This window comes from Lepus europaeus, chromosome 2 (assembly GCF_033115175.1).
Source record: "Lepus europaeus isolate LE1 chromosome 2, mLepTim1.pri, whole genome shotgun sequence".
NCBI lineage: Eukaryota > Metazoa > Chordata > Mammalia > Lagomorpha > Leporidae > Lepus > Lepus europaeus.
This window is the reverse complement of record NC_084828.1, coordinates 61,673,847-61,745,935: the sequence shown is the minus strand read 5'-3', so window position 1 is coordinate 61,745,935 and position 72,089 is coordinate 61,673,847.

The following is a 72,089-nucleotide window of genomic DNA, read 5'->3' as shown; positions in this document are numbered from 1 at the left end:
GGTGCAGGGACCAAGCACTTGGGCCATCCTCCACTGCCTTCCCGGGCCACAGCAGAGAGCTGGCCTGGAAGAGGGGCAACCGGGACAGAATCCTGCGTCCCAAACAGGACTAGAACCTGGGGTGCAGGGGCTGCAAGCGGAGGATTAGCCTAGTGAGCTGCGGCGCCGGCCAAGAATTCAAATATTTTTGACACACTCTCTGTCTCCTGATACAGAGAAACAGTAACTGGAAAATGAAATAACATGTTCGTAGTGCCATGAGAGAGGTATTTCCCATTGGCACGAAAGTATCTTCAGGCATACCTGATTTAGACCCGCAGCACAGAGAAGGAAATGATACATGATTTATAAAGTATCAAGGGGAGGATTGAGAGGGGGAGGACAGTGGTGTTGAGGGTGGGGTGAGTCAGATGGAATTAATAGCTTGTAAAAAAACAATGGGAGAAGTGCTGGCACCGTGGCTCAATAGGCTAATCCTCCGCCTTGCGGCACCGGCACACCGGGTTCTAGTCCCAGTCGGGGCACCGATCCTGTCCCGGTTGCCCCTCTTCCAGGCCAGCTCTCTGCTGTGGCCCAGGAGTGCAGTGGAGGATGGCCCAAGTGCTTGGGCCCTGCACCTGCATGGGAGACCAGGAGAAGCACCTGGCTCCTGCCTTCGAATCAGCGCGGTGCGCCGGCCGTGGCGGCCATTGGAGGGTGAACCAACGGCAAAGGAAGACCTTTCTCTCTGTCTCTCTCTCTCACTGTCCACTCTGCCTGTTAAAAAAAAAAAAAAAAACACACAATGGGAGAAGAATACAAAAGTATAATGTTTTTTTAATAAGACAAAGGTATTGAGAATGAAACAAGAGAAAGATAAAAATAATATCAAGAGGAGCAGAGGTCATTTTACAAGGGTAGCTGTGTGGTAAGTCGGTATTTTCTCAATATTTTTCTTGATATACCTATCTCAGATTACTATTCTATTATATATAAAAACCACACTTAAGTATTATTTCCAAAAGAATGGAAGTTGGTACAAAATGCTGTATTTCCTGTTCATTTTGATCCATTTAAATGGAGATGAAAATGACAAAGAATAATTTCATTATTTATAGTTAGACACAAACAAAAACATTGAAACTGGCTTACATTCCATGTCATTTATGTTCCAGACTGCTTCTTCTGAGTCTCAAGGCCATATCCTTAATGTGAGTGGTCAGTAATTTCTAATGTTTCAAGGTTGACAGTCTATATAAGTTTTATTTTTACAGCTTTTGATGTGCTGAGACACATTTGGAAATACAGAGTTAATTATATAGGTTTCTAAAGTCTCTATTCACAAAATAATTTATAAAAATTAAAAAATAGGGAATTTGAAATAATTACTGAATGAATATGTAGTTTCTGAATCACATATTTTAGATAGTCCTTTGCTTTCCTCTGGCAAATAATGACTGCATGACTTTCAGGCTGTGATTGCTTACCAATAGTTTGCAAGATGCCAAAAAAGGTCATTTTTTTTTAATTTTTTTTTGACAGGTAGAGTGGATAGTGAGAGAGAGACAGAGAGAATCATGTTTTTAATTATATGTATTTACATAGAACTATGTGATATTTCATTACATGTGTACATTGTGTAATGTATATTCAAGATAAATTTATCTTTTTAAATACTTAAAATTTTATAATCAAAGCATTCCAGATCTTATTTTTTGTTAATAAAAAGAAATATAAAGGGCATTAACATTATAGTCTAGTGAATAAAAGAGAAACAAAATTCAAATTAAAAAGAAAAACCCTACTCTCTCATTAGCACAGGAAGATGTGTTATTAGTTCTTTCTTAATTAGCACATTTACTTATGGTATGCTTAATTTTGCAGACTCATCAATAATAGTGATGTCATACATTTTAACTGGAATAGACACTTTGCAAAGTTAGACAGAGCCATAGAAAACACCTAATGTTTTAGAAGTTGTAACAGAGACTATACATTAGGTCTTTGATGGCCTGTGTTTATCTTTTTGATTTGTAACATAAAGCTAGATACTTCAAATAGCAAAGTATTTTTATGCACACAGCAAACACTTCTGTGGCTATGTTTGCAAATATTGTTTAATAATCTCTGTCATTTTATACATCACAATAGAAGTGAAATTGATAGCAAATTCCTGTTAACTCACTTGTGAAGCAACCTTCATATGAGGACATTACTCACCTTTTTGTTACTACCAGATCTAAGACAAGCTTCTTATGGAGGAAAGAGGTTTGTTTGAACTCATGATTTTGGGAGGTTGACAGTCTAAATAGGGAAACCTCATTAGGTCAGACTCTAGTGAGAGCATTCTTGCTGATGGAGTCCTGATATGACATAGGGCACACAGGGCAAGAGGGAGCACATGTATATGTCCATGTCTCTCTTCCTAAAGCCACCACAGTTTGATCATTGTGACCCTACTCTAGGAACTCAGTCCAATCAATCAATTCTAAAAGACCTCACTTCTATATACCATAATTGAATTAAGTCTCCGAACTCTTAGTACAATTAATGTAAGACTGTGAAATGAAAGTCACATGGACCTTCAGGTAAGATGGAAAGCACTGAAGCTAATATCTAAATCATAGCAATAATTTTGACTAGTAGAAAACCAATTCAATCCAGTTAAAACTCTTTTAGTTTGAAGAATAGAAATGAAAGGAAATTGCATTCACTGTAGAAATAAAAATTCACTAAATATAAGTACATGTGCAGATAAATCAAAATTTTATATATATATATATATATATATATATAAAATAAAACAATGTAAAGACTGTCTATACTGATGCCTAAAATATAATCCATGATATCATGTCAAACATGGATATAGAGGACTTTGAAACCAATGGCATATACTGACAAATTCTATGGTAGCATGCATGCAGAGGTTTAATGAATCATTATGATGGTTAATAGAATTGGTGAATTGATGAAAATTAAAATTGATTAAAAGTAGAATTTTTTTTTTTTGATAGGCAGAGTGGACAGTGAGAGAGAGAGACAGAGAGAAAAGTCTTCCTTTTTTCCATTGGTTCACCCCTCAATGGCCACTGCAGCCGGTGCACCGCGCTGATTCAAAGCCTGGAACCAGGGGTCTCTCCTGGTCTCCCATGCAGGTACAGGGCCCAAGTACCTGGGTCATCCTCCACTGCACTCCCGGGCCACAGCAGAGAGCTGGACTGGAAGAGGAGCAACCGGGACAGAATCCGGCCCACCGACCAGCACTAGAACACGGTGTGACGGCACCACAAGCGGAGGATTAGCCTATTGAGCTGCGACGCTGGCCAAAAGTAGAATTCAACTCATGAATATGACATCTAAGTGTTCTTTGCACAAGTATTTCTTGATTCTTTCTGTATTTTAAATTCTCTTATGGCCGGCGCCGCGGCTCAATAGGCTAATCCTCTGCCTGCGGCACCAGCACATCGGGTTCTAATCCCGGTCAGGGTGCCAGATTCTGTCCTGGTTGCCCCTCTTCCAGGCCAGCCCTCTGCTATGGCCTGCAAGTGCAGTGGAGGATGGCCCAGGTACTTGGCCCCTGCACCTGCATGGGAGACCAGGAGAGGCCCCTGGTTCCTGGCTTCAGATCAGTGTGATACGCTGGCCGCAGCGCACAGGCTGCAGCGGCCATTGGAGGGTGAACCAACGGAAAAGGAAGACCTTTCTCTCTGTCTCTCTCTCTCTCTCTCTCACTGTCCACTTTGCCTGTCAAAAAAAACAAAAACAAAAAACAAACAAAACAAAAAACAAAAAAAAAACTCTTATACATGCTGAACACTAGGAGCCAAAAATGTTTGACAAAAACCTTGCTGTCAAGAATCTTATAATGTATTAAAAAGAAGAATATAGTAAACAAAAAAGAAAATGACAGTTTCAGATTGATATAAGCGCCTTGTAGTGAATAAAGTAGTGTGTTAGAATTTTAGATAAAATGAATTCTGTAAGAAGTTAATATTTACAATGAATCTTAAAGATAAGCACAACCCAGCAATGTGTATTATATATCACAGTGGAGAGGTCAAGTAGGTAGAGGAAAGTATGAGTCTGGAATTGAGGAGAGAAAATCAGAGATATAAATTTTAGAGCCATAGTACAACAGTGCTGTTAAATCCATGGAAATAGAACCACTCAGGAAGAAAATATTGCAGAGAACAGAGTTCAAAACTAGTCCCTGCAGCACTCTAGTATTTTGTATAAGAGAGAAGAAGATCACCCCCACAAAAGGCCTAGTGGTTGCCAGGAAAGTTATAAGGATTTGAATTCTTATAAGGCTAAGCCAAAAAAACTTCATCAACTTTAACCCATAACAGAAAGTAAAATGAGATCAGAGAACTTCCCCTAGGATTTGGTAACAAGGAAGCATTTAGTGAGCATTGAGTTGAAGTCAGTGGAGAAGTGAAGGAGAAAGCCAAATTGGAGAAGTCTGAAGAGTAAAAAATGAAAGCTACAGAATGGATTTGCCACTACAGAGATATTTTCAAAAAGGGCTTTCCTACAGTGAGAAGTATGTGGAGTGATAACTAAAGCTTGTGGAAGAGTGCATTGATGTTACAAAAGTGAGGAGGTAAGATCCTTAGGCAAATGATAAAGTGAGATCTACTGTCCAAGTGTGAAGTAAATATTATATAACAGCAGGGGGCATTTCTACATTGAACTAGAATAAAAGCAGTGCATGAACACAGTAAAAGAAATATATTTATTGATGAAAAAATGAAGTGAATTTATTTGATTTTTTTTCTCTAATGTAGAGGAATTTAGAGCATAGGCTAAAAAGGAACAAGTTTTGAAAGGGGATCATAAATTGTTATTTTGTGTAGTAGGAAACTAAATTTAATGTGAAATGTACAACAATGGCTAGCTGGTCCCAAATGCCCTCTTAAAATGTAAGAATTTTCAGTGAGTTCAGGCAATAAGGTTTGCTCTTCCTCTATTGTATTCATGTATTGGGATCAAGGCATTGAATAGATTGCATTTTGTATTTGACTTGAGATCTGCCAGGTATATTTGAAGGCAAGAGAAGGAAAGAAAGCCAGGAAAGTAAAATTCAGTGATCATCATTATGGGACACAGGGCTATGATTGAACTAGAAGGTGAGTGAAAATAATAAGCAATAGTTTATAAATATTTAGAAAATTGAAGTTGGAAGGTACCTATTAAGAACCTGAAAGAGTAGGTGTCAGTACTAAGAGACAGAGGATATATAATGGAAATCAGAAGGAAATTTCATCAATTCATGAAGAAAGAATAGTGAGGAACTGGAATTGTGGCATAGTGGCTGCCTGCAATGCCTGCATCCCAAGTGAGTGCCAGTTCTTGTCCTGGCTGCACCACTTCCAATCCAGCTCCTTGCTAATAACCTGGGAAAAGCAGAGGAAGATGGCCTAAGTGCTTGGGCCCCTGTTACACACATGGGAGATCTGAAAGAAGCTCCTGACTTCCACCTGGCTTAGTACTGGCCACTGTGCCCTTCTGGGGAGTAAGCCAAGAGATGGAGGCGCGCTCTCTCTCTCTCTCTCTCTCTCTCTCTCTCCCCTCTCTCTCTCTCTCTCTCCCCTCTCTTTCTCTCTCTCCCCTCCTCATAGCTCTTTCATATAAATGAATAAATCTTAACAAAAAAGAATGGTGGTTTCCATCAGAACTCCCCATATAATTTCCTTCTTTCTAGACTGAATCATCTCCAACCCTTGACTGTCTTTCAGTTCCTTAGTAGCTTTGAGTGCTTGTTCTTTAAATGCATGGTTTAGAATTATACTTATTCTTACTGGAAGAATTAGTTTGATTTAAATAGAAAACACTCCCATTATTAGAGCAAAACTGGTAACAAAATGGACTTTGGCAATGTAAAAATTGGCTAATTTAATTTACTGTTTGTTTACCAACCAATGTCTTGAGAAGTGTTCTAGGTATTGGAATGGAGAAATATGACTAAGTCCTTGTTTTAGTCTACCAATGACAAGCTCTGTTATATTGGAATAAACTCCTCCTAATGAATGTGCTAAGAAAGAAATGATTCCAAGTGCTATGCTAGCACAACTCAAGAAGCCAGAAGCCCTACCTACTCAAATCTCCACCAAGGAAATAATACCTAGGATAAATTCTTGGAAAACATGTCAAAGGATTCAGCACACAAAGAATGGCATACAGTTTGTAGGAAAAAAGTTTTAAATAAAGATAACATATAAACTAAAGAAGCATGAAACTGGATGCTAGTCTAAAAAATGACAGAGGAATGAAAATGCTGTAAAGGCTTAGTTGTAAAGGTGTGATGGGTCAGACAGTGAATGATGCATAAAGGTAATCCAATAATTATAACTACCACTGACTTGTTGAGTGGGCAAATGGCACACTGCTTAAGACACCAGCTGTGATAGACATAACCCATATTACAGTTCCTGGGTTTGGATCCTGGCTCCACTCTCAATTTCAGCTTGCTGATACACACTCTGGGCGGTGGCAAGTGTCAGTCCAAGTAATTGGGTCCCTGCCACCTTACATTGGAGATTTGGATTGAATTTCATCTCCATATTTCAGACTGGGTCAGTTCCAACTATCTCTGGCATTTGAGGAGTTAATCAGAAGATGGGAAAATGCGCTCTCTCTCTCTCTCTAATCTGTGTGTGTATGTGCATATCACTGCCATTCAAATTAATTAATTAAAATAAAATTTAAAAACATATCAATGTAGTTATCTGATCTGAATTCTAGAAACTATAGCTTTATGGAAATATGAAAGATTAAGAGATTACAAATAAATTTTAAATTCTACACCAAGCACTTCGTTAAAAATATTCAAATTACATAGCAGTTCATTACTATTCCAGTGGCTAAAGATCTTTCTTGGTTAGTGGCTTATAACGAGACAAAAGAAAGAGTCAAGAACATGGAAGGTCAAGCCAGATAATTCATATGTTCTTCAATTGAATAAAATCATGCTGCAGTTTAGAATTTGTGATTCCATTTGCCATTATTCTGCCCTCTTTCTCCCATCCAATTTAGTAAAACATCACCTAATATAAACTAGGGAGAATTCTAGTCATCCTCAAAAATGGAAGATGATTTCACTTCTTGCTGGTTTCAGGTTAGGGTGTGAGCTGATAGCTAACTGTTGATTCTGTTGTCTTATTTCAGTGATCAGACAAAAAGCAGGCATCCAGAAGCTGGCTAGGATTTTGTGTAAAGCCTTCAGTGACTCTCTTCTTCTTTTTTTTTTTTTCTTTTTATTTTAAGATTATTTATTTGAAAGGCAGAGTTACAGAGAGACAGAGAGAGAGAGACAGAGAGACAGAGAGACAGAGAAGAGACAGAGAGATATCTTCTATCTGCTGATTCACTCCCCAAATGGCCACAAAGGCTGGAGCTGCGCTGATCTGACACCAGGGTCTTGCGCGGGGGTGCAGGGGACCAACATCTGGGCCATCTTCTGCTGCTTTCCCAGGCCATCAGCAGGGAGCGGTACCAGAAGAATGACAGCTGGGACACAAAGCAGTGCCCATTTGGGATGTCGGTGCCTGCAGGCTGCAGCTTTACCTGCTATGCCACAGAGCCTCCCCACGCTCTTTTTTCTTATGTTTTTCTCTGTTTTCTTATGGTATTTACACAGACCCAGCCTTTTACATAGTAGAAAGGGAATTTAACATGGTATTAAGAAGCCAGATAAAACATTTGTGAAATGTTTTACATCAAACAAGCATTTGAATCTGTTCACATGATCCATTGAGTTCTTATTTCTGTACAAATAACTGTAAAATGTGTATGGAATTTTTGCATCTTTGGCATTCCTTGATTTATTCCATTTCACTGGGAAATTATTCTTTTTTTAGAAGATTTTCTTGGTTTACTGGAGTTTGCATTTTCCAATTCCTGAACAATGAGGTATCTCAGAAGGCATAAATAAAAATAGAACAATTGAGGGTAAGAACAGAATATTTAGGTTTGATTTTTGGATTTATAACCTTCAGGCTATATAATTTGAATTGATTTCTTAATCTTTTTCACTTTGTTCATGGAAATATTATAGATAGTAAGGGTGCTATGTTTTACAGTCCTTTTAATGATTAAATGATTTAAGAAATGTAAATAACTAAAAATAGAGTCAATGTCCTACTATTTCTCTTAATCTTTGCAATTTCTGTGATATTTAGTAAGTAATACTAAAGTTTAATATATATGCATTTGTTGGACCTGGTGCTGTGGCACAACAGGTAAAGCCTGCACTGTGGTGTAGCAAGTAAAGCCGCTACCAGCAGTGATGGCATCCCATACGGACTCCAGTTCAAGATCCAGGTGCTCCACTTCCGATCCAGCTCTCTGCTATGGCCTGAGAAAGCAGTGGAAGATGGCCCAAGCCCTTGGGCCCCTGCACCCACATGGGAGACCAGGAGAAGCACCTGGCTCCTGGCTTCGGATCGGCGCAGCACGCAGGCCATAGTGGCCATTAGGGGAGTGAACCAGCAAATGGAAGACATCTCTCTCCCTCTGTCTGCTTCTCCTTCTCTCTCTGTGTAACTCTCACTTTCAAATAATAAACAAAATCTTTAAATAAATAAAATCTTTAAATATAAATATTATATTTATATGTATTTGTAACTTAATATTATAGTTCCCAGTTCTTATTATTGAAGATTCACAGTTTCAGGTACGTAAGATCCTTTAATCACATCATAAGATTTGTTGTGTTGTCTGACATGTACATTTTTCAACAGAAAGTTGATGTGTGAGATTTTACTAATTTGAATTGCCAATTTATATAATGATAACTCATTTCAGATCTATTCTCAAATAAATTTGGGTATATAGCCAGCATAACTACATTACCTATCTTAAATTTTCTTGTAGTCCAGGAGGCCAGAGATCTGAAATTATGTGGTCCTGAGGGTGATGCCTTCTGGAGACTGAGAAAATCCAGTCCATTCCATGCCTGTCTCTCATTTCTGGAAGTTGCTGGGCTACCTTGGCATTTTTTTTTTTAATTTTTAATTTTATTTATTTTTTTGAAAGGCAGAGTTAGACAGTGAGAGAGAGAGAGAGAGAAAGGTCTTCCTTCCGATGGTTCACCCCCCAAATGGTTGCTATGGCCAGCGCACTGTGCTGATCTGAAGCCAGGAGCCAGGTGCTTCTCCTGGTCTCCCATATGGGTGCAGGGCCCAAGGACTTGGGCCATCCTCCACTGCCTTCCCGGGCCACAGCAGAGAGCTGGACTGGAAGAGGAGCAACTGGGACAGAACCAGCACCCCAACCGGGACTATAACCTGAGTAACTGTGCCGTAGGCAGAGGATTAGCCAAGTGAGCAGCGGCGCTGGCCTACCTTGGCATTTTGGCTTATAGATGTATCACTCCATTGTTCATCTCCTTCTTCATGTCATTCTCTGTACCCAATATCCTTTCTGTTTCTTTGATAATGGCCAGTCATTTGATTTGAGGACCTATTTTATAATCAGGATGATCTTGTTGTGAGATACATAACTTTATTAAATTTGAAAATACTCTAATTCTAAATAAAGTATCATTCACTGGTAACATTCACAGAGTATGTACTTGCATGTATATTTTTGGGGGTCATAATTCAATGCCTAATTGTGATGAATGCTACATTTAGGGGTTGTTATAAAAGAAGTGTTGATCTGATGTGACGTAATACTTGACTAGATATCAAAATACATAAATTAAAAGTAAACTGTCACCATGCATAATTGAGTTGTGGAAAAAAATTAGTTTCATATATAACAATATTTTCTATTCAATAGAGCATTTATTTAAAACCCTAAGTTACCTTGTCTAGGCTGATTATGCAACAGAGTAGGTAGTATTTTCAACAAAGGAGTAGAGACAGTTAAATGGAATTTAGAAATAATGTGTATTTCAACCCAATTCTTTTTTTAAAAGATTTATTTATTTTATTTGTAAGTCAGTGTGAGAAAGAGAAAAAGAGAGAGAGAGATTTTTCATCTACTTGTTCACTTCCAAAATGACCCCACAGTGAGGACTGGGCCAAACTGAAGCTAGGAGCCAGGAGCCAGGAATTTCACCCAGGTCTCCCACATGGGTGGTGGAGCCCAAGAACTTGGGCCATCTTCTGCTATTTTCTCAGGTGTATTATCAGGGCGCTAGATTGGAATTCGAGCAGCCTGGACTTGAACCAGTACCATATGGACTCTAGCATCACCAGTGCTGGTTTAACCCTCTATACCAGGATGCTGGCTCCTTCAACATAAAATGTTGATGTTATCATTGGAGCTTGTGCAAGGAAAAAGTTTTTCCTATAACATATAATGAATATTGGATTATCTTAGAACAATTTATTCACTTATATAATGAGAAGAATGTGGGTTTTACAATTCAACAGAACTTGGTTTATCTGTGTGATCATAGGAAAGCAAATTAATATGTTTATGTCCTAATTTCCTTACCTGTAAAATGGACATGACAATGATATCTTCCTAGAATTGCTGTTAAAAGAAATAAGGAATTGCAAAGAATGCATCAGGCACAAGAGTGCTCAGTAATGTATAATTCTCCTTTATACACTTGATTGTTCAAATGATGCCCAATCTTTTTTTTTTTTTAAGATTTATTCATTTTATTTTAAAGTCAGAGTTACACAGAAAGAGAAGGAGAAGCAGAGTCAGAGAGAGGTCTTCCATCTGCTAGTTCACTCCCCAGTTGGCCACAACTGCTGGAGCTGTGCTAACTAAAGCCAGGAGCCAGAAGTGTCCTCTGGGTCTCCCATGTGGGTGCAGGGGCCCAAGGACTTGGGCCATCTTGTATGGTTTTTGCAGGCCATAGCAGAGAGCTGGATTGAAAGTGGAGCAGCCAGGACTAGAGCTGGCACTCCTTTGGGATGCTGCTATTTTGGCTATTACGTTATAAACCAGCAGATGGGAGACTTTTCTCTCTGTCTCTCCCTCTCTCTGTCAATAATTCTACCTTTCAAAATAAATAAAGACTTCAAAAAATATGTTACTTGAATTTTATTTCATAAAAGTTGTTGTTAATATGGATATATGTATTGAGGGTTAAATGTTGATTTCAGTACAAAGAAACCTTGTAGTCAGTGTTCTTTATAACCACTCTGTATATTTGTGTGACTTTTTGAATTTTTTGTTAAAAGTATGGCTTGATTTTGAGATGTACTCCTTTAGGGCTAAGCCCAACTTTCAAAGATTCTTTTGTTTACATATAAATGTCTGTTTTTTTGTGAATTAGGAGACACAAAACATAACCTATATCCCTCATGTGTAATCAGAATCTTAAGATAATAAAAATGGGGCCAGTGCTGTGGCTCAATAGGCTAATCCTCCACCTGTGGCACCGGAACCTGGGGTTCTAGTCCCGGTCAGGGTGCTGGATTCTGTCCTGGTTGTTCCTCTTCCAGTCCAGCTCTCTGCTGTGGCCCAGGAAAGCAGTGGAGGATGGCCCAAGTCCTTGGGCCCTGCACTGCCATGGGAGACCAGGAGAGGCACCTAGCTCCTGGTTTCAGATTGGCATGGTGCACTGGGGTGAACCAATGGAAAAGGAAGACCTTTCTCTCTCTCTCTCTCTCTCACTGTCCACTCTGCCTGTCCAAAAAAAAAAAATATAATAAGAATGTTACTCTTGCATCCAAGGTTTTAATGCAAAACAAGAGCTAAATATTTCATTAGGATGAAATTATAGATTTTTTCCAACTAAACTTATATAGATAAGAGATATTGATTCATTCATAAAATCTGATAACTTTGTAAGCTTCAGCATTTTTTAGCTCAATGAATTTGCTTATTATCTTACTATAATAATTATTATAATCTTAATACAGCTAGGAACTACTTGATAGAGAAAAAAAAGAAGCGTTAAATCTCCCATCATGGAACTTAAAGTTAAGAGGAACATTAGTACCAAATAATATAATGTATCCCAGTAAGTAGACAGATTGTGTCATATTTAGAGTCAATTGCTATGTAAAATTAAAACTAAGTCAAATTAAAGATTTTTGGGAGTGAAGGAGGACTTTTAATTATCATACTCAGGGAATCTTCGCTAAAGAGGTGGTTTTTTTTAATGTTTATTCGTTTTTATATATTTAGGCAGGGGAGGGGGGAGAGAGATTCCATCCCATATTTCAATCCCAAAATGCCCACAACATCAGAAGCTAGACCAATTTAAATCCAGGAGCCAGGAACTCCAACTAGGTCTCCCATGTGGGTGACAAAGATCCAACTACTTGAATCTGGTGTTTCCTGGCCACAGTAATAGGAAGCTGGATAAGAAGCAGAGGTCAGATTTAATCCTAACTACTTTGATATGGGATTCAGTTGTCCCAAGTGGTGGCTTAACCCACTGCACCACAATGCTTGCCCTTATACAGGTAATGTTTAAGCAGAGATGTTGATTACTTGATGGAACAAGCCATAATAGATCTAAAAATGGACATTCTGGATGGGAAGTGTTAAAGGCCTGAGCAATTCTAAACCTTGTGTACTTTCCCCAGCTTCTGAATTCACCACCTTTCTCCATAAATTATCTCTGTCCTTAACTTACGGAAAACATAGGTAACTAAGCAAAAATTTCCCATCTTTCTACTTTTCTGCTATGAACATGTCTGAATGTCCACCATACTTTCAGCTTGCACACTCTGTTGTACATGGAATCTTGTCCCCACAAAATTCGTATGTTGAAGTCCTAACACCCAGTACTTCAGACTGTGACATCTTCACAGAGGTAATTAATGTAAAAAGAGGTTGTAAATGGTGGGCCTTAATCCAATACAACTTGTGTCATCATTAGCAGAGGAGGTTCAGCTGCGGGCTTGTGCAGAAGGATGCCTATGTGAAGGTAGGAGGAGGAGATGGCCACCCACAAACCAGTGAGAAAGGCCTCAGAGGAAATGAACCTGGCCAACACCTGCATCTCAGATATGTAGCCTACAGAATTGTAAACAAAGAATTTCTGTTGTGCACGCCATCCAGTCTGTGGTGTTGGCAGTGGTAGCCCTAAGAAACCAATGCACACTTACATAGAAGAATTTCTTCCTCTCCCTGTGCTAAACCAACCCCATTGCTCTTGATCCCATTTGTGCCTCTTTACAGCCATCATCTTTCTCTTCTGTGTTTTCTACTCTCTCTTTTCTATTGATTTCCCCCTCTTAATTACACCAAACTTCATATATAGATAGATACAGATAGATGGATTACTAGTAAATACATATGCAGATTATACATATACTCATATGGCAAGGACTATGATATAGATATACACACAAACACCCACAGATTCACAAACAAAAACGTATCTGGTCCTGTTTCCCTCTATCTTATCCTTTTTGACAATTTTCTTCAATCAACTTGCTGAAATAGTAGCCTGTAGTATTTCCAAATATTCATTTGTTCTTTGACCTAACTCAATTTGGATAATGCTTTCTCCACTACAGGATTGTCTTTACCCTTTCCAAAGTGATGAACCATCTATGTTATCAACCAGGATCGGGAGACTACAAAAGTTTGTATAGCTTACCCAGAGTCATCTGGCTAGAAATACCCATGTTCAATTTACAACCAAATCTAACTTCAGAGATTTTTGAGAAAGCCTCAGCCCATAGCCACCTGCAGGAAACAATGGTAGCCATGGTACAAGGTGAGTCTAGTGCAGGACTGAGAAAAGGAGCCAAGTCTGTCCTCCTCATGGATATGGGAATGTCCAACTCTGTGAATGCAAAGGCTATTGGATGTCTTTTTTATAATGTGCAGTGTGGCTAACTGGCTGCCCACATCAGACCTGAGAAAGAGTGCTTGGACACTGAAATACATAACTGGAAAGTTTTAGGAATAAGACATATTTTATCCAAAGTAAAGAAGTCTAGACTTTATGGTCATGAAGAATTATTTTTAAAAGAATGGTGTTTTTTAATGTTTTCATTGAAATATTATCTTGCCATTTTACATTAGAGAGAAGATGCTGCAAAGATATGAGAAATGATATTATTATGATAAAAGTTATGAGAAAAGATAAATTTCATGTAAAATATGAACTGATTTTAATAACAATAAAGGATATCCTCTGAGTGTTTATGATGAGTCCAGTGGTATTTTTGGGCTTTGCCTGTGGTGTGCTGTTTGACCCTCATAATAAATGTGTGAAGTCAATAACATGGCTAGATGACTTTTATCTATAAGTTCAGTGGCTGTTAAGTTCACAGAGTATAAGAAGCAGTCATCTTAATAAATAAAGGGACAGTATGACAGGACATCAAAAAGTCATTAGTAAATCTTAAAATCTGCCTAGCATAAAATTTTGATATGGAAACCACTGCACAACAAGGAGATTTCATTTAGCAAAAGGAGAAGTTGTGAAAAATATCCCCATAAAATGAATGACTTTCTATCAATCAAACTAGGTTTAATTTTGTAAGAAATTTAAAGTGAGAAAGCTTATTGAGTCATAGTAAAAACTGATCGAGATAGCCCATATATAGGATAGGGTGATGTAATGTATTTTACTTAGAGGGAAGACTTAGAGGAAAGTTGGCTTTATTACACTTAAAAATTTTTTTTGAAATCCAATTAAAGCTATTAAACTGGTACTAAGTGGGTGGCAGGCAATTTGACAGGAGATATAGAGTAATCATGTATATTATGTGTATGTATTATGTAGAGTAGATAAGAGGGTAAGTACTCAAATTACAAGAGCCAAAATTTTGAAATCCTCTATAAGAAACAGACAGTTTAGCTCATCTGTGGAACAAAATAGGAGATTGCATCTGAGGTCACTAAAAGGAAAATTGGGTCTTATCAGACAATTTATACCTTGCCATGGCAGCCACCAAGTAATTATATTGGGGTGCAGAAGTAGATGTAATTTAGCAAGAGTTCAGCTAAGACTTTTGACAGTCTATCATAGAAAAAGTTAATGAGCAAAATGCTAGACTTCAGTCTAAGTGCCAACCTAGCTAGAAAACTGATTGTAGCCTAAAACATAAAAGAAAGCAGTAAATTGTAGCAAATCCTCATGGAGAGGTGACAAATGGAGTCCTTCAGAACTGATTGCCAGGCCCATTACTTTTTAACACACTGTATAAGTTATGGTGTCTGAATTAGTTGATAACATTAAGGATTCAATTTTATCTTTTAGAGGAGAAGTTATTGGATAGAACAGTTTTGCTCCTCTGAATTTTTTTAAGCAATGACTATTTGCACTAATTTTATGGATTTGCATATCTTTTGGGCTTCACAGAGAGAAAAAAATACCACATCATTAATGCTAATAATTGTATATTAATTTCCCATAAAATTCTATTGTTAGTAAAAAATTATTGAATATCTACCTACCCTGGGTTGTGGAAATAAGTAGATGAAAAATCCCTTCATTCTCCTCAAGTGTGGAAAGTATTTAATTACTAGAAAAATGATAATATATTTTGTAAGGATGCCCAGGCCAAGAATTATGAGAGCACAAGGGAGGTGAAGTCTTCCTAGCCCAGAATTCAAGGAAGTCTTGCTAACAGAAACAGCATTGGCCCTATCTTGATGTGTAAGTGAACTAATCAGAAAAAAGAAGTCATAAAGTTACAGAGGGAGCAATGCAGATACAAGGGCATGGAAGCAAGAGAGAGAATATGACTGAATGCAATTATGTAATCTAGAATCCAGGGCATGTGGTAGATTGTTTGCAAAACTCATCACTATCCCTTCCCCTCTAGATTCATGACATTAACAATATGACTATTTAGTTCTTGCCATAGAGAAGTTGTGTTTATTTCCTCATGTTTTGATTCAGGAGTAGCTGTGTGATTTACCTGGCCAGCAAAATGTAGTAAAAGAAACGTAACACTTTGGAGTATGGAGACCGATACTTGTCTTTGCTCTCCTGGAAACCTGTCCAGCCAACAAACAGGAACAGTGCTGCTGGAGAATGAGAGACCATGTGGAGTAATGAGGACCATTGCAGCTGAACCTTTCTGAAACAATCTGTTACAAGCCAACCTGAAAGCTGGTTGCCCACCTGTGACCCCATGGAGGCTGGTAGAACACATCTCAAGTTAGCAAACTGAGTGATTGTGCCTTAAGTCTCAGATTGTGGAGTCTTATCTTATCCCACAAAATCCAGCTGATACAGTAAAATATGAGGCTGAATAGAAGAGTGGGGGAAAGGTAACACTAAGCCTCTTGGGCTTTATACTGATGGCCACAAGGATTAGCACACTAATATTTCAAATTTTGATTACCTCCTCCTAAACTGTTGGATTCAGAGAACTTTAAATATATTCTGAAGGACACTGAAGTGGTACTATCTTCAATCACTTATTTGTAATCATCAAGCAGAAAAATAGTATGCAATATATATCTAATGGTTGAGCAAATTATGTTTCTATATTAAAAAAAAAAAAGAATACGTCCATATGACCAAGCCACTGTGTCTGAGTCAATCATAGCAGCTGAACCTTCTGCCAACCTGAGACTAAGAAGCTGCCAAAAACCAGAACCATAAAAGGCAAATCCTAACTGCAGTCAATCAGGCATTTTCTGTGCCTCACTTCCTTTTCTCTGGCTATAAATGTGATCTGGACATGGGCTGGAGGGGGGAGTGGATTTTCAACCATCTTTGGTCTGGAATACCGCCTAGTACTAGAACCTTTTTTTGTAGTCAAATAAACTATAAAATTAAAAAAAAATAAAGGCCTAATTTCCAAGATTAGTTCAGCTATGCCAGAGAAACATAGTCTTATCCCACTTAAATGTATTGAGGAAAGTGTGCGCTGGGAAAGGTAGGACACATCTCTTTGGAGTCTGTCTTGTGGTTTATGGGAGCTGCTGCCGCACAGAACTTCTGTCCCCTGCCTTAGTTCTCCAGCATGGCTCTGTCTTGCTTCTTTTCCCTTTTCTTTATGTTCTTGGTATTTTTATATTTAGTCTGAAGAATTTTAAGTTGTCATCTAGAGGCTGTTTGACTGACGTGTGATGATGCTCGTCCTTTGAAGTTTATGTGCAGATATTTGACTAGAGAGTGTGATGCAAATGTATAGAAGGTTGATCAAATAAACTCAGATTTACAAAGCAAGTATTATGCCAGGCTGGCATTTGCACTCCTGGGAAAGTGGGCTCCTGCTAATCACAAGCAACACATTATGTGGCATTGTTTGAAGGTGAGGCCTGGGGAGGAGAACTACAGCCCTTCATTTTCTATGCTGTGGTGATGGTGGTTGTTGTTTCTGCAGGAATAGGGAGAACCACACAATGTTTGTCACATTTCCCCAAGGCTAGTCCTGTATTTGAGAGGTGTTTGTATGGCCTGATGTGTGTGCATGTGTATTTCAAGATGTTGTACCTGCAAAAGACATCAATCTTGGTCCTTGACATTCTTGCATATGGTCAAATGATCACCAGCTGTTTCCTGACCATCTGTGCCCTGCCCAAGATGATCCTATTTTTGAGATGGATTCAGAAGAAGACAAAGCCCAGACTTTAAGGCACACATGGAGAAGCAAGGCTAACCCTCCTGAGGAAAATTAAGAGAACAACGCACTGCTATTACATTTTTAGCGTAATGAACTAAATTTGAGCACAGCATTTCCAGTATGAGTGTTTTAGAATTTCAAAAGCCATTTCCAGTTAACGGAGTAGCCTTATCTTATCCTGTCTTGTAGAATATTTTAGATGGCAATACTGTCATTGCTGAGAAATTAGTCCCTAGAAGGCAATCTTCTTATTGGTGAGACATGATTCTCCTTCAAAGGTAATTTGCTTTATCAAAGGGGTAGGAATGAGGAAGCCGTTGGGTGTGTATTCCCTCAGCAATCTTATTTCACATCTAGATTGTGGATCCCAGGCTTCCATCTCCCTCCAATAAAAGAGCTGTGACAAAGTTAATCAGCGGTAAAGCTAATGGGGCTCTCCTGCTCACTTAAAAGTGTCTCTTCTCCTCAGGGATTCCTCAAGTTCCTATCAAGAGCCACTTAGGGCATCATAAGCTCTCTTCAGATGATTCCTTCCTCAGGGAGATAATACGTATGTGGCTGCAAGGTACTGTTTACACAACAGGGGGCAGAGAGCAAAATTACCAAGCTGGGAAGGTTCCCCTTGGCCTTTTCCGCCTCCCCTGGTGGGAACTTCATCTCTCCTCTGAGGTCCTCAGCAGGTGCTGAGCTTCCTCTCTCCAAGAGCACTGCTCACCCAGGGGCCGTCCAGATGGGCCTGCTGTGGAAACAGCCCTTGACCTTTCCTTTCCCACTTCTCCTTGCCCAGAGTTATCTGCCAAGTGGCCCTTTCCCTTCAGGTCTGTTTTCTGTTAGAAACTGATAGAGTGCCTAGTGTTAACACAGCAGCAGGTTTTAATGAGACCCTTTCTTCTTTTCCCACCTACCATAAGCCACAATTCATTTTTAACAGGGCCCGTGTGATCGGAGGTTTAACCTAAAGTAATGAAACACTTTCGGACATGCTATGTGGCAATTTGGTAATGTTGAGCAGCCAGCAAACACATTTGGAGGCTTACCTTTGTTTTAGTCAAGACTTGTTCTTTCCTTTCTCGGAGTTGTTGACAATCAAGTGTAATTGGTTCTCTTTGTAGAAAATGTAAAATGCTGTAATCCAAGCTAATGGCCTCACCTCCTCTCTATTCCTCTGTCAAAGCCCACAACAAAACTTCCAACAGACAATCAATCATTTAGCCTTTCTTACTAGTCAAACAAGAGCATATTACATATTTTAAATTACATCTGGGTCAGTGAAGAAATCAATGTGTGTGTGTGTGTGTGTGCGTAATGTGTAGATGAGTGCATTTCTCTATGTGTATATGTTGCAGGTGTCTGATCCCGCCATTCTCACTTGTGCTTTTCAAAATCATGCCAGCAATTCAATATCTTGAGATAGGAGAGAGAATGGCTGGAACACTTGGGCTGTGTTCCAGATTTACTAGAAACCAACTGTCCTTCAATGCTTCAGCATAGCAACTTGTGTTTCCCTGGAGATATACAACCAGGGGCAAGTTGCTTTTGGAGACATTGAACTATGGTACAAATGGGACATGGACAGTGGGAGACTCTGGACCTGAGAGTATACCTGGGCCTGGAGGAACTGACTCACAGAGGACGTAGGCTTCTCTAGTTCCTTGATACTTGTTTGTAGATGCTGAACCAGCTTCATGTAACATGTGTGTATGAGTGTTCTGTCTCACAAAATCCACGTAACTTGGCAACTGGTATACGTGAACTAGCGTCATGTGTGTGAGGGTAGGTGGCTGTGTTTACAGGTGCTTGTATTAACTTTCTGTTACTGTATAGCAACTATAGTACACACTAAGCATCCTAAAAATGACTCTTCTTTAGAATTTCACATTTCTATAGGTCCAAAGCTCACGCATTGCTCTTGTGGGATCTTTGTTTAAGGTCCTTCGAGGCTGATATCAAAGTAATGTCATGACTGGGTTCTCTTCTGATTGTCTGAATCTTCTTCTAGGGCCATTCCTGCTGTTGATAGAATTAACTTCCTTTTGACTACAGGACCAAAGTCCCTGCTCTGTTGCTGCCATTGAACAGTACTACGCTAGGTTCCTAGAAGCCCTGCCCTGTGGTTTTCTCTACAACATGTATTTACTCCTTTTAGCACCAGCAGGAGAAAGTTGCTTTGATCTCTTCGACTTCTCTTTTTGCTTCTTTTCTTAAAAAATACTTATTTATTTATTTAGTAGTAGTGCTAAAGACAGAGAAAGGGAGAGGCATGAAAGAAAGGTCTTCCATAAGCAGGTTCACTCCCAAAATGGCTGCAATGATCAGAGCTGGGCTGATCAGAAGCCAGGAGCCAGGAGCTTCTTCCAGGTCTCCCATATGAATGCAGGGGCCCAAGAACTTGAACCATCTTCTACTGCTTTCCCAGGTCATAGCAGTGAGCTGGATCAGAAGTGGAGCTACAGGAAATGAATTGGCACCCACATGGGATGCCCATGCACAGGCAGAGGCTTAGCCTGCTATGCCATAGTGTCGACTCCATTTTCTCTTATTTCTATACTCTCTTTTGTGTGTGTGTGTGTGTGTGTTTAAAACAGTTATTTAATGAATATAAATTTCCAAAGTACAGCTTATGGATTACAATGGCTTCCCCCCCAAACTTCCCTCCCACCTGCAACCCTCCTCTTTCCCACTCCCTCTCCCCTTCCTTTCACATCAAGATTCATTTTCAATTCTCTTTATATACAGAAGATCAGTTTAGTATATATTAAGTAAAGATTTCAACAGTTTGCCCCCACATAGTAACAAAAAGTGAAAAAAAAACTGTTGGAGTACTACTTATAGCATTAAATCACAATATAAGGACAGAGATCCTACATGATATTTTTTAAAAATTGATTAATTTTCTATGCAATTTGCAATTTAACACCAGGTTTTTTTTTTTCATTTCCAATTATCTTTATATACAGAAGATCGATTCAGTATATACTAAGTAAGGATTTCATCAGTTTGCACTCACACAGAAACACAAGGTGTAAAAATACTGTTTCAGTACTAGTTATAGCATTACTTCACATTGGACAACACATTAAGGACAGATCCCATATGAGACGAAAGTACACAGTGACTCCTGTTGTTGATTCAACAATTTGACACTCTAGTTTATGGTGTCAGTAATCTGCCTAGGCTCTAGTCATGAGTTGCCAGGGCTATGGAAGCCTTTAGGGTTTGCCGACTTTGATCTTATTCCAACAGGGTCATAGTCAAAGTGGAAGTTCTCTCCTCCCTTCAGAGAAAGGTACCTCTATCTTTGATGGCCCCGTTCTTTCCACTGGGATCTCACTCACAGAGATCTTACATTTAGGTGTTTTTTTTTTTTTTTTTTGCCAGAATGTCTTGCCTTTCCATGCCTAAAATACTCTCATGGGCTCTTCAGCCTGATCCAAATGCCTTAAGGGCTGATTCTGAGGCCAGAGTGCTATTTAGGACATCTGCCATTCTATGGGTCTGCTGTGTATCCCACTTCCCATGATGGATGGTTCTCTCCCTTTTAGATTCTATCAGTTAGTATTAGCAGACACTAGTTTTGTTTGTGTGATCCCTTTGACTCTTAGACCTATCAGCGTGATCAATTGTGAACTGAAGATGATCACTTGGACTAGTGAGATGGCATTGGTACATGCCACCTTGATGGGATTGTATTGGAATCCCCTGGCACGTTTCTAACTCCACCATTTGAGGCAAGTACGATTGAGCATATCCCAAATTGCACATCTCCTCCCTCTCTTTTTCCCACTCTTATATTTAACAGGGATCACTTTTCAATTAAAATTTAAACACCTAAGAATAATTGTGTGTTAATTACAGAGTTCAACCACCAGTACTAGAACAACAACAAATACTAAAAAGACTAAAGTATTACATTGTATATCGACAGTCAGGACCAGAGCTGATCAAGTCACTGTTTCTCCTAGTGTCCATTTCACTTCACCAGGTTTCCCCTTTGGTGCTCAGTTAGTTGTCACCGATCAGGGAAAACATATGATATTTGTCTCTTTGAGACTGGCTTAATTCACTCAGCATGATGTTTTCCAGATTCCTCCATCTTGTTGCAAATGACCAGATTTCATTGTTCTTGATATCTATAGTATTCTATAGTATTCTATAGAGTACATGTCCCATAATTTCTTTATCCAGTCTACTGTTGACGGGCATTTGGGTTGGTTCCAGGTCTTAGTTATTGTGAATTGAGCTGCAATAAACATTAATGTGCAGATGGCTTTTTTGTTTGCCAATTCAATTTCCTTTGGGTAAATTCTAAGGAGTGGGATGGCTGTGTTGTATGGTAGGGTTATATTCAGGTTTCTGAGGAATCTCCAGACTGACTTTCATAGTGGCTTAACCAGTTTACATTCCCACCAACAGTGGATTAGTGTCTCTTTCTCCCTACATCCTCTCCAGCATCTATTGTTGGTAGATTTCTGAATGTGAGCGATTCTAACCTGGGTGAGGTGAAACCAAATTGTGGTTTTGACTTGCATTTCCCTGATGGCTAGTGATCTTGAACATTTTTTCATGTCTCTGTTGGCCATTTGTATTTCCTCTTTGGAAAAATGTCTATTCATGTCCTTGGCTCATCTCTTAAGTGGATTGTTTGTTTTGATGTTGTGGATTTTCTTGATTTCTTTGTAGATTCTGATTATCAACCCTTATCTGTTGCATAGTTTGCAAATATTTTTTTCCCATTCTGTCGGTTGCCTATTCACTTTCCTGACAGTTCCTTTTGAAGTACATAAATTTCTCAATTTGATGCAATCCCAAATGTTAATTTTGGTTTTGACTGCCTGTGCTTCTGGGGTATTTTCCAAGAAGTCTTTGCCAGTACCTATATCTTGCAGGGTTTCTCCAATGTTCTCTAATAATTTGATGGTGTTGGGTCATAGATTTAAGTCTTTAATTCATGTTCAGTGAAATTTTGTGTAAGGTAAAAGGTAGGGGTCTTGATTCATGCTTCTGCATGTGGAAATCCAATTTTACCAGCACCATTTATTGAATAGACTGTCCTTACTCCAGGGATTGGTTTTGGGTATTTGATCAAATATAAGTTGGCTGTAGATGTTTGGAATGATTTCTGGTATTTCTATTCTTTTCCATTGGTCTATCCATCTGTTTCTGTACCAGTACCCTGCTGTTTTGATAACAACTCCCCCTGTAGTATGTCCTGAAATCTGGTATTGTGATGCCTCCAGCTTTGCTTTTGTTGTACAAGATTGCTTTAGCTATTCGAGGTCTCCTGTGTCTCCATATGAATTTCAGCATCATTTTTTCCAGATCTGACAAGAATGTCTTCGGTATCTTGATTTGTAATGCATTGAATGTGTAAATTGCTTTTTGGGGAATGGACATTTTGATGATATTGATTCTTCCAAACCATGAGCATGGAAGATTTCTCCATTTTTTGGTATCCTCTTCTATTTCTTTCTTTAAGGTTTTGTAATTTTCATCGTAGAGATTTTTAACGTCCTTGGTTAAGTTTATTCCAAGGTATTTGTTTTTGTAGCTATTGTGAATGGGATTGATCTTAGAAGTTCTTCCTCAGCCATGGCATTGCCTGTGTATAAAAAGGCTGTTGATTTTTGTGCATTGATTTTATATCCTGCTACTTTGACAAACTCTTCTATGAGTTCCAATAGTCTCTTAGTAGAGTTCTTTGGGTCCCCTAAATAAAGAATCATATCATCTGCAAAGAGGGATAGTTTGAGTTCTTCCTTCCCAATTTGTATCCCTTTAATTTATTTTCTTGCCTAATAGCTCTGGCTAAAACTTCCAGAAATATATTGAATAGCAGTGGTGAGAGTGGGCATCCCTGTCTGGTACCAGATCTCAGTGGAAATGCTTCCAACTTTTCCCCATTCAATAGGATGTTGGCCGTGAGTTTTTCATAAATTGCTTTGATTGTATTGAGGAATGTTCCTTCCATACCCAGTTTGCTTAGAGTTTTCATCATGAAAGGGTGTAGTATTTTTCAAATGCTTTCTCTGTGTCTATTGAGAGAATCATATGGTTTTTCTTCTGTAGTCTGTTAATGTGGTGTATCACATTGATTGTTTTGCAAACATTGAACCATCCCTGCATACCAGGGATAAGTCCCACTTGGTCTGGGTGGATGATCTTTCTGATGTGTTGTTGCATTATATTGGCCAGAATTTTATTGAGGATTCTTGCATCAATGTTCATCAGGGATATTGGTTTGTAATTTTCTTTCAATGCTGCCTCTTTTTTTGGCTTAGGAATTAAAGTGATGCTGGCTTCATAGAAAGAATTTGGGAGGATTCCCTCTTTTTGATTGTTCTGAATAGTTTGAGAAGAATTTGAGTTAGTTCTTCTTTAAATGTCTGATAGAACTCAGCAGTGAATCCATCTGGTCCTGGGCTTTTCTTTGTTGGGAGGGCCTTTATTACTGTTTCGATTTCTGTCTCAGTTATGGGTCTGTTTAGGTTTTCTATGTCTTCCTGGCTCAATTTAGGTAGGTTGTATGTGTCCAGGAATCTATCCATTTCAAAAACTGTTAGGAGATACAAAGAGGGGCACTATATAATGATTAATCAACAGGAAGATATAACGATTATCAATGTATATTCACCTAATTACAGGGCACCAGCTTATTTAAAAGACTTGTTAAGGGACTTAAAGGGAGACTTAGACCCCAATAAAATAGTACTGGGGGAATTCAACACTCCACTCTCAGAGATAGACAGATCAACAGGACAGAAGATCAACAAGGAGACAGTAGATTTAAACGACACTGTAGCCCAAATGGTTCTAACAGATATCTACAGAAATTTTCATCCTACACATAAAGCATTTACATTCTTCTCAGCAGTACATGGAACCTTCTCTAGGATTGACCACAAACTAGGCCATAAAGCAAGTCTCAGCAAATTCAAAAGAATTAGAATCATACCATGCGACTTCTCAGACCACAAAGGAATGAAGTTGGAAATTAGCAACTCTGGAATCCCTAAAGCATATGCAAACACATGGAGACTGAACAACATGCTCCTGAATGATCAATGGGTCATAGAAGAAATTAAAAGAGAAATCAAAAATTTTCTGGAAGTAAATGAGGATAAAAGCACAACATACCAAAACCTATGGGATGCAACAAAAGCAGTGTTAAGAGGAAAGTTTATATCAATAGGTGCCTACATCAAGAAATTGGAAAGGCACCAAATATATGAGTTTCAGTTCATCTCAAGGATCTAGAAAATCTCCATCAAACCAAACCCAAACCCAATAGGAGAAGAAAAATAATTAAAATCAAAGAAGAAATCAACAGGATTGAATCCAAAAAAACATTACAAAAAAATCAGCCAAGCGAGGAGCTGGTTTTTTGAAAAAATAAACAAAATTGACACCCCATTGGTCCAACTAACTAAAAAAAGAGGAGAAAAGACCGAAATCAATAAAATCAGAGATGAAAAAGGAAACATAACAATAGACACCACAGAAATAAAAAGAATCATCAGAAATTACTATAAGCACTTGTATGCCAGCAAACAGGGAAATCTATCTACACTCTCTTTTAAAAATCCCTTCTCTGGTCTTTGGCCCAGCAGTTAAAATGCTTGATAAGGTGCCCATGTCCCATATTGGAATACCTGGGATTTGTATCCAGCTCTGGTCATTGACTCCAGCTTCCTACAAATGTAAGCCTTGAGAGGCAGCAGTGATGGCCCAAGCATTTGAGTCCCTGCTGCTCACTTGGGAGACCTTGATTGTGTTCCCAGCTTCCTGCTTTTTTGTAGATATTTAGAGATTGAACTAGCAGACAGGAATGTGCTCACTGTATCTATTAATCTTCTATCTATCTATCTATCTCATATATTTATCTATCTCTATATCTGCCACCATTTCTCTGTCTCTGCCTCTTAAATAAATAAGAGTTGAAACATACAAATTTTAAAAATTAAAGGATTGTCCTGAGTAGGCCCACACTCAAGAGCTAGGAGTTAAACAGGATGTGTATAACAGTGGTGGATATTTTGGAGGCTTTCTTAGAATTCTGCTTACCACATCTTGTCTTGGTTTTCTTCTAACTATTCTGTGAAGAAGGGAAATTGAATGAGTAGATGTAATAAAAGGAGAAAATAGGGGCCCTCCCTGAGGTCCCAGCTGCTATCTATGCCAAAACCACAGACCTAAATACAGGTAGAATTTTCAAAAGGATTTCCTGTGGTGATGCAAATGTTCCCCAGTAACTCAGTATCCATTAGGTGCATATGAATGTTGAGAAGTAGAACTAACTAGTCAACTGGATAACTGATTTTTAAATTATATTCTCTTATCTGTAAGTTAAGCTTGAATTTAAATGGACATACGATTCTAGTAATTACCATATTGGAGAACAGCCCTAAAGAGCAATGCATAATTTTAAGCCCCTCTTCATCTCCATGAGGTTCAGAATTATCTCCCATTTGCATAAATATTGTGTTCAATGTTTATATCCTGCCTTTATTCTCTACCTGTGCCTGGGGTTTCTGTTTAAATTTCTAGTTACTATTTTTATATTTATATGCTTATTTGCCAAATTCAATTTTAGATATTGAGGTATTTCCTATATAAACTCATAACTGGAAAAGTTTCCAAGGTCATCTACTCTAATTTGACAATCAAAATAGAAGTCATCTCTTCTCCCCACCTTTGCCACACTCATGAACACAAAATAGTTAATGATACCGTCATTAAGCATCTACTCTCTGTACAAGAGTCTGAAGTAGGAGCTCAATGTAGCATCTTATACAATACTCATAACAAATTCATTTAATACCATTATTCCTGTTTTACAGATGAGTAAACTTTTGGAGAAGTTAAGTAATTTCTGGAAATCTTACAATTATATAGTGGTGAAACAAAAATGAAGCTAAAATTCTTCGTCTACAATCATCTTTGATTTCAACCCATTTTTAACAAGTGCTCTTTCAAAGTTCAATCAAGTCTGCTGTTAATAGTGTTAGTGGGGGTGAGCAGCAGCTCAGAGAGACAATGCATTCTATCTACTGCAGTTAAAGAAAGCTTTGATCTTTCTGTGTTCTTGTGGTTTCTCAGACAAATTCACTTCTCTGTGTTTTGTAAATATATTCATTTGAAAGAATGCACTTATAAAATATTATAAAAAGCACAAAGAATAAGAAAACAATATCTTTGTATCCATCACTGAGAATTCACAACTACTACATGGCCGGCGCTGTGGCTCACTTGGCTAAACCTCTGCCTGTAGTGTCAGCACCCCAGGTTCTAGTCCCAGTTGGGGTGCCTCATTCTGTTCTGGTTGCTCCTCTTCCAGTCCAGCTCTCTGCTGTGGCCCTGGAGTGCAGTGGAGGATGGCCCAAGTGCTTGGGCCCTGCACCCACATGGGAAACCAGGAGGAGGCACCTGGCTCCTGGCTTCAGATCTGTGCAGTGCCGGCCATAGCAGATGCAGCGCCGGCCGTAGCAGCCATTTAGGGGGTAAACCAACTGAAGGAAAACCTTTCTCTCTGTCTCTCTCTCTCTCTCTCACTGTCTAACTCTGCCTGTCAAAACAAACAAACAAACAAAAAAACAAAAACTAGTACATTGACTTGTCTACATTGGCTTGAGATTTTATTTTAATTGATACATACTATTAGTATATAATTTGGTATCCCCTTATATTTCATCTAGGCTTTAAGTATTGCTCCACAAAGCAAGACTTCTAAAAATTACTTGTGTTTTGATTTTAAGGGCAAATCTTTCTCCCCACCATCTCTAATCATTATTCTCTATTTGCCTCTTGAACTATCTTAAAAAAAATGGATTCCCCTCTACTATACTGTACTATACCCCTATAAAAATCCAGAGTTTGGAATTCCAATAGATCTAATTATTGATTCCTAATCTTAAGAGTTATATTACTTATTTCCCCATACCTCTTATATAGAAATTGGGGTAAAACATATCTACCTCAAAATTTGACTCAAGGAAGAAATGAAAGGTTAATCAAATATCTGGAAGATAGAGCAAGTACTCGACAATAAGCAGTAACCCATAATAGTACAGACAGTTTTTCATGCCTCTAACTCATCTGTTTTCTCCTAACTGGCCACAAAATAAGTATTTCAGTGATTCCTTTTGCAAAAATTGTTTAAATCACTCATTTTCCTAGTTTTTTTTTCTCCTCTGAATTTGATCTAAGTTTTAAGTGTTGCTCCACAAATTATGAGCTCTACAAAATAAATATAGTCCATGAGCTTTTACAAATACCAAAGTCTTATGCCTTTGGGTTATGGATGTGGATGGGGATAAATTAAATAATTCAGGTTATTTTTACAGTTAGAGCAATGAGAATTGCCTGGGCTTTAGGAAACTATAAAAAAGATCCTGTCTGTGATGGAGAAGCAAGAATGTGAGTCTGGCTTAATACAATAGCTATCACTTTTACCAGGGAGGCTTTGATTGTGTAAGTTTTCAGGTCCAGTGTAAAATAAAAATACAACAACACTTTTTCAAATGGTACTCAAAGGTAAAGCGCCTCCAATTCTCCTGAAGTTTGAGTCTTGATTTGTCAGGTTTATTATATTTGCTATTTAATACTTTTCTAAATGAAGAGAAACTAGCCTTTAAATATTAACATAACTTTTACTGTTTATATTCATATCGTGCATAGCTCATTTCAAAAACACAAGTAAGGGCATTAATTAATTTATTTTTAAAAGTTTTGAAAGTTACTTTTTATAAATAGATTTATTAATAAAGAATTTCCATTTACTCTTTACCCATACTTACCAATTCTTAGTTTTTTCTTCATTTGCTCTAGAATTCTCTGTCTCGTTACACTTTCCTATGTTCTGTGCATAAGCTTCTCCTGAGCTTTATAAGAGGAATGGCAGAAAATAAATTTGCTCAATTAATTCAGTGTGTATTTCCTATGAACAAGAACATTCTTTTATAACCACACTAGAATTAGAATATTTCACTTCGACAGAATATTTATCTTGTCTGTAGTCTCTAATCAAACTTGTCAGTTATCTCAACAATGTCCTTTATAGGCCGGCGCTGTGGCTCAATAGGCTAATCCTCCGCCTGTGGCTCCGGCACACCGGGTTCTAGTCGGGGTGCCGGATTCTGTCCCGGTTGCCCCTCTTCCAGGCCAGCTCTCTGCTGTGGCCCGGGAGGGCAGTGGAGGATGGCCCAAGTGCTTGGGCCTTGCACCCGCATGGGAGACCAGAAGGAAACACCTGGCTCCTGGTTTGGATTGGGGCAGCTTGCCGGTGCTGGCCATTTGGGGGGTGAACCAAAGGAAGGAAATCCTTTCTCTTTGTCTCTCTCATTATCTAAATCTCCCTGTCAAAAATAAAACAAAACAAAAAACAAAAAAAAAAATGTCCTTTATCATTACTTCTTGCAAGTTCAAGATGCAGGCCAAACACAATGTATTTAGGTGTCAGCTCTCTTCAGTCTCCTTGCGTCTGGAAACACTTCTTCCTCTTTGTCTTCATGATTGTGACATTTTTGAAGAGTACAGGCAATTTCTTTGGTAGAATATTTGTCAGTTTAAATATAGGTGATATTTTCCATAGTTAGGCTCATAAAATGCCTTTTAGGCAGGAATATCATAGAAATGATGTTGTCTGCTTCTTATTGTTTATTATTAGGATTCATCTGATATCTATTTGGTCCATTATGATATTAACTTGGTAACTAGGTTAGGTGGTATATTTATGGTATCTTCACTGAAATGTTGCCTTATTTTCCTTGTGATTAATAAAAAATTTGCAAGATATACCTTGACACTATGTAAACATCCTATTCATCATAAAATTTCACATGATAGCTTTTTTAAGTTTTCTTCATATTTATTTGAAAGGTAAAATGACAGAGGGAGAGGCAGAGAGACATCTTCTATCCACTGGTTCACTCTTACAATGGCTGCCACAGCCAGATAGGAACCATGTTAAAGCAGGAGCTCCATTCTAGTATTCCATATTGATGGCAAGGGCCCGAGTACTTGCTCCATTTTCTGATGCAGTGCAAGCAGGAAGTTGAATTGGAAACAAAGCAGTGGGGACTCTGGTATGGGATATCAGCATGACAAGGGGTATTATAACAATGGCATTTTCATAGCTTTAATCTGCATGAAGATACCATGCAGCTAAGTGGATAGTTTTAATCTCCATAACGATTCTTGCCTGAATCAATTGTTATTGTGATAGTTACAGTGTAGTGATATTTCTTTTTTTTTTTTTTTGAGATATTTGTGAAATATTTAAGGAGTGGACAACACCATACGATGGAACTCCGATACTAGCAATTTCTTACACTTGCATATAACATTTGACATAACGCATTACAACTCAGAAACAGGCATGAATCAGTATCGTTATTCTGCAGATATAAACACCCTAAAGGGCAGTGTAGTGATATTTCTACATTAATATTGATATTATTTGGCATTATACTATAACATTTCCTTACAACAATATTTATGTATTTTTAGTATGAATGTGTTCTTCTTATGTGTGTTCTATGGATTATATTTTGTTTTTATCTATATGATTGCTTAGTTTTCCTGTTTTCTATTGGAAAAATTAGTGGATTTGCTAATGTCAATCTGATACCTCTTTTTTTGATCTATTGTCATCATTTTTTGTTATGTTACCTTTTTAAAGAAAAATATGTTTGTTTGTTTATTTATTTATTTTGAAAGTGTTACAGAGAATGAAGGAGAGGCAGAGAGAGAAATCATCTTGCCACTGTTATACTCCTTAGATGATTGCAATGACTAAAGTTGGGTCAGGCCAGAGGCAGAAGCTTCATCTGGGTCTTCCACATAGGTGGCAGGGTCTTAAACAGTTGGGCCATATTCCACTGCCTTTTGCAGGCCATTATAAAGGACTTGCAGCTGAAGTGGAGCAGCCTGACACAAACCATTGCCCATATGGATGCTGGCATTGCAGGTGGCAGCTTTACCCACTAGGCCACAATGCTGGCCCCTGTGTGTTACTTTCCAAAACAAGAAGTTATTCAAACCAATTTTATATTTTTCCAGACCCAGTCATGGAATTAATCAGTTCTCCAAAGAATCCAAGATCCTTTCAATGAATTCTTATTAATTATCTGGTTTCTTTGCTTATTGCTTCTATGATGTCATTGCTACTGGCTCTTTTCAACAGAGCTAGCATATGTGTGTGTCTATGTATGTGTTATCCACAAATACAAATATAAATATAAACATTTGAAGATAAAACATATATATACATGCAATCATATGTACATATAGAAGTACATACACTTAAATATGCATATAGTATATATTTTCCTCTAGTAGACACATTAACTTGAACTCATGGGGTTTTTTTCCTCATTTCTAATAAATTAACACAGAAATTATTCTAGTCATATTTTCTGTATTTCCTTTTGTTTAACAGTGAAAGCTTGATTACTATTGCTCCCAATGTTTCAGCCTTAACATGTACAGCAACTAATTGAACAATTGCTCATTCTTACAACTTTGAAAAGAAGTATTAACTAAAGTTCAGTATTTCTTTTTCAGTTCTTTTAGCCATTACACTAAGGGTATATGGAAGTACTTCAAAGAGTTCATGGAAAAGTGGAATTAAAAAATAAGTTAATTTTGTTGCAAATTTTGAAATCCATATAGTTTTTTTTTTATAGTTTACATTTTCCTTGATGTTTTGAGGATTCCTAGCATCTAGCCATGTGTTTACAAGTTACTAGGGGTAATTCTTTTCATTTTCTTTTTCAACAAGGTTATAGCATTTTAAATAAAGTAAGACTCAATTGTTTTTATTTCCATTCCATTTTGGAGATTTCTCTCTTTCACTCTCTTTCATCTTTGTTGATTTAGTGTATTTTTTTAAATCAGTAAACTTTTTGCATGGCAACAACAGTCAAAACTATACAAAAATAGATTCAGAGGAGTCTTCTCACTCCACTCTATTTCTTTAATTTTACAGATTTATTTATTTATTTATTTTAACTTTTATTTAATGAATATAAATTTCCAGTGTACAGCTTATGGATTACAATGGCTTCCCCCCTCCCATAACTTCCCTCCCACCCACAACCCTCCCCTCTCCCACTCCCTCTCCCCTTCCATTCACATCAATATTCATGTTCAATTCTCTTTATATACAGAAGATCAATTTAGTATAAAGATTTCAACAGCTTACACCCACATAGAAACACAAAGTGAAACATACTGTTTGAGTACTAGTTATAGCATTAAATCAAAATGTACAGCACATTAAGGACAGAGATCCCACATGAGGAGCAAGTGCACAGTGGCTCCTGTTGTTGACCCAACAAATTGACAGTCTAGTTTATGGCGCCAGTAACCATCCTAGGCTGTCGCCATGAGTTGCCAAGGCTATGGAAGCCTTCCAAGTTTGCCGACTCTGATCATATTTAGACAAGGTCATAAAAGACAGAGTGAGGATAGTAACCAATGATCCTAAGAGTGGCATTTACCAGGTTTGAACAATTATACAGCATTAAGTGGGGAAGAGGACCATCAGTACACACAGGATGGGAGTAGAGCCATTGGTGGTAGAGTAGAGGTTATGATTACAAAGGAATGAGGCCCAAGTGCGCTAGACAGGGCCTAGAACAAAGGACAGAGTCATTATTAGAGGAGCTAAGAAAGGTGCTGTCTAAGCTACAAGTAATTTTTCTGATTGAGAGGCAAATAGAACCTGATAAAAGGGGCTTGATAATAATCTGGTGGGCTTTAGGCCTTGTAAGTTAAGAGGCCCAGAGCTACCTATCTCTTCACATGGGGTATATCCTAAGGGAGGTGTGAACCTCCTAGGGGAAGGCACTCTGTTGACTTTCATTGCTTAGCTGTCCTGGGAGGAGAGCTGGCCAGGTAAAGGCAGGTGGCATCTCTAACAAGAAATTTACAGTTATTTATTTGAAAGGTAGAGTGACATAAAGACACACACAGAGAGAGAGAGAGAGAGAGAGAGAGAGAGCGGAAGGGAGAGAGAGAGAGGTCTTCCATTGGCTTGTTAACTACCCAAGTAGCCACAATGGCTAGGGCTTGGCCAGACTGAAACCAGGAGCCAGGAGCACAGGAGCTGTGTCTCCCACATGGGTGCAGGGACCCAGTTACTTCACTGTCATCTGCTGCTCTCTCAGGTGCAATGGTAAGAAACTGGATAGAAAGAAGAGAGGACAGGATTTGAACCAGCACTGCAATATGGAATGCTGGCATCACAAGTGACAGCTTAACCCTCTGTACCACAACACTGACCCTCTCCACTCTATGTCTTCTAATCTGTTCCCACCTACCTCCTAGAGATAACCAGTTTCATTAGTTTGGAGTATAAATTTCCATTGCTCTTGCATACAAAGATAACCAAATATATGCACATTTTCTTATTTTTTCTTCTTCCTTACTGTGAAGCATAACACTTGGTAAGTAAGTGACATAAATAACCACAACTGCCTTCTTCACTTCCTGAAGTCAACAGACACCTCAAACTAACAAAACTCAAAATGGTTCTCTCTCTGTCTTCTCTTTTTCCAAAACTGAATTTTTGTGGAGTTTCTGGGTTATTTCAGAGTTTCACATAGTCTTAAAATATGTGCATCTCATTTTTTATTTGCGCCTCATTTTTTGCCCTTTACATTTCATTTTCCCTTTGAAAATATGATTTCTAAAGAGAAATTCAGATGTTTTGATCATATAATAATAAAAATTGGTTTAATATCCATGTACGGTCAATGAGCTGGCCATGATCTTGTCATTCTAACATTGCTGTTTCCAAATATCTATTTTTTTCATTTTGGACACTTGCAAGAGAATCATCTAAAAGTCTTCAAAGTAAGGAAGAGGAATCTCCCACTTTGCTCATGGCCTTGTCTGAAGACTGATGGAGCCTGAGGATTCTTAGCTTTTCACAGCCTATCTGTCTCATGTCAAGAGCCCTGGATGATTGCTGGCATCATGGGTAAGAGTGTTAATTTGTTAAACTGACACAGGAATCACTGTGTACTAACTTCCCATGCAGGACACCTATTTCAAAAAGCTCTTACATTATGGCAATTAATGGTAAACCTTCCACTCAAAGACTTATTTTGCCTTTAGTGTGTCAAATAGAGGATATGTCTTTCATATATTTCACCAGTTTTTGGGTGATGTCTGAATGTCCAACTCTTTTGTTTGGAAGAGATTTGCTATTATCCATGGGTTCTTCTCTCAAGTTAATTGCTCCTAAATTTCACTTGTTTGTTATGATGTTAATGAGCAATGAGGCAGCCCCCAGCCTGGATTATCTTCCTACTATAATAAACAATAACTATGTGAATGGTCCTCATTTATTTGCTAATGTTCTTGCAAAGGAACTTAGAGAACTCCAATAAAGATTGTAGCCTTCTACAAAATGTAGATGATGTTCTCATTTGCAGTCCTTCCACAGAGGACTCAAATGAAAATATCATCCAGATAAACTACCTATTGAGATCTTCTATGGTAATAGGAGGAGATTCTGCTATGCCTCATGAAACCACTTCAAAAAATATATATTCCCTAGGGCACCCTATTTGACACTTCAAGTAGCCTTTTACAGAAAGTACTCAAATCTGTGGATGCTCTAGCCAAGGTAGTCATGGACAATCAACTAGCCCTAGAATACATACTGGTAGAATGTGGAGGAGCATGTACAATGATTAATAAAATTTATCACAATTACTCTAATAGAAGTATGTTCACTGAAAAAGATATTACAAAAAGTAATTTAAAGTGTTCCATAATTTGAGCAGAGGAGGTCTATTAGTTCCCACTGTTTGGGAAACAATAGAATATATTTTTTCTTTCCTAACAGTCATCCCACTTATGATTTTTTTTTCCATTTATGCACATCCTGATTGACAAACTTGTTTCTTTCAGAGTTTGACAGGTTCTCAGTATCACAGTGACCATGTGGGGCCATAACCATTGGTAGTAACTGAATAAAATATTCTGCTCTTGAGAGATCCATAAGATGAGATAGGTAGAGATTACATAGTAAGGATGGGCAGGGCCCATAACCTTAATCAGCAGGAAGTAGATACAGAAGATGGAACATCGTCTCTCAGCTCTACACTCCCTCCTTTAATATGAATAGATGGAAATCTCTAAGGGGAGAATGATGGGGGATGAATAGGTAGGTGGTTAGTTTAGGTCTGCTGAGCTGGAAGTCACATACACCCATATGTAATTCTGTCCTCCTATTTGTCAATAAAAACACCCGCTTTCCCAGATGTATCTGTTTCTTACAGAAACTAAGTGGGGACACCATGACAATATGAATATTAAGCTGCATCTAAAACTTGTGGAGGTACCACGAAATTCCCAAGTGGGTTCATGCCTGTAGAGGCAATTTATCTACCTCATCAAAGAGGCCAACAACTGGGAGGAGCTCTCCCCCCACCTCTGCCTCTCTCTCTCTCTCTCTCTCTCTCTCTCTCTCTCTCTCTCTCCTCTCTCCTTTTCTTTTGTTTGCCATGGCCAGGGCTGGAGATGCTACACAAGTGACTTCTAGCTCTCCCATCCCCAACGTTTCCCCCTTTGGGCAATTCTCTGGCCCACTCCCCATTCATGATAGATATTTCTACATGTGGGGCAACCCATGCTCACAAATGTATGTGCATTCAATTTCTCACATTTTGAATAAAATTTATCACTTTGTGCACTGTGGATGTGTCTGCACTTGGACTGCTTGTCTTTGTGCAAGACAAGAGCCTGGAGTAAAAACTGACACATTCATGCACACGTGTATAAAGCATTTGTTATCATTCCTTTAAGTGAAAGGCTTGAAAGGAAGAGACAACAATACCTAAAGTGTTTTTCTAACTCTAGCCCCTACTATTCATGATATGTAACCCTTAAAATATGTTTGAAGGTTAAATGTAGCAAATTTGATGTGAATAAAATAAGTTCCCATAAAGTTTTTCTGTGTCCAAAAATATATTTTAAGTTTACCATAATGTTTTTCTCCAAAGGATGCATACCACTATACTATTAGGAAAACCAAATTTTAATTCAAATGCTTTTGAAGTTGATCAGATTTTGTTCTTTGCAGAAAAAAAGGCAAAGATCATAGAAATAATGCAAGCATAGTTATAGAATCATAGATTTCTTTATATTCATGAAGATATTTTGTGCTTTTCTGTATATTCGTACTCAGGTCTTGATTGGAAACTGAAGTGTTGCAGCAAGAACAATTGTATAATTAGATGATAATCACTTTCTCTGGCAACATCTTTCAATGCAAGCATTTTAAAAAACAATTAAGATTTCTATGTGTTTGATTGGAATGTGTTTATCCTGATTAACAATTTACAAACATTTCTTTCTATAAACCTTCTCCGAGAAAAATCTAAAAACATTTTATCTTCCACAGTTTTTTAGGTGACATGCATTTTTAATTCTAAAATAACCAAAGATTTATAATAAATTTGTTATTCCATTTATTTCCTCCATGACAGGAAGATTGCTTTAAAAATAAGACATTCTAATCATCTATAGTTCTACAGAAAAATAATAAAAAGCAAAAATAATTAAATTAGAAGACCAGAGTTGATAATCTTCATTTGCTAAACTTGTGAAAAAGCTCTGAAATAATGTCATTAATTCAGAAGGAACAATTCCACACTTGCAACTACAAAGGTAATAATACCCATTTGCTTACCATTGATATCATCTGCATCAGAGGACAATTTGACAATCAGTTCCTGTACCCACACCCCCCCCCCCACACACACATCACAAACATTTTTAGAGAGAAGTCATGTTGGAAAATGAATTCTTGGCAAGACATACCAGAGAAATCAAAATAAATGCTTGTGGATTGCAATGGTGAGAATATTTCCAGAATTAGAGTTCTTCAGCAAATGGTTTTTATGGAAACTATTTTAATTGTAGTACTCATAATTCGAAAATACTTTATTAAGATTTATCTTCTGGGGCCAGCTCCACGGCGCAATAGGTTAATCCTCTGCCTGCTGCGCTGGCATCCCTTATGGGCACCATTTCTAGTCCCAGCTGTCCCTCTTCCAATCCAGCTCTCTGCTATGGCTTGAGAAAGCAGAATAAGATGCCCCAAGTCCTTGGGCCCATGCACATGTGTGGGAGACCCGGAGGAAGCTCCTGGCTCCTGGCTTCAGTTCTGCACAGCTCCAGCCTTTGCAGCCATCTGGGGAGTGAACCAACGGAAAAATGACTTTTCTCTCTGTCTCTCCCTCTCACTGTCTGTAACTCTACCTCTCAAATAAATAAATAAAATCTTTAAAAAAAAGAAAGACATATTATGTGAAGTGCTTTTGTACAAAAAACATATTCTATATGATAAATAAGTAGTTTCCCATTTTGGAAATGAAAATTTTTAAGTTAAATACCTTGCTTAAAACTGTACAAAATTTCTGCAATATAAAAATAAGGAAACACATAACTATTTTGTTTTTTTTTATTATAGTATTTTCTGGTCCTCAAATCCAGATATTCATTTATCACATCCTGTGCACTTTTATCAATAGAGTAAACTAGTAAACTTCTCCCCTATTCTCTGTTCATTAGAAATTACAAATCCCTTCCAATCAGTTCAAAGACTAAGTGCTATATGTGGAATCTCAAATTTATCTGGATTTATCTGGACAGACTTGAGACTGAGTTTAAAACACAAAGTAGCAGCTAGTTTTCAGATAATATCTTTCATAAGCATGCTTTTAGAGTGGTAATGTAACATTAATGTTGAAGGCAATTCCCCTGTTTTTGCTTATTTCCATGTTACATCTGGTGAAAATGATTTGGTTTTCTGCACATATGCATTCAGACTATCGATACTATCTGTAATGTTGAATGAAGATTTAGGTTGAATTTTTTTGCTCATGCCCAGATGCTTTGTGAATCATGTCAGATGCTTGTTAATCAAATCACACAGTGTTATGCTACTTCTCACTGGCTATTGAGAAGCAATCTTTAAAACATTCTTTCTAATATTATTCTAATAGAACCAGAGGTAGTAGATTTAATTAAAGAATACTGTCGTTGTCAGCTTTTCATTCTTACACATAAAATAGCTGAGAGGATCTACTTAGGAAGGCATAAGATTTATTTAAGCCTATAGTTTTGGAGATTTTACAAGATCCCTCAGCCTTTTTTGGTTTAGACATCTGGTTAGGACAGACGAATGGCCATGTGGTAATCCAGAAAGCAGAGGAATGGGACACACTCCTCTTTCATATCCATGTGTGTTTCCTCATAAAGCCATCATCATTCAATCGTGGGACTTACCCTAACCAAATCCTAAGACTTCATCTTCTTAAACCATAATTGAATCAAGCCTCCACCCTTAATCCAATAACTATCAGTATTAACTCATTAACCGTTGACATAAAGCTTTGTAATTTAAACCTCTACATGAACTGAAGAGTCACATCATGTTCAAACTATAGCAGACACCAGTTAAATCTGAATTTCAGATGAATGACAATCCACTATTTATTCTTATTAATATGTCTCTAACATTGTATTGGACATAATTTTACCAAAGTAATTTATTTATTATTTATTTATTCATTATTTATCTGCAATTCAACATTAGCACATTCTACTATATTTTACCTGATCACCTTCAGTAGGAGCAATAGCAAACTAAAATTGCTTTGTTTTTGGTTCATATGATGAACAGCAACCAGAAGTAAGAACACAACCACAGAGACAGGAATAAATTTTCCTTGAATCTGATTTAAAATACTTTAATTTTTAAGGGATTTTTTTTCCTTACATAGCTGACAATCAAAATAAGAAGACAAGCCCAGATCTGGTATGATCAACAACTCAGTAATATTCTGAAAGATCTCGTTCCTTCTATATCCTGGCTGTGTTGCCCTCAGGCTTTTCTTCTTGTGGGGGATTCCTAAGGCAGTTCTTGCACAACATCAACAAGTAGCAGTGTCTAGAGGCAGAGAAGAACTTACTCCTCTTGTAAGGGCAGGCTTTCCTTGAAGCCTCATGAAGACCAGATTCAGGGCCTCATGCTCTCCTCACTCATCTGTCTCAATCCAATCATAGTCCTGGACAACTGGATTGTATGTGTAATGTAATCATGACACACCTGCTAAGGCAGGCATGAAGTTGGTTTCCCATGAGGCACCCAGCAGAAAGCAGATTGCAAAAGATTAGATTCTATTGGGAAGGAAAAGGATGGCAAAAGGGTAATCAGACAGCCAATACAAGCTGTTAGTTTCTTTTGGTATTCAAAATTTATATACTCTCATTTACATAGGTTAACTTCAGTGTTCCTAGGAAATTACAACTCAGAAAAACACAGAACAACCAGTTTCACTAAATTTGTAATGTTCAGACTTCATAGGAGTTTGTAGGATGCTAAGAGTTAATCTCATCACTGAATAACATTGATACAGTTGAATAACATTGTACAGAAAGGACATGGTTTTTATGAAGGGGCAGGGGGAATTAAACCAAAATTCTCCTCTTGTGAGAAGTCTGAAGGGATCTGTCATGGTCCTCTAGAATGGACATTGGATAGTTGCTTCTGATCTTATTTCAGACACTAACACACAGTGACAAGGAACTCAATTTTCCTCAGTGACAGCAAGAAAACAATGAGTAATCGTTAGTAACATTTTAGTTCATGTTTTCTGAGATTTAAAAAAAGAAACCAAAAACAAAAACAAAAAAGTATATTATTATTTTATTAACAGTTATCCTTAACAATAAATGAAACTATAAATGAGAGTGTATCTAAAGAAAAATATATTCTTATGCAGTTGAAATTTATGTGAGCCAAATGAATATACTTGAGATTTAGGATAAATGGAAAAATTCTAATAAGTTTGATATGTGAGTGAACAATTCTTGTATTTTTCTTTCTTGGATTTATTTAATATTGAAATTTCTCATAATACAAGTATGCAGGACTCTCAGAGAAGCAACTGATGTAAAAAACATGGAGTGCAATAGAGGCTTGGTGGTGCTAAAGCAAATAAGCATCTTAAAAGTATAAAATATGGAGAGCAAGGAGACACACATTCACTTTCCATGCTGCAGCACACACATACAAACACACTTGAGAAAATTTTCATATAGTAACCAAGAATGCATTTACTCATTATCAGTGAGGACAGAATTTCTGGTTCTGGTCCTGACAATAAGTTCCTACAGTTGCTGCCCTCAGGATAGAGTCCTGTCTTCATTATCCCTGGGGAGACCATGGGAAAACCAGGATGCCAGTAGTTTGATTAAGGAGAGTATAAATAAAAACTGTCACTTTGGAAATTGTATCATATTGTAAATTAGGGAACAAATTAATAATTAATATATCAGTGAAATATATACTTATATCATGAAAATAACATTCTAAATTGGTTTTAGAAAAGAACATGAATCTCAGGCTAACTTCTACACCACCCAAGAAATCTGAATTCTGTGTTGACAAAGAATGTGGCTGAAAAACCATTATGGATTAATTTTAATGTGCCTAAATACTCTTTAACTGTGCTGTAAGTATATATTTAATAACTAATTTTTATCTTGATTACTTTAAAACAGCTCCTTCAATATGAAATGTCTATCAGAAAACTATGTTAATTGTATTTCATGGTACAAATTAATATATTTGGCTTATGTTGAGCTTGGACAGTATTATAGCTATGAGAGGTGTAGCTTAAAATATTGAGATACAAGCATGAAAATATAACATGATGGTACACAGTCCTGCTTTCAGGGAGCTTATATTCATGTAAAAATGAAATTATTACATATTAATAATTCAATCCAGTAGAAGCATGTGTTTGTAAAACAAAAGGACAGAGAAAACATAAATGTTAATATTATTAAATATAAAATAAACTAAAAGTACATTTGGCATTCTAAGGATATAAAATGTGAGCTGGCTATGGGAGGGAGAGAGTGTTCCAGCAGAAAAGATAGAAGAGGACAAATGTGAGAAGAAGCATGAAGGTCTAAAATAAAATGCATTCATTTTAAGTTAGAGCACATGGTTGGATTTTATGGAGTTGAATGGTGGTGATAAAATCTTTTCCATAATCTGGCTAATGCTTAGATTATAAAGTAAATCAATAACTGAATAAAAAGAATGAAATCAATGTCAAAGAACAGGCCTTGATCACCAAACACACGTGAAATATGAGGAAAATGGTGGGTCATTAGGATTATTTACTAAACATTTTCCTGTCTCCTTTCAAGCACATAATGTTTCTTGTACTCTCTTACCTCTCTAAAGTTAGGTGCGACATTTTGATTTGTTTTGGCCAATAAATCTGAGCAGAAGTGATAAATGTTGCTTCCAAGTATATGTATACAAAGCAATTAAAATTATCTATGCCTTTCTGGCTGTGGTAATCACATCAATGTGTATTAAAATAGATACTATGAGGTCAGCCCCCAAAACCTATGATAAGCAGAGTTCTGAAAAACCATAATGAACATACTTGGGTATATTAGTCAACTTTTCTTTTCTATGATGAAATATTTGATACAGGCAACTTACAAAACAAGAAGTTCTATTTTGTTCATTGTTTAGAATCACTCAGTCCAAGATCAGCCCCATCAATTTGGCATCTGATGAGTATGTAGACTGACAATGGCAGAACTTGTGTAAAGAAAAATCCCATGAGGAGCACTGAAAACTAGAATAGCTATACTAGACTTTGGCTTTTATAGGAGATTCTCTCAGGAGAACTACCTTCCAAGGGCGTGCCCCTATCAGGTGCATCTCATAAATACCATAATTGAATGAAATTTCTTTCTTCTTAGTACTTAACTTATGACTTTAGAGTTTAAATTCTTGCATGAGTTTGGGAGTCAAATCTTATTAAAAAAAAAAAAAAAGCTTTGGATGAATAACAAACTTTTGGTGCCTTAAACCAGTGAAATCTGGCAACTATTATTTGTCATGACAAAATGAAACCTGATCAATTATCATGCTGCAATACTGGCAAAAGCACAGTTAACTCACCAGGTCCTGTTCAGCCTCAGTGAACTTGGCTCATGAATTCATTATTTAGTCCTGATCCCATGCCTAGATTATGATTAGAACAAGTTCATATATCAAGTATTACAGATAGCTGCTTGTTAGGGTCATTGATAAAAAATAAATACCATTTTGTGCAGCTACAAAACAGCATATAGCAGTGACAGTCACTGGCAAGATAATATTTGAAGAACACAGGAGCAATTAGTACACCAGACAGATCTTCAAAAGCCACTGGATCCACATCGTAAAATCACATGTCTTCTTGGAGTCTCTAGTTTGGAAGAAGGAGATATGCACACCTTCCCAAAAGAACATAAAAATGCTCTATTCTGATTGGAAAATGATAGTCATTGAAGAACACATGGTCAGAATAGAGTTGTGTCCATGTAATTAAATTGTCTTTTGTTTCCACAGTGCAAGGGGCAATGAAGTTAAAGAAGCTGGTCAGGAGTGTGTTTTGTCGCTAACCTTTGTTGGTACGTGAGTAGTCTCTTACTCAGCTAGTTTCCTCCTTGTTCAGAGCCCTGTGGACATGAGGCTAAGTCCGGGAGACCAACTGTGTCCAGGATTGCAAGCCGTAACACAGCCTCTTAGGAAGGTTGCTTTGAAGATAATCTCCTCCTCAAACTCCAGGAATTGAAGCATCTGGCCCATTGACTTCTGCAGGCACCAACTGGTCACATTTACTGTGACTAATTTTTGTTTTTTATTTTTGTTGTTGTTATCACATTGATTCTCACACCTCCACTGTTTCAGAATATTATTGCTTAATCATTGTTTTTTTATGTATTTGAAAAGAACCAGAGAAATCAAAGGGGAAGAAAAGTCAGTTTAGTTACCACTTGAATTTAACCCCTAAGTGGTCCTCTTGAGATAAATCCATAGAGCACAAAATATATTTGTATCACTTGTAAACAAGTAAGTAAATATCTAAAACAAAAATCTTAAGTTTAACTAAGAAGAATGTGTCCCTATTACATATGATACACTTATATGATGATCATACACACACACATATGGGGAACTTTAGATCAGTTGATTGCTATATTGTTTTGTAGTAATCAAGGGAAAGAAGCTCTTTTTTTTAACATTTATTTATTTATTTGAAAGAAGAAGAAGAAGAAGTATAGAGAAGTGGAGGCAGAGGCAGAGAGAGAGAGAGAGAGAGGTCTTCCATCTGCTGGTTCACTCCTCAGATGGCTGCAACAGCTGGAGCTGTGTCGATCCGAAGCCAGGAGCTAGGAACTTCTTCTGGGTCTCCTATGTGGATGCAGGAGCCCATGGACTTGGGCCATCCACTGCTACTTTCCTAGGCCATGACAGAGAGCTATAAAGGAAGTGGAGCAGCCAAGACTCAAACCAGCGCCCATATGGGATGAAGGCACTGCAGGTAGTGGCTTTACCAGCTATATCCCAGGGTCAGCCCTGAAAGAAGCTCTTACTCACTTTCAGGCACTGCGGAACTTTTGTTTTTGTTTTTATTTTGTTTTGTTTTTTTTGTAAATATTTATTTATTTTACTTGAAAGTCAGGGTTACGCAGAGAGAAAAGGAGAGGCAGAGAGAGAGAGAGAGAGAGAGAGAGAGAGAGGTCTTCCATCTGTTGGTTCACTTCCCAATTGGCAGCAACGGCTGGAGCTAAGCCAATGAGAAGCCAGGTGCCAGAAGCTTCTTCTGGGTCTCCCATGTGAGTGCAGGGGCCCAAGGACTTGGGCCATCTTCTACTGCTTTCCCAGGCAATAGCAGAGAGCTGGATCGCAAGTGGAGCAGCTCAGACTCGAACCGGCGCCCATATGGAATGCTGGCACTGCAGGCGGCAGCTTTACCCGCTACACCACAGTGCCGGCCCCAGCACTGTGGACCTTTTTTAGAAATAAATTATTTATAAATCTTAAAAAAATAAGTAAATGTTATTTAATTTATTTGTTTGAAAGCTGGAGAAAGAGAGAGAGACAGAAAGTCAGAGAGATAGAGCGATAGATGAGAGAGGGAGAGAGAGAGAGATATCTTTCAAACACATATTCACCCCTAAATGTCACCAATAGCAAGGTTTGGGCCAGGTTGAAATCAGAAGATTGGAACCCAATCTAAGTCTCCAATGTGGGTGGCAAGGACCCAACTACTTGAGCCAATATCTACTCCCTTCCAGGTGTGTATTAGCAGGAAGCTGGAATCAAGATCTGACCATCCCAAGTAGCATCTTAACTGCTGGACCAAATACTCACTCCTGTGAATGCTCTTAAGTCATCTAAATCTGCTTAACACTACCGAGTTCTGGAGCCAAATACTGTTCTACTTCTAAGCTACTCTTTCATACAGCACTAGGAATTTCTGTCATTGGCTATTTTAGAACACATAGACTGTCAAGGTGACATTTTTATTGTTGCTGTTGTTAATATTATCAGGTAAAAAAAAAATTCCTCGTTCATTAGAAGAAGGAGTGCTACAAAGAAGAATTAGAGCATTGAAAGAAAACTCCTGGAACCAGGAGATTTCTAAGTGCCAACTATGGTATCTGGGCAGCCCTCTCCCCTCTTACACTACAGAAAACTTTACAGTCTAGACTATATGCCCTAAGACCTGCATTCCAAACTGTGAGTCAATAATCAATAATCAATAATCAATAATGAGACATAAAAATTATTTAGTTGGCCTTGATCACATTTTAAGAAATAAAATATTTCTTTAATAAAATATTTATTTCGAAGAAATAAAATAAACCCAAATAATGCCTTACAGATCATAAGTACTTATGTGATGCAACTTGTGTTTAATGATATATATATATATACATATATATATATATATACATACACAGTACATATAGTACACATATAGTACACATAAGTCTGTGGGGAGCACACATATTTTTGTGAAGAGTGACATTAAAAGATAAGTGAATAGTGCCCAGCATGGGACTGCCGCCTGCGATGCCCATGTCCCATAATGCAGTTGCCGGTGCAGGTCCCCGCTGCTGCACTTCCAATGCCAACTCCCTGCTCATGCAGGAAGAAAGAAGCAGAAGACGGCCAAAATACCTGGGCCCCTGCCACTCACGTGGGAGTCCCAGATGCAGTTCCAGGCTCTTGGCTTCAGTGTGACCCAATGCCAACTGCTGTGGTGGTTTGGGGAGTGAACCGATGGCTGGGAGATCTCTCTCTGTGTCTCTCCTCTCTTTCGCCCTCTCTCACTCTGCCTTTCAAATAAATAAAGAAAATTTTTTTTAAAAAAATATAAGTAAATATGTTTAAAAACTCTGAAATTCATACATAGTTCTTTGGATATGCATTTTCTGTGAACATTTGGGAGAATCCTTGTGGTGCATGTACACACACTATACATATATACATGCATGTGCATATACACAAACACACACACAGACACTCTTGGTCACAATGTAAAGTGTGTTATCCTCATAGTTAAAATAGCTAAAAATTAAAATCACTTTGCATTTTAACAACGTTTCTGATATGTGATACATTGCTGTAAGTGGTTCTGTGGCATCATTTGATTCCTACACCTTTTCTTGTTATTTTCTCCATTTCACACACTGACGCACAAGGAAGTTGAGTGATTTGCCTGACATTACAGAACTATTCAAACCTAAGCAGTTTTGCTCCACAGGCTCCTGTCATATCCGATAAGCCATCTATACTGGTCTCTGAGGACACTGAAGACACTGTCCCAGGGGATCATTAGCACAGGGCAGGGAGGAAAATTTCTTTGGAAAAAAGTGAATATGAAAAACGAAGCATTTAGACAAGGACATGGTGTTCTGGAGAGGTAGGACATGAATGGAGAAAGAAAAACAGCAAGAGAAACTCCAGTGCAGAAAGAAGGGTTCATGCAAACAACGTAATGCCTGTGCTGCACAGCAGCTTTGAATTCCATGATCCTCACTTCCTTGTGACTTAGAACTTGGACCCTGGACTTGCCCTTTCCCTTTCCTTAAAATATTTTCATAATTGCTGATGTTTTCAGTTGGTAAATATTTCTAGAAAGTCAGTCCACACGTACCAGTTCAATTTCTTTTCATTCTTTAATTTTACCAACTTTTCCATGCTTCCCTTATTTTGTGAACATTATTCTCCTCCGTCTCTGGCCAAACCTCAAAAAATTTAAAATTTTATGCGAATTTATGAGTCATGGTACTCCTGACATTGAATCACTGTTATTACAGACTTTGGAATACAAAACCCCAAGGACTTTTGCTTTCTCTCCAGTGGTCCAGGTGTGGCTAAGTCTCATGGGATAGGCCTGGGTGGGTGTCAGAGTGGGAGGGTCCTGTGTGTGCAGGGGAGGGAGAGGGAACAGTCCATTCTCCTGGTCTCAGGGGTTCTCTGGGAACAGTATCACCTTTACAAGATTCCACCCTTTAACTCTTCCCTTCAGACCCTGAACCACCAGCTTCCACATTCACAGTGATTTTGAACAGCAGCATTTGCCTGCAGAATCTCTTGAACGTGTCTTATTTATTTGCCCTCAAGGAAAAGAAGGATAACTTGTCTCACCTTCTGTAGATTTTTAGAGATTGAATTAATTATCCTATTAGTAAAAGCAGGTCACGTTCACATCTACCTAGGGAGAAATTTAGCGTGCGCGCATACACACACACACATCTAAATACAGAGGGTCCGTATCAGTTTTTTCCATATCAATTTCTTCTTATTCCACTTCTTTTAATATTGAAAAAAATTGATGAAGTTCTTTCTTTTATCTTTAAAATATATTTGTATTCTCAGTTCCTTCAAGAATGATATAATTACATTTCATTGTGCTTTTAGAGGTAACTATGAAATAAATATCACCTGATCCTAAAAATGCAACATTCCTGTTTCCAGCATGTTTATGTAAAAAACTGAAACGCCTTAGTTACCAAGATATAATGGAACTAACCGCAGTTCTTCCTAACAAAAGGATGCTACAGCAGCTGCATTAGCACAGCCACTGCAGCTCACTGGTTTCCAAGATGATGTTTCCTGAGAGCACTAGGGGGCACTGGTGACTTACTCAACTCTTCTCACTTCTTGGGTTTTTAGAAATTCAGTGTGTTTCCAACAACTTTTCAACTTTCAATGGGCAGGAATGGAGTGGAAAATAACTGCTGTAAAGGATGTGTTTTCAGAAAGAGAGGTTAAAAATATTCTCTGCAGCACCCACCAGGAGAAGGGAGAGAAGTGACTCATCTCTGTCCCACTCAGGGTAATGGTCTTCATCCTCAGGTTGCACTGAGTTCAGACTTCGTAGCTTGTTCATGCTGATGCCAGAAATGAAGTTTGTAAAATAGTGGAAACGTTGGTTCAAATCCTGTGTTTTCACTTTATTTTCACTGACATATGATCACATGAGTTTCAAATCATCAAAAAGACATTCTGGGCCACAGCACTGATTAAAAAGAATATGCTCATTTGGACATGATGAGGCAAAACGAAAAGGATTTAAAATCCAAAGACAGTGGACATATAAGCCCCCTTTATAAGTGGAGTCCAAAAAATAAGAGAAGAAAGCCAAGTTATCTTTATCATCTGTGCTCCAGGTGTTTTCAGGCAAGACAGAGAAGTAAACAGCACAGGCAAAACAATTGAAATACGTTTTAAAGAGACATCAATATTTGATGGGAAGCACTGAAATAAAAGAAGCTACCAATTAAAAGTATTGATGATAAACCAATTAAGCATGACCAGGATACCCAAAGCAACAATACGCAGAGCCACTGTACAATCTACTTGGCCCATAATTATTTTTTCCATCCTAAGTAGTTTTTAAAATCTTTCTATGTCCCCCAGAGGTTTCAGGTAGAGAATTTAGAGAGAAGCCTGCTGTGCTTTCCAAATCTCCTCTTACAGGAGTAGGACGGTTAGTACCATACACACAGAGGCAACAGGGAAAGAGAGGGCATTGCATGTTCTCAAGGTATTTCAGGAAATAACCCTTAACAGCGGCCAAGGTCAGCCGACTTTCTGCCTCACTGTGATCCCTTGGAGACTGTGGCAGCTGCAGCTCTGCAAGGCTGCCTGGTCGCCACCCTTTGCCTCCCTGGGTGCAGTAAGTTATCTTTGTATCCCTGAGAGGAGTAAGTCATCTACAACATGGCAATTCTCTTGGATACCATACCGTGAAGAGGAGATGGTAGTGAAGTTCATTAGGCAGGCATCATTTATTGTCCAAGATAATGACCTCCAACTCGGATCCATCTCCAGGTCACCTCTGACTCTAATAAATTGGTTTCTCCTAATCCCAATACGCTCCCTTTGACCCAAAGACATTTCTTTTGATAACAGGTTTCTGCTTCCCATCCATTGACTAGGTTATCTGGGGATTTCAAGATTCCCTTGGTGTCAGCTTCAGGAGATAAGAATTGTTTACTGACAGTGATCTTTAAGGCAGTTACACCACCCAGGAGTTATCAAGAGTTTGAAAAGGAGGATGGAGCAACTTACACAACTTGATTTTATTGGTGGGCAATTCTACCTTTCTTCTCATTAAAAACAAATCATCCCCTAAAGAGTGATGTGATAGAGTCCAGTATTATTAAAATGTATATTTAAGTCTGAAATATGTAGTTGCTTTGTTTGTAGAACCCTTTCTTTGTATTTGATGCATGTCATTAAAAACTTTGAGAGGATTTATATAGGGTGTAGATATAAAAGTAGGTATAGAAATAAGGATATTAATGTGTTTTTGACTTATAGTATTTCAGTGTGTCATATCCCTTTGATTGAGTGTTAATATATTTATTTTATAATGTGCAAATTCTTTTTTAAAGATTTTTTATTTATTATTTGAGAGGCAGAGAAAGAGAGATGGAAAGAGAAAGAGGTCTTCCACTCACTCACCAAATGGCCACAATGGCCAGAGCTGGACCGATCTGAAGCCAGGAATCAGGAGCCAGAAGCTTCTTCCAGGTCTCCGATGTGGGTGCAGGGGCCCAAGGACTTGAGCCATCTTCTACTGCTTTCCCATGCCATAGCAAAGAGCTGGATCAGAAGTGGAGCAGCCAAGACTTGAACGGGCACTCCTTTGGGCTGCCTCCATGGCAAGTGGCGGTATTACTCTCTAGAGATGCCACAGTGCTGGCCCTGAAATTCTTTTTTTTAAAGATTTATTTTATTTATTTGAAAAACAGAGTTAAAGAGAGAGGGAGATACAGAGAGAGAAAGAGAGGGAGGAGGAAGAGAGAGTCTTCCATCCGCAGGTTCACTCCCCAAATGGCTGGAGCTGAACAGATTCGAAGCCAGAAGCCAGGAGCCAGGAGCCAGAAGCTTCTTTGCCATCTCCCACTTGGGAGCAGGGGCCCAAGGACTTGGCCATCCTCCGCTGATTTCCCAGGCATATCAACAGGGAGCTGGATTGGAAGTGGAGCAGCTGGAACTCAAATCGGCACCCATATGGGATGCTGGCACTGCAGGCACTGCAGACCAGGACTTTAGCATACTGGCCACAGCACTGGACCCTGAAAAGTCTAAATAATTGTTTTGCAGCCTTTGCACATTCTTTTATATTTTTTCCAGAAAGATATATGTATTTATTTATATATCTTCATATCTATATTTATATACATATAAATTGGCACTGATCATAAACACAAGCTGGTTGAAATTTTTTACCACTGATGAATTTTATCTGTTTTCAAAATGACTGAACTTCAAACAAAAATGACTGAACTTCATTTGTTGTAATAAAAATTAGAATAGGATATACAGATAGCTGACTTATCTCTTGAAATTCTCCCTTCTTCATGCATTAGCATTGTTTAACTATATATCTGCTTAGGTATGTAATATATATATATGCATATCTATTATAAATATGCATATATATTTTAATATATAATGCCCAAATATTTTTAATCTTTTATAGTACATAATTTAAACTACTTTTTTTCTACCTTTAAAGAATTGTCCACAGGTTTTTTTAAAGGCAAAATTCTTAATTGATAAGACTTTTACTGTCCTGGTGGTAGGTAGTTCAGAAATTGAGTCCATTTTGACTTTAAATTGCACCCTTTTGCCATCGCAGATGTGTGACTTTTCCTTTAGTGAAGGCTGCTGAGCTTCCATAGCCTACATCCCTCAGGGTCAGCAGGTGGTTTACAGTGACTGCTCCCAGGAGCTAATTTAGGATTATTATGCTCCTTCTTCCCCATGAACAATAGAACAAAGCAACAAAACCTCTGTTCTGTTCAGATTTCCCCTATGGACATAATTTCTTTTGAGTCTGTCTTTTGCAAGGTAATAAAAGACTCCTGTGCTGGCATCTGACTCCCAATGTGCTTCTCTGTGCCAAGTGCTGTCATGAGACAGGGAAACAGATTTTCACTTGGCTTCGATCCCTTGAGTGTCTCCTATCCAGTGATTTCTTTCACCTTTACATTTCAGCCCTTTACTCCATGATGCTTTGTACCTGTCATCACCTTCAGTTACCTTCTTTCTTAGTTGGTTCAATCCATGTGACTGGGTTTTCATTAATAGAATGTGAGCTAAAGGAAATGACACTATCAAGCTCCGTCTCTATAATGCCTCTATTTTTTATCTATTACTGTGTAACAACTACTTCAAGATGTAGTTGGTTAAACATACCAAACGTCTATTATCTCACAGTTTTTCTGGGTGATGGATACGTGAAAGTAACTTAATTAGGGGTTCTTACTCAGGGTCTTTCATGAGTTTGCAACCAAAATGTGTGAGGATAGTGTTATCTGAAGAGTTACCCGAGGCTGGTGGGTTCAGTTTCAAGATGGTTCACACACATGGCTATTGGCAGGAATCTCTTGTTTTTCACTTTGTTGGTCGGAAGCTTTGCTCATCATCAGGTGGTCATTTCTTAAGGCTGCTTGTGTAGTCCCACACAGAACTGATTCCATAATTTGTGGGGTTCAGTATAATAGGGAAATGCTGGGCTCCTTGTTTAACAAAATTATTAATAAACTTAAGAAACCATTAAGTATTAAACCAAGTGTGGACTCCACAACACCGCCCAGGCCACACAGAGATGAAGCCATCCTTGTTGTCATGACTTGGCACCTAGATTTTCACAGAAAATATGACCCATGGAAGTGATAAAGAAAGGAAAATCCTGAATCTGCATCAGAAGACCCTCATTATCACTTCTGTCCCATTCACTTTGTTCAAAGTTGGTTACCAATTCAGAATTACAAGAAACAGAAAAATTAGATCCTACCTTTTAGGAGGACATGTGGATGTACTTTAAAATTGCTGCATTCTCAGGACCGGCATTGTGGTGCAAAATATATGGGCTCTGGTTCGAGTCCCAGCAGTTCCACTTCTGATCAAGCTCCCTTCTAATGTGCCTGGGAAGGCAACAGAAGATGGCCCAAGTGTTTATGCCCCTGCAACCATGTGCAACCATGTGGGAGACCTGGAAGAACCTCTAGTGCCCTGGCTTTGGCTAGTCAGATTGTTGTAGCCTCTCTCTCTCTCTCTCTCTCTCTCTCTCTCTCTCCCTTTCTTTCTATTTGTAATTCTGACTTTTCAAATAAATAGGTTTTTTTAAAAAATTGATAAATCACTACATTCTCTCAAAATTCAGAGACTGTTTTTCTTCTTTATCAACTAGATAGCTGGAGAAGATCCAGTATAGAATCTCAAGGGACTCCTTAGAAAGTAGAATAAGTACAGCGTAGAAAAACCTAGATTTCTGAATTACTATTTGGAAGATGGTTACCAAGAACGCAGCCCAATCCTATCATAGGCATTGATGGGAGTAAGACATAAACTTTTGCTCTAAGTCATTACAATTTTAGGGTTGATACATCAATTACCCTGACTAGTTTATAAAAGTAGCTTTAAATAAGAACAATCTGTAGGAAAAAAGGTTCCTTATAAATGAATCTGTTGACTGTCGTTGAACTGCTAATCAAAAATGATGATTCACCATGCACACATGTGTAAGAATACTGAATGAAAGATAGCTACTACACAATTAAAATGTATAAAATTTTTCCCCTCAAACAAGGTACAATATACAAGTTTTTTCCAAATTGAAAAAATTACATTCTGCACTTTTCTCTTAAGGATTCACCACATGGACTACCAAATATAAGGCACTGAGAATTCCAGCAGTAAGAAAAAATTCAACTCCATATAATTCAACACTTATCAAATGTATATGATCACACAAGAGAGAACGGGACTGATGTTCATTGGTAGACAATGGTATACTTATAGTGATTATTGAAAATATTCGAAACATTTGGTGGGAAATATCCACTGGCCAAAATAATCATTGCTCAAGCCCTCCAAATATCCCTGTCCCCACTGGCCCTCCCTTAGGTCACTTAATGGATACTTTCAGTGAGTTGTTCTATTACCCACCAGCAATGAGCTGGCCAAAGACTGCACCATGACTCCTATGAGACAGCCCCCACCAGCTCTTGTTTCTGCACAGTCTTCAACCCTGTCACAGGAAACAGGCAAATGTTCAATGCCCTTTTGGCTCCCAGAGGTTTGGCTTCCCACCCTAGGTAGGTATTTTCCCAGAAATATCTCAAATGGTTTTTATTGTTGTCTATAGTAATTTGTGGGAAATTACAATCTCCAAAATATTCCTTGCCCGTGATCAAATATTTTTAATACCTCTTCACAGAAACACAAGAATTTTAATCAATTTCTGTCATAAGGAAATTACTTTGTAAAATCCTTATTTATTGCCTTTCCAATGTAAAATTAAAATAAAGCTATTACTTGCATTTACTTGAATAGTCTTTGAGTTAGATAATCTTCATTGTGTACAGAAATTTTTAACATGTCACAGAGTCCACGGGAATTGGTATTTAGTAATTTCAGTTGCTGAGCGGCTGCTCTGCCATCATGCCACCCTGCCCTATCCTCATTCATTCACTCATTCATGCACATCTTCAAGAATGATTCAGTGAATAGTTACTCCATACAAAGAACTCGTTGGTTCCATGGATGGTAAAATACATCAACATAGATATTGCTCTCAAGGATAATTAGCTTGTTCACCATTGCTATGGTTACACAAATTTCTAGGTGCTTTGAGACTTTTAGAACCTGTGTGGCTCAAACATACTCTTCCCCAATAATGTCAATATATTATTCAGTTTTTAAACTTTACCTGTTTTTGCAGTTTCTCTAAAAAATAATACACAGATCTTTTGAAATTATTATTTAAACGGATTATTTTTTATTATGATTTGGTAGACTCTTTCCTACTGTTGTATGATAGGCACTATTATTGCTACCACTGATAAAGAGCCACCTCAGCTGAAGATTATTCACATTTTCAAATCATTCTTGTTGCACATAAAACATTTGCACTCAGTCATTATTAAGGCTTAAATTAAAAATTGCTATAATTTACAGAATTAACAGTTGGCCTTAAAGAAATCCTTAAAGAGGACACAGTTTCTCTTTTTTACGTGCAATATTAATTTTCAAAAAGATAGAGATACAGATGTGAGGGTGGTATGGGGTCATTATTATATCAAGCAAAGTAAACAATAGGAACATTACTAGGGATTAAAAATGGTTTACATAGTTCTAAAAGAGTCAATTCATCTAAAAGACAAGGCAATTTTAAATGGGCATGTATTAGTATCAGTACTTCACAAAGTGTAATCAAAATATGTCCATTAGAAAACTTTAGATAATCCAATTAGGAGTAAAGTGTGAGTTAAAGAAGAAATCATAGTGGAAATTTGAAAATATTTTAAATGAAACAAAAATTAGAACACTGCCCTGCAGAATCTGTGGGACAAGTTTAAAGGATAGCAATAAGTTGTTATGTTAGTAAAAGAAGTAATGTTGGGGCCAGCTCTGTGGTGTAGCAGATAAAGCCGCCACCTGCAGTGCTGGCATCCAATATGACTCCTGTTCCAGTCCCTGCTGCTCCACTTCTGATCAAGCTCTCTGGTATGGCCTGGGAAAGCAGTAAAAGAAGGCCCACATCTTTGGGCTCCTGCACCTGCTGGGAGACCCAGAAGAAACTCCTGGCTCCTGGCTTTGGATCAGCGCAGCTCCAGCCATTGTGGCTATCTGGGTAGTGAATAGAAGATGGAAGGCCCCTCTCTCTCGCTCTCTCTCTTATCTCTCTCTCTCTGTCTCTCCTTCTTTCTCTGTATGACTCTGAATTTCAAGTAAAATAAATAAATCTTTATAAAAAAAAAGAGTGATGAATCACTGATTTTAACTTCTGTGTTTCGAAACCAGAAGAAGAAAAAATAAATCAAACACCAAGGGTGCATAAGGACAGGAGTAATAAATAGCACGAATCAATGAAACAAAATCAGAAAGTAGAAAATATCAAAGAAAATGAAATCTAGTTTATTGAAGAGATTAAAAGTTGTTGAGTTCAGGAAGAAATAAGACAAGAGCAAGATATTTATCAATGTCATTAATGAAAAACAGGAGTGTATCAGATGAGATTCTGCAGATACTAATGGTAATAGAAGTGTTCTGAAAAAAACTGTATGATAAAAAAAATTCTAACTTAAAAAATTGGACTCATTCCATGAATCTTATAAATTACCAAAGTTCATGTAAGAAGAAAAGACCTTTAAAAAACTGTATATGTTACGGATATTAGATTTTTTGGAAAGCCACTTCCCTTTTCCTCACTCCCCTCACTCTCACACAAACCTATGCTCAAGTGGCTTCAGCAATGAGTTCAATAAATATCCAAACAAAAAATAATACCAATTACCTTCAAACTCTCCCAGGAAATTAAAGAGGAAGTAAAATTCTCTAGCTCAACTTATGGAGAGGCATCATTTTCTGCCCAAATCAAAGACTTTCAGGAACATTGCAGACCACCATGTCTCATAAAAACTAATGCAAAATTAATTAATAAAGTGTTATCAAACCAAATATGGAAATGTATAAAAAGGATAACAACATACCAAGTGAAAGTTCATCCAAGAAATACAAACCTAGCTCAACATTCAAAATAATTCTCAAGGGAATCTATATTAACAGCCTGAGTAACAAAAATCACATGATCATCTCAGTGAATCCCAAAAAAGCATTTGAAAAAAAAACTTCATGATAAGCATTCCCAGAAAATTAAGCATAGAAGAAAATTTTAATAAGCTGCTAAAGGCCAATTACCAAAAACCTATTGTTAATGTTGAAGGATTGAATCTTTCACTCCTAAGACCTGAAACAAGGAAAAGATGTTTCTTCTCATCAGTTATCTTAGAAGAAATAGGAAGGGAAAATTAAAGCAGATTTTTAAAAAAATACTATTGCAGATTACCTGATTATTAGACAGCTACAATAATTAATAAATTATTCTGGCTGGGTTTCAATCTACAAAGTAAACATATAAAAATTCAATTTATATCTATATACCAGAAATGAGTCTTTGAAAATAATTTTTAGGCCTGCGCTGCAGCTCAATAGGCTAATCCTCCGCCTGTGGCGCCGGCACACCAGGTTCTAGTCCCGGTCCGGGTGCCGGATTCTGTCCCAGTTGCTCCTCTTCCAGTCCAGCTTTCTGCTGTGCCCCGGGAGTGCAGTGGAAGATGGCCCAGGTCCTTGGGCCCTGCACCCGTATGGGAGACCAGGAGAAGCACCTGGCTCCTGGCTTCAGATCAGCACAGTGCGCCGGCCCCAGCAGCCATTGTGGAGTGAACCAATGGAAGGAAGACCTTTCTCTCTGTCTCTTTCTCTCTCACTGTCCACTCTGCCTGTCAAAAAAATAAAAATAAAAGAATCAAACCTCTTTTACAGATTAGAAGGTTTTATATGTTCCATATGTAACAGTGGTTCCCAGTAACAGTTGTGAGATAGACCAAAAACTTCATCAATTACTATTATTTTCATTTGAGACATCTTGAATTCCTATCACATGCCAGGTAACTTTCAAATATTGGGGATAGCAATGATCAAAACAGAAAGATGGGACTTCCCCCTTAGAGAGATAATTTTCTACTGTGAAGAAAATGACAATATAAAGAAGACAAACATGGTGGGTGATATTAGATAGTAAAAAGTATAAAGAAAAAAATAAAGAACAAAGGTGGAGGTGGAGCTGAGGTGTACTGGGCATGGCATTTTCCTTATTGTGGTCAGGAATGGCTTCAACCAAGAAGATGACATTGATGAAAGACCTGAATGAAGTGACATGACTTAGCCATGGAAATATCTGAGAGAATAGCATCCCAGGTAGACCAAGTTAAAACCTTTGAGGCAGGAGAAACCTCTCTGACGTTAGAAGAACAAGAAGATTGTGCCTGGAGTAACAGCATATTTGGTCAGAGAGGTCACAGAGAACTAGAGTATATGGATCTTGTAAGTCATTGGGAGGTTTTGATTTTTATTCTAAATGCTAGGGGAAACCTTTGGATACTTTTGAACAAAAGAGTGCTATGATCTGACTTTCATTTTAAAAGCTTCGGATCATTTTGTTTGCTGTGTTGAAAAAGACCAAAAGGGAATACAGGTGAAAGCTAGGAGAATAATTAGACAACTATTGCAATAATTTTAGAATGAAATAATAAATAATTTATTCAAAATTAGTGAGAGGATAGACTTAAGTGATGTCATCCCCCACACATAAATATGTTAAACAATCCATATGTTAATTGGTGAAATTTAGCCATTTCACAAGGTACATGTGCACACATGTACACCAAAAATATATGCAATTTTTATTAGTCAATTTCAAGGTGACCAATTTTTAAAAGGAAATGATGGTTTAGACAACAGTAGTAGCACAGATGGAGTAATTCCAGATACATTATTATGATACAGATGATAGGATTTACTATTAAATGTAGAATGTAAAAGACCATGGAGAGGCCACCACTGTGACATAGTAGGTTGGGCTTCCATCTTTAGCACCAGCATCCCATGTAGGTTTGGTTTGGGTCCTGGCTACTCCAGTTCCACTCCAGCTCCCTGCTGGTGGCCTGCGGGATGTGGTGGAAGACAGCCTAAGGGCTTGGGCCCCTGTACCCACGTAAGAGAACCAGAGAGGACTCCTGGCTCCTGGCTTCTGATTTGCTATGTTCTGGCCATTGTGGCCATTTGAGGAGTGAACCATCATATGGAGGACCTCTCTCTCTTTGTCTTTCCTTCTGTCTCTCTCTGTGACTCTGCCTCTCTAAAGAGTGGATATATCTTTAAAAATAAAACTTTAAAAAAATGCCAAAGGAATATGAGAAAAGAACCAAAAAGGACTCTAGCAATTTGAACCTATTCAACTGAGAGAATGGTATTTCCATTTACTGAGAGGCAAGAGACCACCTGAGAGCATATTTGGCAGGTGGATTGTGCAGAGTGGTACATGGACTATCAGAGATCAGTTTTTATCATATTAAGTTTGAAGAGACTATTAGGTGGAGGTAGTGGTTAGGCAATTGAATATTCACAGGAAGGGGTCTGGGCTGGAGAGAGAAATTTGAGAGTCATTGGCATATAGACAGATTTAACACTTTGGGACCAGATCAGAATGAGAGATTAACTATGAATAGATTGGAGAGAGTATCTAAGGACTGAGTTTTGAGACAGAGCAACAATACAGATGGGCAGAGATGAGAAAACCCACAAAGGATGCTGAGAAGATGCAGACTAGGAGACAAAGGAAAACTAAGGAGTCAGCCATTTCTTAAAGAACTCAATTTTTCAAATTATTATATTTTTATAAATGGAAGTGAATTCAAAGTTATTCCTATAACAATGTGACTCCAACTATTCATATCCTGATAATTTTGAGTGGAAAAGAAAATGATAGAACTATAGTTTGCAGACTACAAATTGCACATACACAAAAATGTCTAGCACAAGCCTTCATCTATGCTGTGCAATTATTAGTGATAAATGGTCAATGAATATAACAATTAGAGCAAAATAAAAGCAAAAAGCTAACAAAAATACATGGTCAATTTCTATTTATTTTACCCATTATTCCCCTCCACACTCCAATCTTTTAAAATATTATAGAAAAAGGTTTTCTCGATATCTGGGTATATCCTTGTAATAAGTCACACTTAATCATCTGTCTGTATCCTGGGTTAGGAAAAACTCTGAGAACCCCAGTGAAAATTATTTTCCACGTGGTGTAAATTGCCATCCACATCTGGCTTTAGTTCTTTACCTGGAGCTACATGTTTCCCTCTTCACAGTATCTCAATGTTAGCTTTTAGACTATTTCTTAATGTAATAATATCATCAGTGATATACTACCTGCTTTATTAGTTTTTCAAATGGAAGAGCAAAGGTTCTATAGATTAGTCCATGTCTTAGTAATGAAAACTTTGGCCCTCTGCAACTCATAGTATGTGCTTTACTATGGTGATTGGTTTACAAACAAAGCTAATGTTAATCTGCATATTAATCTACAATTTATGGGTAACTGTGAATGTGCAACTATGACAGTGTTATTAGATTTGTTGTAAACTATGGAAGCTAAAGCAACCAATTCTTCCAATCACATTTTAGCTAAGTTACTCAGCATTTGTTTCATGGTACATTTTCAAATGCATTACTTTCTATAATTATCTTATGTAATGCTTATTCAGGACGCAGATTAGCCAATATCTATAATGGCCATCACAGTAGGAACCACATTACCCAATATGCATGAGAGTAATTTAATATTAAGATCAAAATTCTTTTGCTATGGTGCATGTATACATTTTTTTACCTCTCTTGTTATTCTAAAACTTAATGGAATTCTTGTTTTTTAAAATACTGTAAACAACCAATGTTAATGAAATTACCTCCAGAGGCTGAATAAATAATTGTGCTTGATGTTGCTTGGTTTCTTTAATTGACTGATGTTTATCAGAGCTATAGGCATGAGTGCTTATTTTATTATTTAAATATAATTTTCAATAGCTAGTTTTTTTGTAGCTCTTGCTGCTGTTGAAATTTGGATGTTTTTTTGAATGTCATCATTTCTCTATGGTTATCTAAACCTGGGTAGCTTTAGGGTGCTGTTGTAGCTGATGGAATGCAAAGCTCTGGGGCATTACTTTTTATTTTACTTTTTTTGTTTTTTTCAAATTTTATTTAATTGGGAGGCAGAGAGAAACAGACAGGGCTAGAGAGTTCCAGTCTGCTGGTTCATTCCCTAAATGCCTGCATTGCTGAGACTGGGCTGGGTCCAGAGCCAGGAGCCCAGAACTTTATCCAGGTTTCCTACCCAGGTGGCAGAGACTGCACTCCTTCAGGCATCATTGCTGCCTCCCATCGTCTTCATTAGCAGGAAGCAGGAGTTAAGAGCCAAAGGAGTAACTGAACACAAGCAATCCAATATGAGACCTGGACATCTTAACTAGTAAGCCAAATGCCTGCCTGAAGCCATGGGCTTTTTGACTCTGTCACCATTCAGTCCTTTCTGCTCTGTCATTTCAGGTTGTTAAAGCTGTACAGACTATTTTGCTTCAGTTCCAGATGTATAAAAGAAATCAAGGGACCAACGCTGTGGCACAGCAGGTTAAGGCCCTGGCCTGAAGCGCCCGCATCCCCTGTAAGCATCGGTTCGAGACCCGGCTGCTCCACTTCCAATCAAGCTCTCTGCTATGGCCTGGGAAAGCAGTAGAAGATGGCCCAAGTCCTTGGGCCCCTGCATCCGCTTGGGAGACCTGGAAGAAGCTCCTGGCTCCTGGCTTCAGATCAGTGCATTCTGGCCGCAATTGGGGAGTGAACCATCAGATGGAAGACCTCTCTCTCTCTCTCTCTGCCTCTCCTCTATCTGTGTAACTCTGACTTTCAGATATATAAATAAATATTTAAAAAAATAAATCAAAACATACACCACCACAGTGCTTTCATTAAATATATATATATATATATAATATATATATATCTCACATATATTCATAGAGGCATGCTATCTTTAAAGATCCTAGCACATTTCTGGCTGATTTAAGTCATTTGTCTTTCCCTCACACCTTCTTTCCTGTGTTCTATGTTACACATTATTTCTCTACCTTCAATACATCACCCTCTACCACTCTAGATTTCTGCCTATGTATCTGAATTGTTGTTTGTCCATCTGAATTGTTGTTTTTCCATCTGTCTGTCTGTTTGCTTTTCTCTCTAACCATCTATCAGTGTACCTATCAATTTGTTCATGTTTTCCATCCTCAAATTCATCTGTTTTTCTATCCAACTATTCTGTTTTCATCAAGATGCACACCCAACTATTTCCATTTTAATGATGTGTTTATGGTGTACAATTCTATATCCCTATGATCTTCATCTCTTTGTGCCTTAGTTTGGTTTTTGGAATGTTTTTCCTTCTAGTATGATGACATCTAACTGTAGCAACAGGGCAACATGTGTATTGTCCACATACTTTTGTTCACTACCAGCCTTCACTCATTATGACATATTTCTTGTTTCTCCTCTATGCTACTTCAGTCAGTTGAAGTAGTCTACCTACTGCTGAGCCAAAATCACTTACCAGTGAGATGGTATGCGTTAATAAGATTGAAGCTCTGCTTGAGGAACAGAGTTATAAATACTGGTTTTGGAGTATTGGAATTTACTTTTGAGCCCTGCATTGATTCATTTTCATGCAATTGCTTAAAGTGGAGACCTATGAATTAGGAACTACAAGAAAAACTAAGAAAATATAACATATAGCATTGGCAGTCAAAGGTTGTCCACCATGGGTAGTTATAAAGGTCTCTTTGATCTCATCTGAACTCTTTTTTATTTCTCTATTTTTTTAAAAAAATAATTTTTATACTAATTTTTTTTTGACAGGCAGAGTTAGACAGTGAGAGAGAGACAGAGAGAAAGGTCTTCCTTCCGCTGGTTCACTCCCCTAATGGCCGCTACGGCTGGCGTGCTGCGCCAATCTGAAGCCAGGAGCCAGGTGCTTCCTCCTGGTCTCCCCTGCGGGTGCAGGGTCCAAGCACTTGGGCCATCCTCCACTGCACTCCCGGGCCACAGCAGAGAGCTGGACTGGAAGAGGAGCAACCAGGACAGAATCCGGTGCCCCAACCAGGACTAGAACCCAGGGTGCCAGCGCCACAGGCAGAGGATTAGCTAAGTGAGCCATGGCGCTGGCCCTAAAATTCAATAGTAGAAAATAGTTGTACACTCAGTAATCATTTTGATATTACTCAGTTAAATTATTAAAAGCTCTGACAAAGTTCTTTAACATTTGTTTTCATGGTTTTCTATTGCACTACACTTTATCAGCCATTAGCAGGGATTTTTTTTTTTCATCTTTATATGTCAGTGTATTTAGTATGTGGTAGACAATCAATATTTACTTATTATATCAATGAATGAATAAAACAGAAAAACTATCAAAACAATTCAACCCTACTACCACCCAGATTTAATCATAGTATTGTTTGTATATGAAAATGAAAGATATTTAATGATCAACAATGAGAAAATGGTTGAATGCATTATGGTAGATTGATAGGACTATGAAATTTTATCTGTACATTTTCAATTGCATGAAGAAAATTTTAAAGTATTAAGTAATTGGCACACCAAACTATATACATTTAATATAAAATATATAATTTATAACAGGAAGTTATTAATGGTGTTAAATAAAAGTGTTTTCATCTTTATCTACTTACATGCATCCTCAAGTTCCTATAAAACACTTGCGTTTTGGGATGCTTTGAACAATAAGAAACTCACTTGGTTTATTGAGATAAAACTATCCTCAGTTCAAGCAGATCTAGGATTGCTTAATTCGGCGACTTGGTGACAAAATAGAACTCCAAGTTCTTTCTCTCTTTCCACCTTATCATGCTAGCTCTTCTTACTATTGCAAATGCCTGTCACAATTCTAGAATCACCAGGGACATGGAAACCTCCAGCAGTAGAGTGCCTTTTTTCTGCATGTCTTCTCAAGAGCGCTGAAAGTGATCAGGTCCTTGAGAAGGTCTTCCCTGGTAGATCACTGGACATTTGTGTGTCGTATGCCCACTTCTAAACTGATTGGTGGAAAATAAATGGAAACAGAACTGGCCGAGTCCATTGAGTTTCTTGGGAAGGGATGCTTTTGAATAAAATGAACCGACTTAGATCTGGTCCAAAAGAAAACAGGCAGAACAAGTTGTGTAGCATCTAACACACATTGTCTGCGACAGCAGTAACAAAAAGAGAAGTGTATTAACAGCTTTTCATATTTTATTCCATTGCAAGGGTAAATGACATATTGATAATTTTCAGTTGACTTATAAAATATGTTTTCATTGTCATAAACATTGTTTAGAAAAATTTTGGATATGCCTGGGTGTTTCTGTTTTATTTCAAAAGAATATGTTAAATTTGTCACCTAAGTACATATATTTTCTGTTCCTTGTTTTCTATACTAGCATAGTTTTTACTATGCAATAATACTTCAAACAACTCTGTTATTATCTGTTTTTTTATTTCTCAATATAATAAAAAACTAGATAGAATTGTGATCAGTATAGGATAACAAACATGGATTTTTAAAGAGAAAAATGTGGGGAGGGTGCCCATTTGGCACATTGATTCAGCTGCCACTTGGGACGCTCACAACCCATATCAGATTGCTTGGATTAGAGTCTTGGCTCTGCTCGCATTTGCAGTTCCCTGCCAATGTCATCCTGGGAGGCAGCAAGTGAAGCTTCAAGTACTTGGGTCCCTGACACCCATGTGGGAGATGAATGTTGAATTCTTTCCTCTTTGTTTTGGCCAGGATGTTGTGACATTTGGGGAGTGAACACTCAGATGGGATATCTTTCTCCGTTTCTGTTTGTCTGTCTGACAAAACTTTAAAAAACACAGAATAAAAATATGTGTGAATGAACCTAGTTTAAATAAGGGTATAGATTCACAGCAATAAAATAAAATGTATACATTTCAATATAACACATTTGCGTCTATCCAATAGATATTCAATCCTCATCTCAAGATATAAATACTAATGGGATGTTATTTTTGGAATTTGAATTATTTTTTAATTATCTCATACAATCCTAAGACATAACAAGGGACTTACTGTTTCAAGTCCTTCTAAATGTATTTATCATTTACCAGTGGCTAATTTGAAACAATTACTTAAAGGAAGGAAGAGAGGTTAAGAGGGAGGCAGGAAGTGACATTGTGGTGGAGAGAAGGGCGAAGGGACTCACGACGAATATCAGATCCCACTACAGGTATTTATGGTCATGATTACTTTAGATCACGTGGCTGGGGAAGAGCAGGTGAGTTAGAGTTCTTTGTTCCATTTCAAACATGTTATCATGTGTTCTATTTGCTTTAGGTGATGGGTTTGTTTGAATCCTCTAATTGAAATACTTTTGGCTCCCAAGACTCACATAACAACACATCTTCATTAACTTGATTAAAACAAATAAATAGTTTTTTCTTGTGTGGAAATGATTTCACAGATTCCAGTAGTCTGCATAGCTAAAGGAAATGAAACCTACTGGAATAGATTAGGAACAAACCACTGAAAAATAGGACCTAGAATTTATTGGGTACCTGCTATGTTTCAGAATCAACATTTAAAAAAAATATTTAAGATGTACAAATTTTTCATGCATTTCAGATATACAAATTTAGGAACATAGTGATTCTTCTCTTTCTACCTTCCCACCCACCTGCACTCCCACTCTTCTTTCTTCCTCCTCCCTCTCCTATTCTCATTCTTATTTTTTTACAAAGATCTATTTTCAGTTAGCTTTATACTCATAAGATTAAGCCTACACTAAGTAAAGAGTTCAACAAATACTATGAAGAAAAAAAAATAAACACTGTTCCTCAACAGTTGAGACAAGGGCTGTTCAAAATCATCACATCTCAAAGTGTAAATTTCACTTCTAGAGATTACCTTTTAGGTACTATATTAGTTATCACAGATCAGGGAGAACATATGGTATTTGTCTTTTTCAGACTCAATATTTAGCACTTTCTAAATCATGGTCTCATTTAAATTCTTGCAGAATCACTTAACCAACTAGGGAGCTGATTTTTGTGAGTCAAATCATTCATACAAGATAAAAATAAAATATTCAGCATACTAAAAATTTCAATAACTTTTATATTATTAATTTATCTCTGCTCAAATTAATATTACCAGTGTTAGATGAGATCTTACATCAAGCCTACTTCTATTAGATTATAAACTGTTTTTATTTCAATATTCCATGATATAATTATTTCCTGAAATATGAATCCTTTAGCCCTTACTTCCTTTCCTTTTAAGGTTCTAGTCACCAAATAAACTCTCAGTGTCTACATACAAAACTCAAAATAAAATATCTGCATAACAGCTCTTCTGTATCAGTGTGACCATACCTGCAGATGCTGCCAATGTGAATGAAACTGTGCTGAGTGCTGTAGTTTCTGTGGTAGAATTGGAGTCAGTATTGCATAATGGGACGTACTTGTTCCTCCCACACTTACAGTTATGTAAATGCCAAGTGAATATGTGACATGAAACAGTAGTGGTTAACATAATAACATATTCCTACTACTTGATCAAAATCTTAGAATATGCTTGACAGTTGATGTGAGCCAATTTTGGGTTATTATCTGTTGTTTTGGGCTGACTTTGATGGGAATGCCCAAGGACTCTGCTTTATTAGCTTCCTAGGGTTCATTATTTACACAGTTTTCTTTTTTTGAAATAAAAGAATATAATAATAGTAATATTAAAAACAGACCAGAGGAAACCTTTAAGAGAATACAAGTCAAGGGGTGCTCCATCCCTAGACTTTGATGGCCTAAACTAGAAATCTGTAGTCACAAGTATGTTCTGATAGTGGTTTTTGTGAGGTAGACAATGCCCATGAGGAAAGCTGTGTTGTCACTTTGATATTTGCTGTCCCTATGTTTGGTCTGAAAGGGAGGTTTTGCCTGCTAACTGTGCCCATAGCAAAGTAAATCTACCTGTGAAATTTTAACTTAAGCTCTCATTTTGACTATGCTATTATTACAGAAAATGTTAGCCATCGCTTTTATAAGATCCAAAATTCAAACTGTACATCCTGGAGACTCTTTCACTATAGAGTCAGTTTCCCATCTTAAAGAGACTAGAGAAACGAGGGAAAAAAATCAGGCTTAGAATAGAGAAATGAGGGAACAAGTCCCAGATTGTTTACTAACAATAGCAATATTAAATGAAAACTTGGCAAGCAATTTCAACTATTAAAAAACAACTTATGAAGTCATTTATTGGAAGGTCCGATGCCTTCTATAAACTTTAAGAATACCTGTATTTGGAAACATCTCTTAAATATCTAACATAATGTAGCTTGTTTGACCAGAAAACTCAAACACAAACATATAAAAACATTTTTAGTTTCTTTCTACCAACAAATTTTAAGATATCTGATACAGAGATTTAGGTCACAGGAATCAAGATCTGCTGATTAATTTTAGCAGTTCAAATTTATGAGCGATCTTTTATCTATAAACCAACTGAAACAAGTTCTTAATAAATTTTCCCACATAGACATACCAAGAGGAAGAGGAAGCTAGGCTGCAGAAGCAGTGTAAACATAGGTGGCAGACCCATTAATGGCTGCTTTACACAGTGATCTGCTATCAAAGAGACCCAACAAGCCAGTCCACTGCACTGATTTTCAATGTGGAAAGCCAGGGCTTCAGTGGAAGTCAGCTTCTGAAGAGCCCTGGCATCTATGCCAGTCAAGAGTTGGGTCACTGGAAACAAACCTGTTCTGGAGTTGACAGGCTCCAGGACAGAGCCACAGACCTTGTTTGCTCTAAGCTGAAAAGCCCTTCACTCTACCCAGCTCCGAGCAGACAGCCAAGTAGGGTCAGCAACATTGCAGGCAGAGCTGTAAATTTCCTGTTAGAGATGCCACCTGCCTTTACCTGGCCAGCTCTCCTCCCAGGCCAGCTAGGTAATGGAAGTCAACAGGGTGCCTTTGCCAAGGAGGTTCACATCTCCCTTAGGATATACCCCATGTGAAGAGATAGCTAGGCCTGGGCCTCATAACTGCCAAGGCCTTCAAGCTCACCTGATTGTTATTAGGCCCCTTCTGTCAGTTTCTATTGGCCTCTGAATCAGAAAACTTAGGATCATGGATTGCTATTCTCCTCCTGTCTTTTATATTGTCAGGTCTGTTTAAGTGTTTACAGGGGGTGATCCTGGAACAAACAAAAGCCTTCACCAACCAGGCAGTCACCCAAATGCTGCAACAGGGATAGACTGGGCTTCCCACCCAGGAGATAACAGCTTAAGACTTATACCCCAGGTCAGCAGGAAGCAGCTATAGAAGATAGACCATCACCCCTTCACTTCTCCTGAACTTTCGGGCTGATGTAATCCAACACAACACCTGCTTTACAAAAAAACAGAAGAGGGGAATGTTAGTAAAATGGCACAGTCTATGTGGTGCCATCTGTGCCTCACTCACCATCTTGGACTCTGGCCCCTAGGCTTTGGTCCTAAGCCTGTGGCCCAACCACTGGTGTCAGCTCCACCCATACCCTAATGGGATTCGTTTCTCCCACTTCCCTACCCACTCCCTTCCCCAGAGTTTTATGAAGACCTGTTCCTGAACACATGGCTCTCTCCCTCCCACTCACCCTGTCTCCTGATCTCTGTCTTTCTCTCTTTTCCTGCTTTGCCCCTTCCCTCTAGTCTGTCGGGTTTCCCCACCAATAAACTGTTTCCTTTAAAAAATAAATAAATAATAGTAATATTAAAAAAACAACCATTTTTGCTCCTTTGTCAAATCTGTAGAACATTAAGTCTCACCACCATCTATGAAGATAATTACATATGGAAGTTATGATATTGAGTTATAGAGGAAGTAGTAGAATCCATGCTCTCAAGAAGAATGAAGGGGCCGGTGCCTTGGCTCACTTGGCTAATCTTCCACCTGTGGCGCCGCTGGCATCCCCTATGGGCACCTGGTTCTAGTCCCGGTTGCCCCTCTTCCAGTCCAGCTCTCTGCTGTGGCCTGGGAGGGCAGTGGAGGATGGCCCAAGTGCTTGGGGCCCCTGCACCCACATGGGAGACCAGGAAGAAACAGGCAGCTCCTGGCTTCAGATCGGCACAGTGCCAGCCATGGCGACCACTTTGGGAGTGAACCAGTGGAAGGAAGACCTTTCTCTCTGTTTCTCTCTCTCACTGTCTGTAACTCTACCTGTCTAATAAATTTAAAAAAAAGAATAATGAAATGTATTGGAAAAGAAATTCAATCCAATCATTGTGCAGATGATGTTGACATAGCCATCACTAACATCATAATCCACATTGTGGAAATTTTGGCCTCCTGGATATTGCAGTATCTGGGACAGTACTTTTTTAAATAATTATTTATTTATTTGAAAGACAGAGTTACAGAGAGAGGTAGAGAGATAGAGCCAGAGAGAGAGAGAGAGAGAGAGAGAGAGAGATCTTACATTCTGATGGTTCACTCCCCAAATGACTGCAATGGCTAGAGTTATACCGATCTGAAGCCAGGAGCCAGGAGCTTCTCTGGGTCTCCCACACAGGTACAGGGGCCATCTTCTCCTGCATTCCCAGGCCAAAAGAGAGCTGGATTGGAAGAGGAGCAGCCAGGACTAGAACCGGTGCCCATAAGGGATGCTGGTGCTGCAGGCTGGGGCCTTAACCCACTGCACCACAGCACTGGCCCCAATAATTTTTTTTAAAGTTTTTATTTAATAAATGCATTTTTTCATAGATACAACATTAGGAATATAGTGGTTCTTTCTCCCATACCGACCCTCCCACCCTGACTCTCATCCCACCTCTCTCTCCCTCTCCCATCTCCTTCTTTACTATGGTTCATTTTTAGTTTGATTTTATATACAGAGGACCAACTCCATGTTAAGCATAAATTTCAACAGTTTGCACTCACGCACACACACAACATCTAAGAGTATAGTTTTAGAACAAGATTTGTAGTTGATTCTCATAGTATAACTCATTGAGGACAGATGTCCTACATAGGGAGTAAGTGCACAGTGACTTCTGTTGTTCCTTTAACAATGAACACTCTTATTTATGACTTCAGTGATTACTTGAGGCTCTTTCCATTGGCTGCCAAGGCTTTGGAAGCCTTTTGTGACCATAGACTCCATTGATGTTTGGACACGGCCATAAGCAAAGTAAATGTTCTTTCTTCAGAGAAGAGTACATCCTTCTTTGATGGCCCCTTCTTTCCACTGAGGCCTCACAGATCCTTCATGTAGGATATTTTTTGCCACAGGATTTTGGCTTTCCATGCCTGAAATGTTCTCACAGGCCTTTCAGCCAGACCACGAAGCCTTAAAGGTTGACTCTGAGGTCAGAGTGTTATCTAGAGCGAATGTCATTCTAGGAGTCTGCTGTGTAGACTGCTTCCCTTATGGGACTTTCCTTCCTCTTTAATTCTATTATTATTAGCAGGAACTTGATGTTATTTATATGATCACTTTTATCTTTAAACCTATCTATATGTTGACTTTAACATTTAATATGATCATTTTAACAGTTAAGATGGCATTTATACCATGGATTTGTATGGGTTTGGAGTCCCATGACATGTTTTTAGGCTGTACCCTTAGAAGTAAGTCTGTAGGACTGTATGAAGAACTATACTTCTGGGGCAGCACTTTGAGGGAGGGATGGTTCCTGTAAGAGGTGCATCTGTACACTTGGGAAAGGTTTCTATGAATAAAGGAGAGCAAAGTGTCTGGATGTATGAGATCTGAAATTTGACATCTCTGAAGAAATTTTCAGTTCAGGGAAGATTGAAAAAAAAAAAGTCAATTAGAGGTTCATTTTAAGTGTGTATTTCTGGAGCCAACCGAAGAGATCGCTATTTGACAAATATGTGGTAAATTTCAGGATTCCTCACATAGAGAAATCCTCAAGTACAGTGACATGGGATGCCTGGTGACCATATTTTGAGAAATGTCAGTCAAACTTATATTAGGCAAAGATGGTGTGGTCAGTGGTCAATGGTAGATCACTCCCTGTTGCCAACTTGCTGCCCTGCCCCTCCGTGTCATAAAATTCTTCTGTGACCCCAGCTGCCAGGTGGGCTTTCAATCACTTTAGCCCTAAATATCCAGAAATACTACTTCTAGGTGGTCCTAGAGAGAGCTACCCACTTGCCATACAGAGACTGTTGCTTGCCAAACGAGGAGATGAACAAGAGCCAAGCCACGTTCCTGTATTGTCCCATCACTTTTTTCATATCACCCCCTCTTAGGCTGTGCAGGGCTATTTGAATTCACCAATGAACTAGTAGAAACTGACAGTAATTACAACAGAAAAACAGAAATACATTTCATTTGACTGTCCCCACTGATAACTCCCCAAATGCTGTGCTTGGCTGAAGCAGACAGCAGGGAACTCAATATAGCTCTTATGTTGATTACAGGATCCAAATTATTTGAGGCATCACCAATGTCTCTGAGAGTCTGCACTGGCAGGAATTTGGAGTCAGGAGCTACAACCAAGAATCAAACCCAGGTACTCTAGCACGGTATGTGGGTATCTTAACCACTAGGCTAATACCAAATTTAATTTTAGTACTGCATTTCAATCGCTCTGTATTTCTGTTTTTCAGAAGCATATATATATATATATATATAGTTTTTTTTTTTTTTACAAAATACGTCTTCTTCACTGTGTCTCCTCATCTTTTACATGTTCTGTGATTACATTTAAAAAAAATTTTTTTCTCAGATTCAAAAACTTATATTGTGAGAGGACTGGCACCCTTCAACCTTCCATTCAACTTAGTTATTTTAATAATGAACACTCTTCCAGGAGTAGTTGACTGATTATATTGGGAGTTCAATGACGCTCTGCTGCCATTTAATGTCACAAGGAACTAAAGAGTAGTGCTGCTCAAGGGGCTGAAAGCAATGTTTATGAATGACCAAGTCAGAAGACACTCTGTCTATAACAATGCTGGTGGCAGTCCTGATCTTCTATTTAAGAACAGGTTCATAGAACTTTAGAATTTTAATGCATCCAAGAGTCCATGTAGCACACATAAATATTGTTACTTGATTAACTAGGATTGGAACCCAAGGGATAGATCCCCTTGTTCAGAACCTTTCTTACTATGCAGGTTATTAATTTGATTTCAGATTTTCTTGCCACTCAAAGAATTTGAGGACAGCATGAATCATGATAAATAATTTCATCAAAGAAATTTGGTTTAAATTCCTGTGAAAACTTGAGCTAATATTGTGACTTTCTAGATACAAGATGCTTTAAAACCTGAATTTCCAAAAACACTTGTTGAAAAAAAGTCACAATAATTCTTGCAAAGAAGTTAACAATTGCATGCATGTCTGAAGAATCAACTCATATGAATTTTTTCATTCCAAGATCAGTTTTGATGGTCTATGTAGACTTCTATCAAAAAGTCCTACCAGAATATTAGAAAGAATTTGTGCATGTTAACTGCCTCACACAGGAATCTCATAGAGTAACTGAGTTGACCTCATTGTGTGATCCTATACCTTTCCACTGGCAGTGAGAAGTGGGGTCAGATAATAAACCATTAGTTCATTTCAACAAACACAGAAAAGCTACTATGAGCAACATGTGGTACCAAATATTGCTGTGGATTCACTGACAAAAAAGTGACATCATTCTGTTGAGATATGCTTCTCCATCATAAATAGAACTTCTTGTTCTATATTATAAAAATTAAACTAATAAACAACATTTCACTCCTTTGAAGACATCTTATGCTCTCTTAACAAATCTTCAAAATTAGAACCCTCTTTACTCCTTTGAATAAGGACTACTTCTCTAATTAAATCATAAAGTGAACATTTGGCTTCTTTGCGAAATATTTTTTTCTTTTCTTTACAAAAGAGTTTTTCAACGTGGTTCATTTATTTTTTTTAAGTTGGCTTACTTTGTAAGCTCCTGTTTTAAACTGTGGATCATAAAAACCAAATTATGTTGGGGTTCGGAATAAAAGGAAACTATACAGGCAGGCGCTATGGCGTAGTAGGATAAGTCTCTACCTGTGCTTCCATTTCAAGTCCTAGCTGCTCCTCTTCCAATCCAGCTTTCTGCTTATGGCCTGGGAAAGCAGTGGAAAATAGCCCAAGTGTTTGGGTCCTTTCACCCACGTGGGAGACCTGAAAGAATCTCCTAGCTACTGACTTGGGATCGCCTGGCTCCAGTCACTGCGGCCGTTTCGAAAGTGAACCAGCAGATAGAAGACCTTTCTCTCTGTCTCTATCTCTGCAACTCTATTTCTTAGATAAATAAATAAATAAATAAATAAACCTATAAAATTGAGCCAGCTTCTGACATATTGTCACATCTCTTCTCCAGTTGAATTCAAAAGCTATGATCTTTTAGTATATAACTAACTTTAACTCTTTTACCAGAGTACTTTGTAATGCAGCTTGGGCAAAATGCAAACATATATACAACTCAAATATGTATGTACCAGATTACTTCAAAAATTCACGGAAATAAAATTAAAACTAAGCTTATTTTGCTTCAAGAAGTATTGAAATCCTTGAATAGTTTTTCATATACATTTTGCATGAATTTTTGATGACCTCTCATAAGCACGTTTCAAATTTTTTGTACCAAAATAAAGGTTTCAAATTCCATCTTCCAAAAAATTTTTGAAGTTATCTCATATATATAGATTTATGTGTGTGTATGTGTACATATATATATATATATATATATACACACACAATACAGTAGGACCTAAGTATCCAACGGATTCAATAAGCCACAAATCAAATACATTCTCTCTCTCTCTCTCTCTCTCTCTCTCTCTCTCACACACACACACACACACAAACACATGTGTGTGCATATTTTGGTAGCTGTAGGGCATCCTGGAGCTCACCCCCTATGAGTACTGTATGTTTGTTTCTCTATGTGGGTATATACATTTTTACAAACATATTTTTACAACTTTGACCAAAGGCAAAGGAGGTTAAATATAATAGCAGGATAATGTGATATGGACATAAAGCAAAAGGTTGTTTACTGGAAAAAATAGAAATATTCTAGATTTTTGGTATGACTAGGGAACTAAAAAAGTTTCAAACTATCAGAATTCAGAGCTAGAAATGCCATTAGTAGGGAATGGATTTAGAAAAAGCTGTGAATTATTTAAGTTATTGGTTCTCTCTTCCTTAGGGACCCAGTTTCTCCATGCTGCTGCTGCTTTTCACTTGAAAAACTTTTTACTGTACATATATTTTATGCCCTTTATTGTGCTGTGGGTATTAGGGTCGTGAACAAGAAACTGATGATGATAGGGACTGGTACTGCAGTGCAGCAAGTTAAGCCCTGGCCTGCAGCACTGGCATCCCATATGGGCACTGGCTTAAGTCCTAGCTGTTCCACTTTCTATCTAGCTCCCTGCTAATGCACCTGGGAAAGAAACGGTTGTGGACAGCTCATATCCTTGGGCCCCTGCACCCATGTAGGAGACGCAGAAAAGGATTCTAGCTTCTGAGTTTGTCATGGCCCAGCTCCAGCTGTTGCAGCCATTTGGGGAGTGAACCAGCAGATGGAGGAACTCTCTTTCTCCCTCTCTCTCTCTCTCTCTCTCTATCTCTCTCTCTCTCTCTCCCCCTCTATTTTACTTTCTTTCCCTCCCTCTCTCTCTGTAACCCAGCCTTTCAGACAAATAAATAAATCTAAAAACAAAAGAGGGGCCAGTGCAGTGGCACAGCAGGTTAACACCCTGGCCTGAAGCACT